The sequence below is a fragment of the Barbus barbus genome (assembly GCF_936440315.1).
Source record: "Barbus barbus genome assembly, chromosome: 6".
Taxonomy (NCBI): Eukaryota; Metazoa; Chordata; class Actinopteri; order Cypriniformes; family Cyprinidae; genus Barbus; species Barbus barbus.
The window spans coordinates 4,334,689-4,406,777 of NC_136734.1; the positions used below are offsets into that span (position 1 = coordinate 4,334,689).

Genomic DNA, 72,089 nt, shown 5'->3' on the forward strand with positions numbered 1-72,089 from the left:
CAATGAACCTATGAAAGGGAACATGTCGGTTATGTATGTAACCCTAGTTCCCTGAATAGGGAACGAGATGCTGCAATGCAGGCCGTTCCGTACCTTGATAGCGCTTCCTTCGTCATATATGGACATCTGATGAAATGGCACGTGCCATGCTGATATAGCATATGCTACGTATGTGTGTGGGGTGGGGGCGGTGCTAAGCACTATTTGGCCAGTAAATTGGTGTGATGGGCCTAGGTTCCCTGTTTGGTGTGATTTGTCACACCAAACAGGGATGAATTTAGAAGCCACCAAACACTTCCATGGTTTCCCTATTTAAAGATGGTTACACGAGCTTCTAAATTAATCCCTGTTTGGATCCTAAGGAATGAATGGTGCTAAGCTAAACGCTAACATAGTGGCACTGCGCGCTAGAGCGATTAAGTGCACGCACTGAGACAGAAGAGTTGATACTTACCGCTCCTAAGTTGAGGGAAGAACATATTGGAATATGGAAAAACGGTGGCGTTTTCCTTTTAAAAAATAAATACGACCGCATGTTGTGTCAATCACCACACAGCCTCCGAAACTGTCGCCCGTCATAAAAAAAATTCAGATCAGGTTCGATTTTCTGCATTTTCACATCCGTGGCATGCATTTTGATAGGAAATAAGGAATACAACCCCCCTCCCCCCCTGAAAAATCCACGTAGATCTCAACCTGTGGGATTTTGCAGCAGGAAAAAAAGGTTTCAGGAGGGACTCAAAAAGGGGGCATTCTAAAATGCTTAATGTGAAACTTTTTTCTTAGACTATTACTCTTAATTTGTCTACTGCTAAAATAACGCACCATAATCCGGGTACTTACACCTTTTCCAAAGTCAAAATCAAGCATTTTCATGGTTTTCATTTTTACAACTGAGGTAAATTGCATGTTTACATACACATTCATGATAAATCAGCTATTAAAATGTGATAGCATTCTACAGAAGAGTGACAAATTAACAGAAAACATGTTTCATGGTTCAAACTGTAAAATTAATTTAAGACGTTTTAAGCACTTTATCCAAAATCCAAGCCCTTTTCAAACCTTGAAAACACATTAAAATTCAAGCACTTTCAAGGATTTCCAGCACCCGTACAATCCCTGCATAATCCGAGTGGAAATAAAATATTTTTGCATGTTGCTAGAATTGTCTGCTAAATGAATAAACAAGATTTTTGATGAGTTAAAAGTAGCGAACTCAGAGGAGTGGAAAATTAAAATTTTATTTTGGACACAGGAAATGAAAGAAATGCATATTTACAAAGCCAGTACAGTGTTCAACGTTCAGGATGAATTGGTCGCAGGAAAGAGCTTTTAAAAGGCCACCAGGAAACAAAAGTATGTGCAAGTCAAGGCCCAGGTGTCCTCTTGGATGGCGGTTCACCCTCTGCCTCTTCTGTCTCTTCTGCCTTACGTTTCTGTGATAAATTAAAATCACATTTAGTTTTTAATGACAAATGTATCAGTATGCATCTAGTCAATGTTGTATTGTAAAATTTTAGCACTTTTATCCTGAATAAAAATCAGCTTGTTGTTGTACCTTGGATATTTCACACTGCATCAGCTGGTCTGCAGTGTTTCTCATCTCATCATCCTGTTACACAAATATAACATTTTAAATTTGCAGACTGCTGTTTATTATTTTACTTAAAGCGATCACATTTCAAATGCTATTTAAAGGTTGACAACTATCAATACTAGTTGAATAATGCTCAATAAGGCGCGTACATTCAACCACGGATGTGTCAGCGCCTCTTCCACGCTCAGACGCTTTTCGGGATCCACAACCAGGAGCTTCTTGATCAAATCTTTGGCTGAAAGACAAAGTGAAAATATAATTACGCTGTATGCTTTTAAGTTCAAATATTTCTGACAATATAAACTGATGCTATTTAACTATCCAACTGTCAAAGGAGAGCAAACACATTACCTTCATTTGAGACCTTCTTCCACTGAGATGGGATGAAACGGTAATGGCCATTAATGATCTGTTCACGCACAGACATGGTGGAGCACTCAGAGTTAAATGGAGGATAACCACCCAAGCTATGACAATACAGATACACAGCTTTAGGATAAAATGTCATACATTCATATATTCATTCAAGCACAGTTTGCATGAGTTTCGATTACGGGCTTAAAATGTACATCTTTCAGAGTTTCTACATGTTTTGACCAATGAATTGAATTTTCCAGTCATTTATGAATACTATAAAAGTATTTCGGGTAACACTTTACAATGAGGTCTCATTGTTAAGATGAATTAATGCAGAATTAACAACGACAAATATTTTTACAGCATTTTGCAAGCATATGATCATTGAAATCAACAGATTTCATTCCAAACCCTGACTTTTGCCCCAATAAAACTGATTGTTTAATTCACTAATTTGACAAAATGTAATGATTCAATTATAATGAAATTGTCCACGCAACACAAGTTTTCTATTAGAAACAGACCAAAATTTAAAGAATTGTTCGTCTGAGTGTTTTTTTTTTTTAAATGAATCGTTTGATCCAATTACAAAAACTGGTCTGAATGATTCATTCACAAGTCAGACTGATCTTGTCATCAAGTTTGACTTAATGAATCAATTATCCAGTTGTAGCAATTAAGAGTTCACTGGAGATGAAGATCAGATCCTACTGATTCATATTTACTCATTCAACTTTAATTTCCACTAACCAGATGAACAGTAGGACCCCCAGGCTCCAATAATCGACTGCTTTAGTGTATCCTACTGTCGCAGCGTGTGTGAACACCTCCGGGGCGAGATATGTAGGCGTCCCGCAGAGCGTCTTCATCAGGGAGGATTCCTCCAAAATCTTAGACAGATTAAAATCCGTAATCTACAAAGCATTGAGAATTCACATGTGTGGGGAAAGCAGGTTATCTTAGGTTCGGGATCATTTCTGTGCATCCTGTTTCAACTATAAAGGCTTGGCTGGATCTCTAAACTTTGGAACTGCGACAATTAAAGGAGAACGATGTTGGAATCTGAGGCTAAAGCTACGTCAGTTTCAAAGCTCTCAGGCAAACACACCTTAATCAAACAGATGTCATCATGTGAAGCCAGCAGCACATTCTCAGGTTTGAGATCTCGATGAATGATCCCGTTATTGTGGAGATACTGGAGAGAAAGTAACAGAACATTTTTCTTTGCATTTCCCCTCTGCTATAGCTTGACTCCTACACTGTATGCATACAGTATTGTTGGTTCATGAAAGGTGCTATAAAAATAAAAATTTATTATTAAACTGCTTTTGCACCTCTATTTTAAGTTGTTTTGGATAGAAGCATCTGCTAAATGCATTCGGACTTGAAGAGCGCTTTTCCTTTAAAAGCACACTGGTATGAGATTCTGCATACAAGTAATGGGCATACAAATTTGTTAATTATTTTTTGAAAAAAGTACAACTTCATTAATATAGTTTTGAAATGGGAAATTTTTAGTAGTGGCTTTTAAAATGATTATCATAAATCATATTGTGATATTACCTTACAGCATTTAGTATAACTACAAACTTTAGCTTTCAGAGTTTCTTTTTTTAAACCAAATAGTATAGTTTTACAATAATGACATTTATAGGTTATCAGCCAAAGTAAAAATAAAGTATCAACCCAAAAAAAAAAAATCAACTTTCTAGTAACCATAAAATATTTTTGAACTTGTTTTATATAAATATATTTTTTTTTCAGCAAGGATTCATTAAATTGATGAGAAGTCACAGTAATTTTTTCAATCAATATATTATATTCAGATGTTTTCAATCAATCAAAAATATTTTTATTTCAAATAAAATATTTTCAATGTTTATTTCAAATATCTACTTTTTTTTATCTTCTTTTGAACGTTCTATTCGTCACAGAATCCTGAAATAAAATTTCCCCTAAAATATTAAGCAGCAAATATTGTTCCAACATTGATGACAATAATAAATATTTCCTGAGCCTCAAATCAGCATACTAGAATGATTTCTGAAGGATCACGTGACACTGAAAACTGGAGTAATGATACTAAAAAATTCAGCTTCACAGGAATAAATTCCATTTTAAACTGTATTCAAACAGAACACCCTTATTTTAAATTGTAATAATATTTCACAATAGTCCTATTTTTATTGTATTTACTCAAATGCAGAATACGAGACTTCTTTTGAAAGTTTTGAACGGTAGTTGCCATTTCAACATGGTACTTTCTCCACTCTAAATGGTCAGGTGACTGATTTGAACAGTTTGACTGTCTATGGGTAAGCAGTGCAGGTTAATGCTTGTGCTCATTTAAAAAACAAACACATTTAGAGGAAGACGCTGTTTGAAGCATCTCTCATAAAGATGTACCTCCACAGCCCTAAGCATTTGATAAAAGTAGAGTTTGGCGATTTCTTCTTCCAGCTGTTTCTTGGCCTTGATCCTGCCAAACAGCTCTCCTCCTTCAACACTATTCACAGCACAGAGATAATGAAATAATTCATCAAAAAACACGTTTAAATCATTTGTAAAAAAAGACAGAAAATTGCGTAGTACAGGTAAGATATGAAGTGCTTTAAAAAGTGTTTCCTTGTCTAGTAACTTTTCTTTAAAGGATCTGTAAATACACATACAGGTAGAAATTATCTGTACCCAAATAAATTCGGCCTGCGAGTTCATGTTGCTAACTATTCCCCAACAAAACACCACAGGAACTTACTACTCCAAAACAATGTAGTAAGAATCTTCTGTCTGGTAGAAATCTTCTGTCTTGATCAGGCACGGCTGCAGGGAAGAGAAAAATGATGAGATTTATAGATCTATAGCTCTGTAGCATTTAAAGACTCATTCGTGACTTACATGATCAATTTTCTTTAAAATTTCAATTTCACGTTCTGCATTTCGTGTGGCCGTCTGTGGAACACAAACAGAACATTTGAAAATGAATCGGTAATTTTAAACATTAGTGTGTACGAAAAAAATCCTAAAGCAGTGTGTGTCTTTTTTTTAATGGATGCACATCAGCTAATAGTAATTCTCAAGAAATCGATTCCTCATAACAACAAAATTGTCTAAATTGAACCCAACCATATACACTCACCTAAATATACCATATACACCTTCCTATTATTAGGAACACCTGTTCAATTTCTCATTAATGCAATTATCTAATCAACCAATCACATGGCAGTTGCTTCAATGCATTTAGGGGTGGGGTCCTGGTCAAGACAATCTCCTGAACTCCAAACTGAATGTCAGAATGGAAAAGAAAGGTGATTTAAGCAATTTTGAGCGTGGCATGGTTGTTGGTGCCAGACGGGCCGGTCTGAGTATTTCACAATCTGCTCAATTACTGGGATTTTCACGCACAACCATTTCTAGGGTTTACAAAGAATGGTGTGAAAAGGGAAAAACATCCAGTATGCGGCAGTCCTGTGGGCGAAAATGCCTTGTTGATGCTAGAGGTCAGAGGAGAATGGGCTGACTGATTCAAGATGATAGAAGAGCAACTTTGACTGAAATAACCACTCGTTACAACCGAGGTATGCAGCAAAGCATTTGTGAAGCCACAACACGCACAACCTTGAGGCGGATGGGCTACAACAGCAGAAGACCCCACCGGGTACCACTCATCTCCACTACAAATAGGAAAAAGAGGCTACAATTTGCACGAGCTCACCAAAATTGGACGGTTGAAGACTGGAAAAATGTTACCTGGTCTGATGAGTCTCGATTTCTGTTGAGACATTCAGATGGTAGAGTGAGAATTTGGCGTAAACAGAATGAGAACATGGATCCATCATGCCTTGTTACCACTGTGCAGGCTGGTGGTGGTGGTGTAATGGTGTGGGGGATGTTTTCTTGGCACACTTTAGGCCCCTTAGTGCCAATTGGGCATCGTTTAAATGCCACGGCCTACCTGAGCATTGTTTCTGACCATGTCCATCCCTTTATGACCACCATGTACCCATCCTCTGATGGCTACTTCCAGCAGGATAATGCACCATGTCACAAAGCTCGAATCATTTCAAATTGTTTTCTTGAACATGACAATGAGTTCACTGTACTAAAATGGCCCCCACAGTCACCAGATCTCAACCCAATAGAGCATCTTTGGGATGTGGTGGAACGGGAGCTTCGTGCCCTGGATGTGCATCCCACAAATCTCCATCAACTGCAAGATGCTATCCTATCAATATGGGCCAACATTTCTAAAGAATGCTTTCAGCACCTTGTTGAATCAATGCCACATAGAATTAAGGCAGTTCTGAAGGCGAAAGGGGGTCAAACACAGTATTAGTATGGTGTTCCTAATAATCCTTTAGGTGAGTGTAGATCTTTAGTATAACAGCAAAAACGTCAAATTAGGGTTGCGCCTAGGGGTGTGCGATATATATAGTCTACGATAATATTGTAATTGTTGTTTTAACGATGTGCATTTTGACATTATCAAGTATTTTGCAAAATCCAAACAAAACACCTATGGATTGCACCTATACATTACGTGATGAGGTCTAGTGTGTTAAACAGTGCACATGCACATTTAGAGTGTGTTTTTTCACTGCATGATTCAGTCTATTAAAATGCATTAAGAATGATCACAAAATTCACGATATGGGGGCAGAAAATTTATATAATTTCAGTTAAAATCACACGAAGAGTGTCGTTTTCTCTTCAAAAATCAGCATGATTACAAATGTGATATTGATTTTATACAACAGTTCAAAAAACAATAAGTTAATATTAAGAGACTTATGTTTTAGACACCATATTCGCTCCATTTCGCAAACAAAAAATTATTCCAAACAGCTACAGCACTGTTTTACATCTCTGAGCAACATAACGGTGTTTCGTTAAATGATTCGGTTCAGTCGCAATGACTCACTTGTTAACAGTGACTTGCTGCCACCTACTGGCGATTTTAATTTCACATTTAAAGCATCTTTTTATTTTTTAAATAATTTCAAATATCAGTATTCAATGTTTTATGTTTAAAATATCAAAACATTGTGCTTTTGTAACTGCAGGTTATATAACTCCATGTCCCGCCGAGCTGCATTAAACAGTGCGTAAATATGCCACTTCGTATTTCTATCACCGATGTGAACTGACCTCACAGAATATGAAGAATATCAATAATTGCTGCTGTCAACGGTAGTCAGATATCAGCACAATAACACACTCAACAAAACATAGCCTAATTATCGTTATCGGAAAAAACACAGAGATATAATTTTTTTTCAATATCGCACACTCCTAGTTGAGCCTATACACGATAGTATCATGTATTGCCGATAGTCAGAGATATCGCCTATAATATCGCCTTTGACGATTATTATTTTTATTATCAGGCTAGTAATACTAATTAATATTAGGGCCTATTTGTTCCATTATATTTATTTTTCCGCATTTTTACAGAGTTGGCATTATAACCAATCACATACGATTATGTTGAGCTTATGAATGCAATGGCCAATCAGAGGCGTTCAGATGAGTCATCGCTCATTTCGAGTTTTCGATCAGGGGATTCTGTAACGAGAAGCCCGTAGTGTGGGTCTCAATGCTCACACTATGTATTTTCTATAAAGTCAGGTATGCATCCTTTACTCGTAGAATTATCTTTGAGAATTCGATGTTTTGTATTGATATGATTTGATCTCTTTGAATTGCTGTAGAATTGAGATAATACATACAGTATTTACCTGACTGAGAATAAATTGTTACATTTGACCTTATTCTGTTTTACTCTGTAATTATTGACTCTAGTAGATTACGTTGCATCCTTGTTAAAGACATGAGCAACCGAATGAACGAGTAAATATAAAGTCAAGAGTTAACTAGAATAATCAAATATCAGAATAATAAATTAGAAATGGACAAGCAATCAATTTGTATTTCAAGCTAAATACGAGGTCAAGCTAAAATGGAGTCAGATTAAATGATAAAATGGAGTCAGATTAGAGTTTAATTTAAATTGAAGAACTTTGCACACTGGAAAGACCGAACACGCAGGAAACCTTCATCCACCATTTGGATACCTTCCTTGGGCCGGATGGGTGGAGCCTTACACCACAGAAGTATTAAAAAACAGCAGCAAATCAGCATATTAGACTGATTTCTGAAGGATCACGTGCCACTGAAGACTGGAATGATGCTTTGATCACAGGAATAAATACAATTTCAATATACGAAAATAGAAAACAGTCATTTTAAATTGTATTATTTAACAATATTACTTTTGATCAAATAAATTCAGGCTTGATGAGCATAGGAGTACAGAAGTTCTAAGCGGCCATGCATTATTATAATTTTTCTGTCTTGTTTTCTCGTTATCACGACTTAATTTTCTCTGTGTATTCGGCATGAGAAAATGCTATAGAAGCAGCATCATCGCAGCATCATGGATGATCGTATTCGCTTTAACTTTGATCAGGGACTCACTCAAACTGAAATAATAAAAATAAAAATAAAAATATGGTATAAGTACCATCCCAAATATTGAAGGTGTTGTGTGTGTGACCGACTACATTGATCCATGATAGAATACTTGTCATGCATATTCATACTCGGACATTTTAGCTCTGTGTCTGTCAGTGATTGACGACTTACACATTACACATAAGTGTTCGACACTTGAGAAGGAGGCTGTCGGGTTTGCAACTTTATCGTCGAAGACAATATAGCGACCCTGATTTTCTCACGATAGCTACAATTACGTCGTGAGAAAACGGTTTTTAGGTTGAGATCAACAACTTTCGTTATGTCCAGATAACCACAAAACAAATTACGTTATGTCGAGATCACAAGAAAATTAAGTCGTGATCACGACAAAACAAGACAGAAAAATTATAATAATGCATGGCCGCTTAGAACTTCCGTATAGGAGACTTAAAAACATAAAAAAAGGAATGACCCCAAATCTTTAATTCTCAACTGGCTGATCTTTAATATCATTGCTAAATATATTTTTGCACTGCTCAATGTGGACTACAAGGCATTAAATTATTCTAAACGATATGAAAAGATGTGTATCATAGGCACTATGCATATTTTATAATAATGTATACATTCTTCCAGTTCTCTTACCCCAATTGATGGGAAGTCGTGTTTGTTTATAGTTTTCAGAGCAACTTTTTTACAGGTGTCCTTTTCAATGGCAAGTTTAACTTCACCACAGACGCCTCTGTCAGAAAACACAAACAGATGTACAATAAACTGCAAAAACAAATGTACACAATAATCAAATACAACAATATTTGTCAGTGTGGTCTGCTAGGCCCATAAATGCATAATGAAGCTTAGAGTTTTGGATGTAACAGAAACACTTACGTTCCAATCTTTCGTGCTATGTGATATTTTTTGCTGAACTCTAAAGGAAGGTTAGGTTGATCGTCCCCCATCTTATCTATGAACATGAAAACTGTGGGGAAAAAAGAACCAATCAAATCAATTCTTTGTCTTTTTTAGACACTATATTCTTTAACTTCTATGCAAAAATAACGTCACAAGGATAATTTTCAGGTGATTTATTGCATGAACTGTAGTTTACATTTCATAAACTCCTGATAATGTCACCTAAATGACTAACCTTGATGTTTTTGTTCTGCAAGGGCAATAACAGAGTTATTGCTAAGAAGTCTTTGCTTCCCGTTTCCTATTTTCTCATCGTCCACCCATGTGCCGTTACCGCTGAAGTCCTCGACGTAGACGAGATTCTCATCCTGAAACAGAAGTAAAAATAAAACAGGCCACGTGTTGAGTTAGACCTGATGTAGAAATGAGCTTTTCACAGTCTGCCATGATTAATTTGTTCAGAGAGTGAATTTATCTTATAACAGGGAGGTTATGGAGATATTCTAGAAAATAAATAAATAAAACATTTGATGTTTTATTTGATTAAAACTAGTTTCACGAAGAGCTACTCAATGCTGGTCTTACCCTAAAAATCTTAAAGTGCTTCTTGCTGTACGTCTTGAAATGTGTTGACTGTTCTACAATGGCATTGGTGAAACAGTAATCGCATGAGCCATCCCTTCCAAACATATACTGGTTTTCAACACAATCTGGAAAACATCAAAAAGAAGCCATATTGAGTACTGTTATTGTTAAATATTCTTTTTTTTAGCTGAAATAAACTTGAAAATAAAAATACAAAATATTAGATAAACTTACCAAACCTACATAATTTAAAAATGTTGCCTACTTGTTGACTGCTAACTGAAAATACATTTAAGCTGAAGAACTAACAAACAAATTTAATTAAAGCCAAGTAGATAAAAAACGGTCCCACTTTATATATCGTCGTGACGTATTGTCAAGTATGGTTACCCATACTCGAAATTGGTGCTCTGCGTTTAACGCATCCAAGTGCACACACACACAGCAGTGAGTAGTGAACAAATGCACACACACACACCGTGAACACACACCCGGAGCAGTGGGCAGCCATGCTGCAGCGCCCGGGGAGCAGTTGGGGGTTCGGTGCCTTGCTCAAGGGCACCTCAGTCGTGGTATTGAGGGTGGAGAGAGCGCTGGACATTCACTCCCCCCACCTACAATTCCTGCCGGCCGGGGGCTCGAACTCGCAACCTTTCGATTACGAGTCCGACTCTCTAACCATTAGGCCACGACTTCCCCCTATATATTAGGTGGCCTTAACTACTATGTACGGAAGTTCTAAGCGGCCATGCATTATTATAATTTTTCTGTCTTGTTTTCTCGTGATCTCGACATAACGAGTTGTTTTGTCGTTATCACGACTTAATTTTCTCGTGATCTCGACATAACGAAAGTTGTTTTGTCGTTATCACGACTTAATTTTCTCGTGATCTCGACATAACGAAAGTTGTTTTGTCGTTATCACGACTTAATTTTCTCGTGATCTCGACATAACGAAAGTTGTTTTGTCGTTATCACGACTTAATTTTCTCGTGATCTCGACATAACGAGTTGTTTTGTCGTTATCACGACTTAATTTTCTCGTGATCTCGACATAACGAGTTGTTTTGTCGTTATCACGACTTAATTTTCTCGTGATCTCGACATAACGAAAGTTGTTTTGTCGTTATCACGACTTAATTTTCTCGTGATCTCGACATAACGAAAGTTGTTTTGTCGTTATCACGACTTAATTTTCTCGTGATCTCGACATAACGAAAGTTGTTTTGTCGTTATCACGACTTAATTTTCTTGTGATCTCGACATAACGAGTTGTTTTGTCGTTATCACGACTTAATTTTCTCGTGATCTCGACATAACGAGTTGTTTTGTCGTTATCACGACTTAATTTTCTCGTGATCTCGACATAACGAAAGTTGTTTTGTCGTTATCACGACTTAATTTTCTCGTGATCTCGACATAACGAAAGTTGTTTTGTCGTTATCACGACTTAATTTTCTTGTGATCGCGACATAACGAAAGTTGTTTTGTCGTTATCACGACTTAATTTTCTCGTGATCGCGACATAACGAAAGTTGTTTTGTCGTTATCACGACTTAATTTTCTTGTGATCTCGACATAACGAGTTGTTTTGTCGTTATCACGACTTAATTTTCTCGTGATCTCGACATAACAAAATTTGTTTTGTGGTTATCTGGACATAACGAAAGTTGTTGATCTCAACCTAAAAACCATTTTCTCACGACGTAATTGTAGCTATCGTGAGAAAATCAGGGTCGCTATATTGTCTTCGACGATGAAGTTGCTGTCCCGACAGCCTCCTTCTCAAGTGTCGAACACTTATGTGTAAGTCGTCAATCACTGACAGACACAGAGCTAAAATGTCCGAGTATGAATATGCATGACAAGTATTCTATCATGGATCAATGTAGTCGGTCACACACACAACACCTTCAATATTTGGGATGGTACTTATACCATATTTTTATTTTTTCAGTTTGAGTGAGTCCCTGATCAAAGTTAAAGCGAATACGATCATCCATGATGCTGCGATGATGCTGCTTCTATAGCATTTTCTCATGCCGAATACACAGAGAAAATTAAGTCGTGATAACGACAAAACAACTTTCGTTATGTCGAGATCACGAGAAAATTAAGTCGTGATAACGACAAAACAAGAGAGAAAAATTATAATAATGCATGGCCGCTTAGAACTTCCATAACTATGTACTTACCTTTACATTAATCATTTGATACAATGCACTTATTGTGTACATACATATATTTAAAAATACCTATATGTAATTACATCTGTAAATAATGTCTGTAATTGCATTTAAAATTGCACTGTTGACCCATCCCTTACACCGTAACCCACCCTTAAACCTACTCATACCACCAAACCTGTCCTTAACCTTACCTGTATCCCACCTCAGTAGCAGCAAAAGTGTTTTGAAATACAATATGACCACAATAAGTACATTGTACTTATTTTTTGATGCAAGTACATAGTAGTTACGGCCACCTAATATAAAGTGTGCCCAAAAAAACTAATAAAAAAGACAAAAGCACATAATATTACTAAAACTTAAACTAAAATTAAAACGAAAACTGAAAATACAAAAATAAAAGCTAATTCAAAATATTAAGGAATACTATAATAGTAAATAATACTAAAACAACACTGGCCATATTCCTGTTATACCATAATAGCTCAATCTCATAACTGTTATGACCCGTATTTTATGCAAGCTCTATTGACAGTATTTGTGGCATTATGTCACAAAAACAACAACTAAAATTTTACCTTAAAAACAAACAAATAAAGCCACTATTAGGGCAATACACATATAATGGGACCCGTGTTTAAGAGTGTCTGGAGCTTCTGAATCAGTGACTGTATGTAGGTTTTGTTATTAGTTCAAGTATTTGCTATTCACTGTTCAAATGCGGAGTTTTGCACGTTGTGTGTGTGTGTGTGTGTGGGGAACAGGGTCACATCACATCCACTTAACAGTGCAGTTTGTACTGCAAATACATACGAGTATCATCACTGTGTCTGTCACGCGACTCTACTTTTGGGCTTGAACTGATGGTAAAACTAACTTGAAAGCTGAAGCTTGCGATTATGGTAAGGGGCGTTCTGTCACGTGCTTGTGGTGTTCAGCCAATCCCAATGCACTGGGTCAGTTGGCCAATCGGAGCAGACTGTGCTTGTTGGAAGGAGGGGCTTTGTAGAAAAACGATGCGTTTGAGAGTGGCAGGTCATAGAGGAGCTACAATAATGCGCAGTATTTGAAAAATAATGTGTTTTTTGAACATTAAAGCATGTCAACATATTCTGTTACACCAAATACACAACATAATGATCTTTAAAATGGCATCATATGACCCCTTTAACTTGTGCTGTACACATTATTAACATCCATTTGACTGCTTTGTAACATGATAACCCCTAATACACATAGGGTAAGAGGTCAGAAATACAATCTATTTGGTCTATTATATGCTAGTGTGCTATTTTGAATATATCCAAGTCATTTTGCAGTGATTAAGTTTTACTTTCACATTTTATGTTTTATATTTTAGTTGCAACAGATCATGTAAAGACTATCAAACACGCGTTTTACTTATACTGAAAGTCTTTTATTCATGTTACGCATACTTTAATTGCATCATTTTGCACATATTTTTTTTAAGCGCAAATTACACACAACAGTTTAAGTGAGAACTGACTTTTGGTCAAAAACATCTCCGTTGCTCCAGTTTCCCTCATTAAGCATCTATTCTGACTAGCTTTCCATGTTCAAAACACTGAAAATATATTCTGTGGTATCAAAATGATATCGCAAATGTTGTCAATAGCACTTAACTTGTACCAAACACAGAACAGTCCATTAATAACATTTCTTTGACTGCTTTAAACATGATAACCTTACTATACAGATGGTAAGAGGTCAGAATTGCAACCTATTTGGTTTGTTATTGATACCACTCCTGTTCAAAAACCCTTGGGAACTAATTATAATGCTCTCACATTACTCACTTTCTTAAATCAAGGAAGATAATACACTTAACTGAGCACACTCAATCCATGCACCAAGGGGATGACGCGGCCCCACACCTGAGGCTGCACTTCCTCCTCGTCTTCAGGAATAGACTGTAGTTCCTGGACCGGCACTGTATCTACAGAACTTAGAGTCCCTGAGCCTGAGGAAGAGCCCTGACTTGATGGCGTTGGGGCGGATGAGGAGCTGGATCCAGGCTGTGATTGTGTTTGGGACTGGGTCTGGGACTGACTGTGGGATTGGGACTGACCACTGGGTCCAGGTTCCTCAGACATGATGTTTTTACGCTGGAGGTACACACTGAAAAATTTACAAAATGTCAAGAACAGTCAATAGCTGCATAAAGCCCAAAACTCCTTTGAAACAGAATATCATCTTCCAGCTCAGCTCACATAATTTTGCACAGTCTACACTCTAATGACGAATGTTTCAAACAGCAGTATGCATGTTACATTTTCAACATGTTGCATGTGATTATAGTTTGTGCATGGAAAAATATATTTATAATTTTTGCCAATGAAATATTTGTTTCAAACCTGCTCACTACAGAAATTGTCACGATTAGAATTATGCTTTTAAAATATTCCTGATATTTCCAGTACATACTAAGCTATTTTGAAAACTGTATCCAAGAATTTTTGCAGCGCTTCATGGATTTAAACATATTGAGTCATATTTATATTTTTCCTGCGCTAATTCCATTTACCAGAGGACTTTTAATGCATCATTTTATTTGCATCTTTTTGCACGCAAGTTTTTTTTTTTTTTTTGCACATAACTTTCTGAATTTTGGGTCCTATAATGTCTAGCATCTCATAGCTCCTATATTTTTGACCCTACAATCAAAAAAATACTGTGAATGGATAAAATGAATGAATAGAAGACTAAACAAGAGAACAGAAGTACAACAAATTCACTCTTTTTTAAAAATCTATTTTCCATGGGTTTATTAAGAACGAGACTAAACTTTTCTTTATATTTAAAGTATAGCAAACAATTCTTATACGATCTTACTAGATTCCAGGTGACACATAATTGACATATGTGCATAAATCATGTGCTTTGAAAGAAAATGAATTGCTTTTACATCATGTGACCTTTCCAAGTTCAGTTTCTGAGGGCATTTAGGTCGGATTAATTTCATGCACCACGCGGACACCAATGCAATCAGATGAAACTTGATAAGAAAACAGACTGAAGAACCAAATAGATTAGATAATATATGTCTATTTTCTGCAGATAAAGGCCAGTTGGTTAACTTACTTCTGCTGTTTCAAATATGCATTACTGTGTGAGAGCGCGTGCATTCAGTGCAAAGCACAGCGACCGAGGAAACTGGTTGTTGCTTTTTTCATCAGAAATAATCATTGATAGAAATCTACATGTCCGTCTGATCATCTACTGGTGCTTTTCAATTTCATATCCTACTGCATACCTTAATCAAGTCCTGTTTTTAAAAGTAGCAAACTTGCAGAAGGCCGCGTGAGCTGCTCATCAAATCTGCCGGGAAAAGTCATCCATCAATGAACTTCCCATAACATCAGAAGCCAGAGTAGAGGCTCATGGGAAATGTAGTTTATAAAACATTCCACGTTAATTAATTATATATGTAGATATACACTAAAATTTTAATGTTGTTCGTTATTTTAAGCATTATTATTATTATTACACCACGAACAGCAATTAGCAATATAGCAATTATTAATAATTGCTGTTAAAATTAAGAACACATACAAGCATTCCGGAAAATAAATGAAAATATAACAAGAAAATAAATGCAGTAACTTCCGGTGTAAAACAAACATGGGACAAAAAGGGTTTACCAACTTCTGAAATAATTGTCAGTGCAAATTGTATACCCCCTGTTTAGTACAAATGTAGTTTCGAGTTAACGTTGGTTTAATGTAGTGTTTTACATATTTAAAGCATATTTTTGTTGTCAAACAATACTAGACTAAATCTCACTCTGGTAATTGCAGCAATTATTCACAGATAACCACAAACCAATAAAGATAATTAACGACATACATAATCATATAAATACGTTGAAGTCTTTTAAAAATACAAACTTTTATTTTGACATAATTTCCGGTGTTCCTGACAGGAAGTAGCGCGCTAGCCAGATTTCGTTCTGTGGGTGACCATGATAGCGGTAAACAAACTCCGATTTTTGTTAACGTCTCACGGATTTAAACATGCAAACACATTTATTTCAAACGGACAACTTCTGAACCTGGTCTTACTTCCGTGTTTCGCTTCAGGGAGAGCTGTCAGCTTTTACAGGAAAGACATTAATGGTGTTTCTCACTGTAAAGCAGTTAAAGGACACTTGTGTCTGAGCACCGTCACAGTCAACAGACTCTGTTGGAAATGCGGATCTTCTGCTGAATTGTTTTTCTGTTCGTCCTGTAATGTGATCCAACCTCCTGATGGCAAGACGAATTATTTTGACATCTTGAACTGGTGAGTTAAGTGTAGGCATGGTTTAAAGATCGCTGTTATTGTTATGAATGCATCAAAGGCTCCAAAAAGTTGTATTCCTTACTTAACGTACTTTCTTTACTTAAAAGCCATAACATTGTTATTAAACAGTCTAGATGATGCAGCAGTTCAGACAGATACTGTATATCTTCCAGCTTTCAACTTAATTAAGGTAGTTCATAATCATAACATATGTAACTAAATATGTTGGTCTTTCCTCAGTGAACAAAAATTTTCTTTGGACACCCAGAAACTTCAGAAAAGATACGTGGAGCTGCAAAGATCTCTCCATCCTGACAACTTCAGCCAGAAATCATCAGTAATGGAATTTATTTTACAAAATTTGTTTGGTTATATTCCATACTTCCACACAGCACCATGAATATTAACCGTGTCTGATGTTGAGTCGCCGGGCATTTATTTATTATTTTATATCAAATAATAGCACTGAAAGATACTGTAGGGATGCAAAATATGTGGTGGCCATGTTCATTATGAGCAAATATGAGTGATTTACCAGGTGGATTTTCGTTTTCACCTATAATATGAGTTCAAAATGTAAATTAAAGGGACAGGAAAAGAGCACTAGTTCTTATGAAAATATCGTTCTTAAGAAATATAGTTTTATTTCTTTTTGCACTATTTTTCTAAGAATATATTTTGATTAGTTTGTATTACAAACTTCAATGTTAGTTACCGACAATATACAGGAGAATAAAGATGGAACGTATGCAAGTTTGTTACCCAAGGTTTTTGTTTTGAGTTTAATGAAAGCATATCACACACATTTACACAGATTTTACAGCTTGAAAGTTTGGGAGCAGTAAGATTTTAATTTTTTTTTAATTAATGCTATTTATTTAAAGCACGGACACATTCAGTTGATCAAAAGTTTCAGTAAAGATATTTAAGATTTCTTTTATAAATAAATTGCACAACTTTGAACCCTGATAGAAAAGGGTCACAATTTACACAGAAATAATAAACGGCACAACTGTTTAAAATATTGATAATTAAATATTTATTGAAAATTCTGTCAAAAAATTCAACTTTGCAGTCACAGAAATAAATTACATTTTAAAATATATAATAAAATGGAAAACGGCTGTACACACACACAAACACACTTATGCTGTTTTGTAATTTTAATTATTTAAATTAGCATACGATTAATAATGACCACTATGATGAAAGTAACTGCTGTAAAACTGTCATGTATAAATAACTTTAGCAATTTCTACTATATATTCGTCTTTTGATTTGTTGTAATGGGAATTGAAAATCTTAATGGTTCTAGAACAATACTTGTTCTATTTATTTTATTAATATAGTATTTATAATACATTTTTTCTTTTTAATTTTGTTGTGATATGTGACTCAGTGTTACATATTCTTGACTCTCTCTCTTTTTTTTTAACCCCTTTCCTTTGTATTATATATCAAACTTTGTACTAGCACACTCTCAGTATCCCTTGTCTATATCTATTTAGATGCTCCGGTAAAAGGTATGCAGCTTATCATCGTTCCTATAATGCAGCAGACAGTTCTTTGGTGATTGGTTCATGCTTTGCGAGACCAATTGGGTTTCCTGACAGCAACAGCAAGCCAGATGTTGATTCTCTAGGCTTTGGCAACTCTGACAGCTGAAAATGTTTCTCCTCTGCAAGTAATTTCTTTGGTTTCTCACCTCTTATTCCACCTGACGAATCCCATTACAGCTCAGACCCTCTGCGTCCACCCACACAGCCAGATCCTTCAGGGAAAAAACCCCCGGCACAATTATTAGCATCGCTGGGGTTTCGTTTTTTTGACAATTCTGCTCATTCCCAAGAGGAAATCCTTACCACAGACAAAGAACATGTCATGATATCTTAAAATAAATGTGACGACAGTACGTAATTATATAACGTTTGGAAAAGTTAGAAAACTTGGGCAGAGTAAGACTCTTTGTATAACGCTTCTTTTGTTACCAAAATCACAATCGCAGTATTCTTCGGGTTGCTTTATATTTTGGAGCTTTGTGGGATTTGTGCCTTTAGGGGCTGTTGAGATTGTTTTTGTAGCCTGCAAGAAGAATGACTTTAATTTGGAATGACTTTGTGGTCTGATCCTATTTACAGAAAGAGCAGGAATATTCAGAAGAACAATCAGCACTGGTGAACAAAGCCTACAGAACGCTGCAGAAACCTCTGAGTCGGGCCGTCTACATGGTAATTATTTGTTTGGTAAATATTTGTTGTGCATATGGCAGCTGAAGGTTATATACAGTGACCCCAGAAAACTTTGGACACATAAGCCACACAAAAATTTAAAGGGATAGTTCACCCAAAAATGAAAATTCTGTCATAATTTACTCCCCCTCAAGCAGTTCCAAACCTGTATGAATGTCTTTGTTCTTCTGAACACAAAGGAAGATATTCTGAAGAATGTGGGAAACAGAGCAGTTCTGGGGCACCATTGACTTCCATAGTATTTTTTTTTCCTACTATGGAAGTCAATGGTGCCCCAAAACAGCCTGGTTACAAACTTTCTTCAAAATATATTCCTGTGTGTTCAGCTGAACAAAGAAATTCATACAGGTTTGGAACTACCTGAAGGTGAGTAAATGATGACAGAATTTTCATTCTTTGGTGAACTATCTCTTTAATACACAGTATGTGCATTATATATCAGACAGAATATGTAGGCCAACATTTAATACCATGTAGGCCTACTTTTAAAGAAAGAAGCACCAACACATTCAAGTAGGACGTTTCACAAAAGATGTTTTAAATAATAAAACAAGACTAAAAATGTAAGAAAAAAAACAGAAACTTTTTTTTAACGAAAAAGTAAAAAGCTTTTAACTACACTCCACATTAACAGTACACGTGTTAACTTTTACTAATCAAATTTGAACTCTATATGGGAAGTAAACTTGCAATCTAACTTTTTAAGAGCCCAAATAGATTTAGCACCACTTTATATATCAGCTGTTGCCATGTTCTGTATTTTTACACTTTGACAAACAGGTTGAGTTTATCTGTGGGCGCTAACTGAAAAACAGGCCCTTTAACCGATCTATGACTACTGAATGTTACAGTGTAGTCTGTCCTAACTGCTGCCCAGAGGCTGTAGTTCTGTTTTAGTAGCGCTTTACCCTGCGTAACCTGCATGTTCTGCTGCAGCTGGAGCTGCGAGGGGTTTTGCTGGAGGAAGGTACGGACGCCACGGCGGACCCCGCGTTTCTCCTAGAGGTCCTGGAGATCAACGAGAGCCTTGCAGAGACGTGGAGCCAAGACGAGGTCAGCGCTATCAGGCGGTCTGTGCGAGGTGTGTAGGCCTGAATGAAAAGCTCCAACCGGAAGTGATTGTTAAAATATTGCTCTGCGCCCACTCACGCCGCTCGCAGCTTATTTATGTGACCGTTTGCGGCCCCAGATTCATTCCATCAGAAAGTTCAAGGTCCTGTGGTTTTATGTTTTCGCTGCTAAGTCAGCGTGGTTGTGCGACTCATTCGTGCTGTTGATATACTGTATTTTACTTCCTTTCACCAGAGAAACTGAAAGACTTGACTGAACGGATGAATTCATCTCTGAACACAGGTATTTTTCTCTTTCTCCTCCTCACAAACTCCCAAATTTGACAGAAATTCAGCACCAGGGCCTGTTGCACACACATTTCCATGGCATGCGAGTGGAAAACAGCTGTTTTTGTGTTTGCCTCACGAGTCTCTTTTCACAGGGGATCTGCTGACCGCCAAAGAGCTCCTGGCCCAAATGAAGTACTTCACAAATATAGAAGAGAAGGTAAAAGACAGAATTACAGAGAGTTGCTGAGGGAAAATTGTAAACGATTTGCAATTTTAATCCAGCTCAGTGAAAGATTCACACTTGTGCGCTGAAGATTTTGTAGTCGTATATTTATTGTTAATGGTGTATATTTGTTGCATTATTGTTGGTATCTAAATAAAGTACATTTATTTTAATCTTTTGTCAAAAGCAATGATTACATGTGCAAAAAAATGTGATGCTACAGTCTTGTCATTGGTTGCTATGGAATTGTTAGGGTTTTTGGGTCATTTCTTACTGGACTAATTCAAAAGAGCACAAAGTATCACTGTCTGTTGATACTGTATGACTCTGGTGTATCCTGCAATCTAACTTAAAGTTTTTTTTTTGCATGTATTAGTTGTGCTCGTCAAAAACTGAGCTCTTACATGAGTAACAGCACACCTTTTTCACACCACTATATATACATCCATACCTATATATATGTGTATACATAGTTAACAATGATAATTTAATTGTTTAATTTGAATAATTGTAATAAATGATTAGGTTAGAAGTTCAAAACTCAATCCTAAGTGTGAGCAATAATAATTGTGATGCTTGCATTAGCAAATGCTACTAATAACACATGCAAACAATCTTTTAGATGCCATTACATAAACTATGTGTGACTTTCCCAAGACAATACTTCTGCGTTCAGCGTCAAATTGTGATTGGCTGATGCCACGTTTATTTAGGTCTGGCCTTTTGGGAGAACAGAGAAAACGGGAAACCCGCAAAATGACGAAACTACAGTTATAGAATAAAACTGTGCAAGACGTCAAGATTTATTTAGCCCATCCCTGTTTGAATCTTTAATGCCACTAGACTTGCAATCTCTGTGGTGCGCTTTGATAAATGCGTCTTATTCTCTCTAATATGGGCTGATTCATTAAATTGTAATTGGAGCTGGATTTGTGCTAGATGATGGCATTACTCTGGACACACAGTCTGACACTAGTCTCTTATTAGATAGCGCTTCAACAAAATGTCTTTATTGCACAAGTTTGTACAATTGCTTATGTGTGGTATGAACTAAATTACATCATAACACACTTATCGATCCTGGATTTATGAATGTGTGTTTGTGTGAAAGGCAGCATCAGGGAGACCGAATCAAGGTGTGTGCATGCTGGAGCTGAAAATGCCTTCGCTGAGCTGTAGGGGGAAGCATGTCACCTCATTATGGAGACTGTACACTGAAAAAAGTAAATCTGAGTGGATGTAAATGTTAAGTAATTAAAATGCGTGATATCAACAATAAAATGTTATGTTTGTATCTTTACATTAATATATCTAGTTTTGAATTAATCTGCATTTGTTCAAAACACAAAACAATGTGTATTTTTTTCCTTCACAAAATTAATCTAAGTAATCCCAGCCAAGCTTTTTAGGTACACACGCACAACAAACAATACCTTCTTGTATTTACTCGGTACAAAAAAAAACTCCCCCTTCCTGTTTCTTTGCATTCAAACGAAGATGAAGACGAAGACGCGGACTGAACTTAAGGTAAGAATAAAGTTAGCAAATTAACAATTAATGTTACTTGGGTTGGTACATTCTTTACAGTTCTTGAATTGTTGTACAAAAACGAGGCTTTAAATGTAATTGAAGATTGTTGTACGTGGACTTTCTAATTAGCATTTGGCCTACCATGTGGTTAGTTGCTTTACATGTAACGGTAGCTAACGTTAGGCCTAATTGAAACTTTGCAAGTGGAGATAAAATAGTTTGTTGTAGTGTAATTTGAAGCTTACATTAGAATGCAGCAATAAAATAAGGCATGCAAGTTAACGTAGTGTAAGCACGTGGAGATTTAGAACATCTATGAATAATGTAGTGTAACGTCGTTTTTTTTTTTTATCTGGGTCTTATTTTATTCTTTAAAAAATATATGTTTTTGTGTTTAAGTGACTGATGGGAACAACAATCTTTTAAATCGGCCCTAGGCTATCCAAAAGTGCGCGCATTTGTAGAAATATCGATTTAGTTTTCAAACTATTTGGTCATACAGAATGCATAAGTTACTCCATTTACCACTGAATTATGCGATCTGAAGAGCTGAAAGAGCGCGCTCTGTCTGTTTCTCTTCGTGGTTTGCGTTAGTTAGGACGGTAGTTTGTACGGTCTATGGTTAGATCGCTCATTAGAGGTTTACAGCTGTCAATCATCTTACGTGACCATAATCCTGCCTTCTGCATGACGCGGTTCCCTGTACACTTTCTCACATGAGCTCCGAGGAAAAACAAACACAAAGAAACCTTTCATATGAAACTGAAGACAATTAGCTGTCTGATCGGCAGGTCAACTACCTGCAGTGTTTGTGGAGAGAAGAAAATGTGAAACTATTATAGTTATAGTTAAATGATTTGGGTTTCATGCATTGGTCAGTTACTAACCATAACACTGTGTCCTTACCAGGTGACTCTCCTGACAAGTAGGCTACACTGGATAAAGGTAAGTAACTTTCAATAAATTATATTTAAATTATATAATACATTTATTGTAGTGAGGAAACTAGGGGTAAAGTTATAACTCAGTTGGCAAAGGTCCAGTTGTCCTGTTTTTTTATTTTTTTTATTTGCTTTTCACAGAGTAAATTTATAGTCCTGTAAAAAAGTGACTTAGGGGTAGTGTGGAATTTGCTGAAACTAAGCTGCTAACTTAACTAAACTGAAACCATGCACTTAAATTAGCTCTCATCCGGTGTAGCATCCCAGACATCAGGCCACCTAAATGTCGTTCTTAGTGTATTTCTAGGGTTACTTTTTCTAGTTGGTATTCTGTTTCTCTGTGTCTCTAATTCTTTTCTTTCAGTATCTCATGATATCTCTCCATCTTTCTTGGTCTCTTTCTCAGATCGAGGAGGAATTCCAGAGGATCACACTGAAGCCACTACAGTCCACATTCTTTGGGAAGTTGGACGAATACACGCCTAAATTGTTGAGACTCTACAGGAGGAAGGGAGGAGCTGTTGGGAAGAAACTTGATGAGACTCTTGAAATCATGAATGAGGCATGTACTTTTAAAATTGTAGCTGTTACTTTAATGTTGTAGCATTCCGATATCTGTACTTAAAGGGTCACACAAAAATTAAATTTCTGTCATTAATTTCTTACCCTCATTTCATTCCAAAACCGTAAGACCTTCTTTCATCTTCGGTACACAAATTAAGATATTTTTGATAAAATCTGAGAACTTTCTGACCCTCCATAGACCGCAACGTCATTGCAACTTTTAAGGTCCAGAAAGGCGGTCAAAACATCGTTAAAATAGTCCATGTGACTCCAGTGGCTCAACCTTAATGCCATGAAGCAGCGAGAATACTTTTTGTGCACACAAAAATAATGACATTATTCAACTATTTCATCTCTTCCATGTCAGTCTCCTATGCTGTTCACGTAGTAAACACAGCGTTGCCTTTCCGTGTTCTACTTCAAAACGCCAGCTCAGTATTGGCCTCTGGTTGGCCAGCTCCTGCGTCAGCATCACATGCATGCATCATTGTGCTTGCGTGAACAGTGTCGGCCAGTAGTAAGCCGGTGTTGAAGCGCAACTCTGTGTTTACTACATAACCCGTGTAGGAGACTGACACAGTAGAGACGAAATTGTTAAAGTTGTTCTTTTTGTGTTTTTTTGCACACAAAAACAAATACTTGTCGCTTCATCACATTAAGGTTGAGCCACTGTAGTCACATGAACTATTTTAACGATACTTCCTTTCTGGGCCTTGAAAGTGGTTATGACGTTGCTGTCTATGAAGGGGTGAGACAGCTCTCAGATTTCATCAGAAATATCTTAATTTGTGTAATCTTACAGGTTTAGAACAATATGAGGATGAGTAATTGACAGAATTTTAACTTAAAGGGTCAGTTCACCCGGAAATGAAAATTCTGTCAGCAATTACTCGCCCTCATGTCGTTCCATACATGTAAGACATTCGTTCATCTTCAGAACACAAATGAAGATATTTTTGAAATCTGAGAGCTGTCTCACTCCTCCATAGGCTGATTGGTAATTGCATCTATCAAGGCCCAGAAAGTTAGTAAAGACATCGTTAAAATAGTCCAAGTGACTACAGTGGCTCAACCTTAACTTTATGAAGCGACGAGAATACTTTTTGTGTGAAAAAACCCCACAAAAATAACAACTTTATTCAACTATTTATTTTCTTCCGTGTGGGACTCTGACGTGAGTTCATGAGAGCCCCACGACGCATGTGCGAGAACGCAGATGACGTCCTGACATAGCCGGAAGCGCTTCACTGTTTGTTTACAATCAGGGGACATGCTGTGTATGTAAGCTATTTGAATTCCACATTGATTATGCTTTAGGTCTCGATGTAGTGTTTAAAATGGTTCTAAATTGTTCAAAATCTGCGGACATATTTACAAAGACAGTTTTATGTACAGTGCGCATCTTCCTCTGCTTGTTAACAGACAGTGAAACGCTTCTGGCTATGAGGTCGTCATCTTCAGCATCTTCTCAGTTCTCGCCCATGCGTCGTGACGCTCTCATGAACTCACGTCAGAGGCCCACACGGAAGAAAATAAATAGCTGAATAAGGTCGTTATTTTTGGGTTTTTTGCGCACAAGTATTCTCGTCGCTTCATAAAGTTAAGGTTGAGCTACTGTAGTCACTTGGACTATTTTAACAATGTCTTTACTTCCTTTCTGGGCCTTGAAAGTGGTCATGATGAGCTCTCACATTTCATAAAAAATATCTTAATTTGTGTTCCTAAGATGAACGAAAGAATTTTCGAGAATTTTCATTTTTGGGTGAACTTACCCTTTAATATAATCCCATATTTCATATATTTGTAGGACAACAGCATTGAGTCCAGAAGAGAAACTGTGATCAGAGGCCTCATTCTCTACCTTGGTGAAAAGACAGAGGAATTAATCAAGGACTACTGGGTAAAGAAATTATATTTCTGCATAGGTATACTGAAAGATTTTCAAATGTATTTCTTGATTTATATAGAAAGTTTTACATTGCACTTATATACATATTACATATATGTATATAATATACACACTCATATATACACATGACTCTCTCCACATAAATATTTTTCAGTTCACACAAGATTGTTATTGTATATAAATGTAGACAAATGCATGTGAGAAAAAAATTGTCTTAAATCACAACACCGCTCAAAACTACCACAGCAACCACGTAATCCCGCCCAAATCCCGACAACACGCAGCACATTCTTCGAGTGACGTTCGGGCACAAATTGTACATAAGTGTATAGATCAAAACTACCACAGCAACCACGTAATCCCACCCAGATTTCTGTTCAGAGGGAGAGCAAAGAGCTAAATGCATTCTTCACATTAGCAAACAAAAAGTAGGTTAAATTCTCTGGTATATTTCACAGGTTTGTGTTGACGACGATGCTGCACCCATCCAAGAGGCCATCACTTCATTTGTACTCAACATCTTTGTGGTCAGCAAAGCCAGGGATGGAGGTCTCGAGAAGCAAGCTGGAATAGCCATCGAGGGAGCAGAGGTCCTTTTTTGCATTCCCAGTGTAGCACATGCTTGCACCTACCTTATGGGCCTTATTTATGCCTTGGAGCTAAGCTATTCAAAGAAACTTAAATACACCTTTGAGGTATTTCAGAAGATCTTCCTGGAGCTGGAGGATGTTAACAAAAACATGTCCTCCAAAATTCACGATCTCAAGATCAGCTTACTGGCCTAAAAGCGATACAGACATTGTTGACAAGTTTTACGGTTCAATTTCTCAGGTTCTCCTAATGCACTCTCAATAGTAACTACTATTGCATTTTCATATAGGGACCATGTTTTGTCTGTTAATGAGCATTTGAAGGAAACATGACTGTGAAGAAGCGAGAAACGCATGACTCATGGAAAATATTTTGCACAACGTGAATTTGTAAGCTAAGCTACCCAAAGAAACTGAAATGTAGGTTTCTTAGAAGATCTCCATTTTCATACGTGATCATACATGTGTAAGTGTGCTGTTTTAAAGTCTTAGAGTATGTTACTGTACAGGACTGAAAAGCGCAATTGTATAGAAAATATTCTGTAAAGGTCTTTTTTTTTTTTCTGAAGACAATAAAGCCTGTCAACTTTCACTTAATGAGCTTTCTTCTAGCACCACCATGAAGCACAATTTTCTATTGTAAACAATGTCTCATCCTGTGACGTGGATATATTTTATTATACTTTGTTTTATACTGACCTTGTCAGTTTTTACTATCAAATGGCCAAAATGTCAGCTTTATGTAATGTAATGTAATAACTAGATTTCCATATTTGATGAGTACATTCTACTGGCATTCTGTACCAGTGTTGAACTTTTAATATAGTAGTAAAACATTACTATTTGCATTTATAATACTCAGTTGCTAATTAGAAAATTTGAGTACATGTAACTTTAAAATACACTAACAAATTTTGAAAACAGTAGATCCCACTTGAAATTTGTAATATTGAAATGTAAAAATTAAGTTGGATTCAATCAAAAATACACATTTAGAACTCTTAAAGTTATGTAGATCACACACACAAAAATGACTAGAGCAATGCTAAAATTAAGTTAACTTTATGTACAAATTTTATTTCAACAAACAGAAAAATTAAGTAGTTTGTACAAAGACTAGTCTTGTTGGATCTACATAATAAAATTATGCAAAAGAATTCATCATATTAAGTAAATCAAGCAGAGAATTTTTATCAGTGTAGAAAACCCCTCAACGGCTGTAAGTCGTGTTTATAATGAAGAGCATCATTTTGTTTTGACACTTTGATTTAAATCTGTTTAGAAATGCATGGTTTCTAGTTCTCTTAGGATGGAAAATCAGTTACAGATCTTCCGTTTTGTGCTTTTTCTTTCACTTCATGATCAGTGTTCGCTAAGTCACATATCACTATTGCTCACATTTATGGTTTTGTGGTATGTACATGAATGATGCCTCAAATCACTGAAGTTTGTTGAGATAATTTTCAAATTGATTGTAATTCTAAGCTTCACTTGGCAGATGACAGACTTGAGAAAGTACTGAAGCCATACACTGTAAAAATGTTTGTATTTTTTTTTTTTTTACAGAAAAATATATACAGTGAAAACTGTAAATGGTTTAACAATTTTATGGTAAAAATACTGCCAAATTTCTTTCTTTCTTTCTGCAAATAAAAACTATGAATAACCACTGAATTTATGGTGAAAACAGGAAAATGACATTTCCGGAAGTCCTTACATGACGCATGAGATATGATTCACATATAAAAGACTATATAAAAATTGCAACTAAGTCACGTTACCATATGTACAGAGAAAATTTGTAAATGGTTTAACTGTAACACCACATATGTAATTTTACAGTAAAATACTGTCACTTTTTACAGTAAAATACTGTTTTTTGCAAGTAAAAACCATGAATGACTAATTCCATATAATACCATATCATGGCCCTATGTGACACATCAGATATAATTATATTTCACATATGAAATGATTTTGCTGCTTCTCATTTTTGTTATCAGTAATGTGCATTCGTTTTTTTTATATAGTATCACATAATACCAGATCCATTGTTATTTAATTCATTTTTATTTAATTTTTAGTTTAGGTAATTTTGGTGAATAAACTCATTTAATTCAGTTTAGCTTATTTTTTTTCATTTTGTTTATATTTTACTTTAGCTTTCTTTCTGTTAATTTTTTTTTTTTAATACTGTAAAGCTTTGTTTAGTTGAATTTTGTGGTCTACTATTTTTTCTTTTCAATTGACAAAAAATATTTTTAATAGGTTTAGTTAAAAATATTAACCCTGGACAAATGAACAAATGGTGCTATTATGCACTACATTTTAATACTTTAATTAAAAAAAAACAAACAAAACAATACCAAGTGAAAAGTTAAAATCCCATAATATAGGTACCATCATGCCATCCCATAATAACGAATCCACTATCACCAGATGTTTTTTACCGAGAATTTCTGGAAAACACAGTTCCCGGTTTTTCCTGTAAATTTAACACAATATTTTTACAGTGCATAGACAAAAGCTCAGGAATAAGTTGTTATGACTAAGAACAATGCCACCTAGCAGCTAGTCACAACTCCTTAGTAACTGCATAGAAATGTCCTAGCAACCAACATAGCAAAGCGGCGGCATAATTTGCAAATTCAAGAACCACTGGCTTTTTGGTGTCCAAACAAAGCTCATTTAGATTACATTGACTACATTGAAACAGGACTTGACTTGCTTGTTTATTAAGCCAAGAACGACAGCGTCACGTTTCTAAGTCTTCCTCGCAGGAGATGATATTTCCTTAATACATGTGAATTAAACCACAGACCAGAGACAGTGGGAGGGAGGGGAAATGTGGCAATCTGATTATTATTCATCCTGTAATCGGAAGGCATCTCCAGCTCTGCCAAATGAATGGGAAAACATGATCGACCAGTTCTGAAGCCACTGCTGTCTCTGCATACTCTCTGAAAGTGGGTTTGAAATGTGTGAAAAATGGAGGGTGGTCTGGGAAGAGGAAAATAATCACTGGTGGGGAAACTAGTGTTAAGATCAAAGAATATTTTAATAATCTGAAGATCATTTTTCCATTATATACAGTCTTTTGTTTCGTAGAAAAGTCCAAAATGTTAAAGGTTCTTCATTTTTAAGAGTACATTGTATGTCTGTCTGTCTGTCTATACAATCACTACTAAAAATTACAAACACACAACAACAAAAACCTATTGAAAATGGAAAATATAAAAATGAAAACTGATTAAAAACTATATAATCTCAATGATTGTTAAATAGTCATTTAGAAACAGTGTTGGGGAAAGTTACTTTTAAAAGTAATGCATTACAATATTGTGTTACTCCCTAAAAAAGTAACTAATTATGTTACTTAGCTACTTTTTATGGAAAGTAATGCGTTACGTTACTTTTGCATTACTTTTTAAAGATGAGCAGGGCTTGATTGTTTTTAATACAAGAAGTTCTAATTATAGCAAATGCAAAAGCCCTTTCACACCAAAAGGTGTAATGAATAAACCTCAGGCTGAAGGAAAAGCAAATTCATGTCTCTAAAGCAGAACGCAGGAGAAGAGGGTTCAACACTCTTCAGCAATAAAAAACAATGAAGCACAATTGTTAGTTTATCTAAAGTCATTTTTGCTTATTAATATGGTTGAACTGGATCATCAAAGGTCAGCAGCAAAGATATTGGTTAATAAAATGGGATTAGATACATTTGTGTTATTTAACATATTTAATTATTATTCCGAGTTTGCATTTCACTGTTTTAATTCATTTTGATGAATACTAAATCTGTTTTTTTGCGAGTGGGATGATTTAATGCATATTCACATTTAGTCTAGAACTACAGTAACAGCATGCTCACACAGCGCACCGTCAGTCAATAAATGGGGAAAAAGTAACTGGCGTTACTTTTTTGAAAAAGTAACTCAGATATTTTCTTGTAAATTAAAAAGTAATGCGTTACTTTACTAGTTAATTGAAAAAAGTAATATTACGTAACTCGCGTTACTTGTAATGCGTTACCCCCAACACTGTTTAGAAATGATGCATAGTCATTTCTACAGAAATTCTACACATTCATATACTACTTTTTTTATATTTTTTTTATACATTTCATTTACCAAATGAAACCTCATACATAAACCTCAAACTTACTGTATGCATGTTCATGAAGGCACATACTTGAAGCTACACAGACTTTCATGCTTTCCCAAAAGTGTGAGACCAAAATTTTGCAATTCAAAAGGGAGTTCACGCAAAAATGAAAATTCTGTCATAATTTACTCATAATTTTTCATTAATTCTGTCATCATTTACATACCCTCATACTCAAACCTGTGTAAGTGTCTTTTTCTGTTATTTTGAGGAATGTTGGTATCCAACCAGCTGATAGTCACTGACTGACTTCCATTGTATGCATTGTAAAGAAAAAAAAAACATGAGCAAACTTATAAGTTTAAGGCAACCAGCTTCAGCAGATTTTTGAGTTTTCTCAACTTGTATAAACTTACATTTACATTTAGTCATTTGGCAGATGCTTTTATCCAAAGCGACTTACAATTGGGGAATACAAAAAGCGATTCATCTTGAAGAGGCAATCAGACAGAGGAAGTGCTCGTAACACCAAGTCTCAGTCATTGTTAAAATAAGTACAAGCTAGTAAGTGGAGAGAAAGATAGAGGGAAAGAGTGAGTTGTTTTTTTTTTTTTGAGTTTAGGATGAAGTCGAGTACTGCCGAAAGAGATGAGTTTTCAGTTGTTGCTTGAAGATTGACAGGGATCCGGTATTCCGGATAGGGGTGGGAAGATTATTCCACCAGCCAGGAATGGTGAACGAGAATGTTCTGGAGAGTGATTTTGAGCCTCTCTGTGATGGTACCACAAGGCGTCGCTCACTAGCAGATCTCAGACTTCTGGAGGGGATGTAGGTTCGTAATAGTGAGTGGAAGTAGGAGGGTACTGAGCCTGTGGTAGTTCTGTATGCAAGCATCAGTGTCTTGAACTTGATGCGAGCTGCCACTGGTAGCCAGTGCAAGGAGATGAAGAGAGGTGTAACATGCGCTCTTTTGGGCTCGTTGAAGATCAGTAGTGCCGCTGCATTCTGAATCATTTGTAGAGGTTTGATTGTGTTTGATGGCAGACCAGCCAGAAAAGCATTGCAGTAGTCCAGTCTAGAAACGACAAGGGCCTGGATAAGAAGTTGTGCAGCATGCTTTGTCAGAAAGGGCCTGATCTTTCTGATGTTGTGTAGTGCAAACCTGCAGGATCGAGCAGTCTTTGCAATGTGCTCTTTGAAGGTCAGCTGGTCATCAACCCCTCTGCAATCTGATGATTGACAGTGTCAAAAGCAGCAGAATGAGAACTGATGATTTGGAATCGGCCTTTGCAATTCGCAGGGCTTCAGTGACTGAGAGTAGCGCAGTCTCTGTTGAATGGCCACTCCTGAAACCTGACTGTTTAGCATCCAGTTTGTTGTACTGTGAAAGAAACCGTGAGAGCTGGTTGAAGACAACTCGTTCGAGTGTTTTCCCTACGAATGGAAGGAGAGAGACAGGTCTGTAGTTTTCTTGTTGTATATTCTTAAAACAACAAGTTGAGAAAACTATAAAAATCTACTGAAGCTGATATATCCCTTTAAGTGCATGCTCTCTCTTTTGCATAAACTCTTTTTTTCTTTCAGGTAATATATGATCATGGTGATGCAATCACAATCATTTGGTTACCTGCGCAAAAGAGTTAAAGTTAGTCTTCAGCTGACATGGCAGTTACCGGAAATGCATCTGATTTAATAGCACAGACATTTGTAGGTAACATTTTTTTAAAAATGTATCACAGTTGGTCCAATGCATTAACCAAGTATCCAGATGCATGACCCCAAGAGAGCATTACTCTCAGGAGCGTTTAACACATTTTACCACATCTAAATCCATTCCCCAGGTTTTCTTCCTCAATAAGTGCAGCAAATGCGGAATATTGTGTGGATTCCCTCGGGACCGGCTCATATATCATTGTTAGCTTGCAGTGTCACTTTTGATCACGTTCTTTTTTTGTGATTGAGCTGCATGTGGCTCCAGTGTCAGTATGTTCAGTAAAGTGCATAAGTCAAATATACCAGTATTCAGGCAAACAGATAGAGTTTAGATTATAAAGCATGATCAGCATGGATTGTTTGTGTGCTGTGTTCGGATAGAGTGCTGCATGATTACTCGTCTATGAAGAATCCTCCTTGTGTAACCTTACAAATGCTAATGAGATATTTACCCTCAGCAGTGTTTAACTCGTACTGATCATCGTCTGATGCTCTTCATTAAGTCATTAATACTGCATGCAGATCTGCTATTTTAATCCAGAACACTTTGACTCGAGATGAATGTATAAAAAAACAACATATGATATTCTGCTTCACATGTTTGGTTAAATCCCACAAAACCTGTTGAAAACATGTCCAGCCTATTTTTAATAGCACATTTACAGTTTTAATGCATATCAGTTGTTCATATTTTCATATTCCTGAAATGTGAAAAATCATAAAGTGGTTATATTTTTGGTTTTGCCTTTATTGATTTAAAGTGAGAAATAAAAACTAAAAAAATGTAAAAATAAAACTGTATTACAGTAATGGAAATCTAATGACAACCCCTACTGAAAAAAAAGGAAATTCCAAATAAATAAATAAAAAGAAAGAAATGAATGAATAAAATTTATTCTAAATTCTAGATACTAAAATACCGTAGTACAGTAATGAGAATCTATTTTGTTTTCATTTGTTGAAAAAAATATGGAAATTACAAGTAAATTAATATAGAAATAAAAAATTAAATTGTTTCACATCAAGAATACTGTATAACAGTAATGAGGATCTAATGACCGTTAATGTCCCTATTAAAATTATGAAAATTTGAAAACATTGAAATATGGTAGTGATAATCTAATGACAGTCTTCTGAAAATCACAAAAACATATTACACTAAAAACACTATTGCATTAATGGGGATCTTATGACAACACCAAATGAAAAACTTTTACAATTATGGAAATTGCAAAAACAACAAAAAAATAAAGTAAAAAAATAAAATTGTCTTATGAGAATCCAATGACAATCCCCATTTAAAAAATATAGAGAAAAAATAGAAATATGTTGAATATGTTTTCATTTATTGAAACTTATTGAATAGCTAATCAGTTTTCTTTAATTACAATGTTTGTGTGTGTTTTTTATGATTTTGGGGTTAAATGACTGCAGAAATGTGAGTTGAAATGAATAGTATAGAATAGAATACTAATAATGAAGTTGTAAATAATCTGAATACTGTTGCACTCATTAACTCCAAAAGACTGTAACCCCGTGGTCAGAGTCATCTCATGAGAAGCCATTTCTTTTTTTGTCTTTAAAATTGAAATATAATCATACCCAGAATTGCTCAAGCTGAGAACTCGGAAGCTCGGAGCTGCTCAATCTTTGTGAAAAATATTCCTGCTGCTCCCTCACGTCACTGCGACACATCTCTGAGCTTTTGATAGGAGAATCAAGACACAGACACTGAATATGCAAACCTATGTAACATTTTAATATTGAGTCCTCTGGAGTTTCCTCGTAATTGATGCCACCAGACAGAGCCATTTCAAAGCAACACAGTTGCTTGTCCATCAAATCAATCTCCAAAAAGTGGTCCACGTTATCTGTAATATCTGTAATATTTCAGGCGAAGAATCAGATAGCTGGACGTGTGACAGAAAAGCTCTTCCTCTCAGCGGGGAACCGTGGCCCGAGGGGATGCTGCTCTAGATTTTAATTAAAGGTTGGCAGGGCATTAAACCTCAAGGAGTATTGGAAGGATCAGAGAGAATAGAGATGATTAGTTATTCTTTTGAAAATATAGGAGATATTGTACCCCGATCTCAGAGTGCAGGTTTTGAGGGGAAATCTTTGAAGGCCAGCAGTCAGATTTTGGAGAAAAAAAAATAGCACATAATACGATTCCCTCGAGTCTCTGATGTTATCAAGCAGCGATGGGCGACTCATTGATATTCACGTTACGTTTGCTGAGCAAATTAAGTATTCTAATTCTATTTAGCCAGTGTAATAGATTAAATATCTTTTATGGCGATCTCATTGAGAATTCTGGCCAGACCGTGAGATCAGGCTTTGAGGAAATCCACCCGTAAACTCTGAGCAACGCTGAGTATATTGCTTTGTGAAATTCTTACCAGTACACTAGAGTTATATTCAAGCTTTTTGAAACTTTGAGCAACTCGATATCCTGCAATAACAAAGTATTATGGGCCTGAAAAAGTAAGTTAAATATTGTACACCAAGCTTAAGTGGTTTCAGAGCATGGTACATGCATTCATTTCGAGTTCAGAGTCAAACAAAACTGTACAATAACAGCAGCTGCTTTTTAAAATGAACTCTTCTGTTCTGTTGCACTTGGGCTGATTTAAAAAAAATAGTACATCTGGATTGTTGTTTCTGAATCCTTGAGATTTTCCAACTGAAAACCTTCATGGTCCAGTTTCATCCAACTGAAAACGTTTTTAGTCTTGAGGCCTGTTCGATTTTGAAAATCGTTTAAGGGGTATGCTTAACCAACAGCGATATTTATTCCTTTGTAATTTTGAAAAATTCCATGTACAGATGACAACACTGTCAGTCCCCGTTCACACCGATCTGTGACGATGACTAAAAACACTGCATTATGCATACCAGGCCAGTAATTGGCAATGTGACTTTGTAAAGAAACTTGAATCTGCCTTTAAACTGAACACGTCAAACATTACATTTCTCGTTTTTTTGGAGTTTACACAGAGACAATAATGGTACTCACACTCGCACCGTTTTCAAAAGTTGGCATTTTCAGGCCCCCAAAATGGCGTTATCGTGTAAATGAACGCATAAAAAAAATATATTTTTAGTTGAAAAACCCCCTAACAGAGTTTAGTACCACAACAGTAACGACACAGAGAAACGGTATTGTTGAAATCACCTTCAGAATTATTTTATTTCCATCTGATGAATAATAAAAACAATGAGCGATAAAAAACAGAATCCATCCTGCTTTAAAGTGTTATTATGGGTTATGAAAGGTTCATATTTTGGTTTATGGAGTCCCTAACAACAGGTTCACAAACACGCAAGGTCAAAAAACACTTTCATTTTCTTATAATATGCATTTATTTTTACCTTGCTCAACGACTCCCAAACGATTCACTAAACGATTAATTTTTCCAAACCCCTCCTTTGCTTGACGCTAATCTGCAGTGATTCTTTTTACATTATATACGAATGATTGTAGGAATCAGTACATAAACAACTATATTATTAAATTTTCAGATGATACAGCTATACTTAGTTTGCTGACAAAAAATTCAGATGTCGGCTTGTATAAATCAGAGATAGAAGGGGTTGTGCAGTGGTGTGAGGAACACAACTTGATGTTGAATGTAAAAAAAAAAACGAAAGAAATTATCTTTGACCCAAGGTTGGTGGGTGATCATTGTCCAATTTTAGTTAATCAGGAGGAAGTTGAGCAGGTAACAACATATAAGTATTTAGGTATCTCTTTAGGTTTGTACACGAGCTAGTCAGCGCTTGCATTTTTTTGTGAAGGCTCAGGGTTTATGGGGTGGACAAAAGTATCATGTTACTGTTATACAGATCAACTATTGAATCGATAATATGTTATGGTTTTACAACATGGTTTGGCAATTTGACTGTTAAACTTCAAAATGTGGTTAGAAGAGCTGGAAAAATAATTGGTATATTGTCCCCACTTTCTCTTCAGGACATTTTTGAGAGGTCTGTTTGGAAGCAGTCTTAAAATTATTGGTGACCCAAGCCATATTCTCCATAAGGAGTATGAGCTGATGCCCTCGGGCAGGAGATGTAGGGTTCCAATCTGTAAGCTGAATAGATACAAATTTTCTCTAATTCTATTATTGGTCAAATTATTGAATAATAAGTGATCGAAATTGTTTTGTGGGTGAGGGTAATGTGATGAGTAACATGTAATGTTGGTGTATTATTAGGATTAGGAGCTATATGTTTTTTTGTTGTTGTTTTGTGTGTGGGGGAGGGGTATTGAATAATTGTTGTATGTTTGATCTGCTCTCCCGATTGCCTAAGACAAATTTCAGTCCTTTTCCATTTAAGCGCACTGCAGTTTTGATGTCTGCAACTTCAAATGCTTGAGCTTTTTAAAGCAGGATGGATTCTGTTTTTTATCGTTCATTGTTTTTATTATTCATCAGATGGAAATAAAATTATTCTGAAAGTGATTTCAACAATACCGTTTCTCTGTGTCGTTACTGTTGTGGTACTAAACTGCTAATTTTTACAATTAGGGGGTTTTACAACTAAAAATTTAATTTTGATTGAAACGTTGTTCCTTGACCAACGAGAATGTTGAGAAAGTAAATCACTCCAAACCTGAAGCTTTGGTAATTTTATAGCCCCTTTCACACAGTAAATTGCTGTAAAATGACTGTAATGACTATACTGGTAATTACTGTGACATCATTGACAACCTCTAAACGGCTGTGTAAATTATATAACCGTAAACTATATTAATAGTAAGGATCAAATGTTTTGGATTTTATATAAGTAATATTTTTATTTTTATTTTATTTAGTAATAATAATAATAATAATAAGAAGAAGAAGAAGAAGAATATAGCTGCAAGCAGCAATGGCAGGGCCAAGCACTCCAGCGGAAAAATGAGGAGCTAAGCATAGCATGGAGCATCAGACCAAATGCAGAAATTAATAACTGAAGCCATTTAGGATTATTTTAATCAAAACAGCTGAAAAATCATAAATAAACCTCTGGTAATATGATTTATTGGCTTATCACGTTTGGCCAACAGTTGGCACAGTTATCAAATCGATGTGGTGTGTTCTGTGTGAGGTGAAAATGGCACACACAAAGTTTGACCCAAGGAATTTATTAATACCAGTCTCATTACAATAGGCAAAATTCACAGAAATCTATTAGCATTTATTTGACATCTCATTGTAACTTTTGACCACAAGTTGGCACTGTCTCAAAACTTTTTGAGTACTTTCAGGTCATGGTCTCCATGGTACAAATAAAGTTTCGTAATGGTACACCAATGCATTCGTAAAATATAGTATTTTATATCATAATACTCTATTGTAGTCAATGGCAATTTCATGTTTTTTTCAATGATAGCTCCACCAAGAGGCACAATCCCACCAAATGTTTTATGTGTGCTTAGAATGTGCCCATACATATATGTGTCAAATTTGGTGAAAATATCTCATTTTGTTTTGGAGTTATAGACATATTTGTATGCGAGTAAATGAAAAATCACTGACTGTCGACTTTGTTTGCATTTTTGTGCCACTTACTATCAAAATTTTGGCAATTGGGCAATAATTTGTTACCGGCATGCTGTTTCCGAATTTCCTACGGTGGTATCGTGTCGATCAGAGTAACGGTTTCTAAGATATTGGCAAATATTTTTTAAGTGCTAAAATGCAACACTGCACAAACCATAAGCCAAAATCTGACAAGTTTGGTATCACTGGACTCGGCAAGGATTCAGGAGTCTAAAAATTTAACTCTTGTGAAAAAAAGTCAACCCTACTCAAAGTTATAAGCATGTGAAAATTTGATTTTACCACTAGGTGGCACTGCTTCAAAACTTCTCATGCTCCTTCAGGGCATCGTGCTGATGACCCATACCAAGTTTCGCAAAGATACGTTAATGCGTTTGTAAAATATAGCATTTTAATACGAAATTCAACATGGTCGACGTCCAAAACTGCTGACATGGGAAAATTGGATATGGTTCGACTCGGCATGATCCACCGAATCTAAAGAGACCAGTTTCGTGATATTTGAGAAGTTATAAGCAAAAATAGCCATTTTTCATATCTCCTGACCACTAGGTGGCACTGTGCCGAAACACTGCAGGTAGCCTCAGGTCATGCTTGTTATAACACCCACCAAGTTTGGTCTCAATTCTTTTCGTAGAATTTGTTCGCTTATTATTCGAAAACTGCTAAGCGAATCATCTTGAATTCCATAAATTTTTGCCAGCATTGTCTGAAGATGATCTGAGCCAATTTTGGTGAAAATTGAATGAACCGTCTAGGATGAGTTCAAAAAAGTAGGTTTTCCAAACTAAAACTAAACCTTACGATTTTGAATTTTGGACTTCATTCGACTTGGCTTGAGCCAAGGATTCAGAGGAAAAAAAATTAATTTTGTGGCTTACGGTTCAAAGGTTATTAGCATAAACATGAGTGAAAGTTTGGACAAGTGGTGGCGCTAGAGAGTTTGAGTTAGAGATTCCAATTTTGCTGTGTTAAGGATTGAGACTGTCTTCTATCAGTGTGCCAAATTTTACAACTTTCCCGCAATCGGTTCTATGGGCTGCCATAGACTTCCACAGAGGAAGAAAAATAAAAAGAACACTAACAGATACAATAGGTGCCTACGCACCTTCGGTGCTTGGCCCCTAAAAAATTAATGAATAAATAATAAAAATTATTTTGTAGTCATTTTGAGATACGATCACGAAATTTTGGCCAAACTGTGTAACCCGACAAATATTATCTAATTATATCTCCTTTTAAATCGCAAGGGCAGTTTTTTTTTATCATAATCATAATTAGAGTTTTCCCCTACATTGTGCAGCCCTAGTTCCTAAAGTAGGCTTGAAGTAATGTTTTAAAGGTGACATATCATGAAAAAATGTTTTCTGTGTTTAAGTGCTATAATTGGGTCATCTACCAACCTAGAAAACATGAAAAAGAACAACCCAGTAAATTTATAAGCCTTTTTCTGCAGGCTTGTGAAAAAAAACAAGCTGCTCAGGTTTCGCTCCCCCGTGACGTAAAAAAGGATCTTATTATAATATCACCACCTCTTAATCTGCAAGTTTCCACCCACAGCGTCGCCATTGTGTTTTTGCAAGCGACAACGGTGTACCATTTCTAACACCATGGTGAAAGTTCGAGCAAAGCATGCTAACTGTTCTGTATTTGGCTGCAATGACGAGCACAGAACACTGTTTAGAGTCCCAACCTCAGAGGAGACAAGAGGGCAGTGGATTTATTGTATATTGCGCTGCTAATATAAACATGCAATTTCTTTCCCAGCTGTTCACCTTCACAGACATAACCGACTGTTTTTGTAACTCGTGTTTTTTATATAAACTTGTATGTATTTGACAGTTTAAGCGCAATACGACATAAAAGAGAACTGTTTAGTACTCATATGCCGTGTGACAGCTTTTTCTGCACGTGCTTCGGATGTGTGCGCTCAGAAAACCCTGTATCAGAAGTTTAATATTATATGGTTTAAAACGCTTGATTTCAACACGATAGACATTATAATCAAAACCAAACAGATGTTTTTTTTTGTTTTGTTTTTTTTAGCAGAGTGTCTGATGTAGGAGCTTTAAAGGCACAGCCCTATTCAGGATAAGGGGGCGGGGAGCATCAACTCATTTGCATTTAAAGAGACATGCACAAAATCAGCGTGTCTCTGCTTCCACTCGAAATAGGCATTTTTAAAATTATATCATAAATGATCGGTAGGGTATTTTGAGCTGAAACTTCACAGACACATTCTGGGGACACCTGATCACTTGCAAAGGTTTCCAAACAGGCTGCTAATGGAATCAGATTTTTAATAAAACTTGGAATTCCTTTAATTAAATTTTACATTTTGAAATTAGAATTCTAAATTATTTATATGAAGTGTTACTTTGTATCACACGCTGTCGCACAAGTCAGTCACTGCGCCATTACTGCGCCTGTAATGACATACAGATGCTTATGCCAAACTACCTGTGCCCCGGCCACCCACCGCATCTCATCTCTGAGCATCTCTTCAAATCCTGAAATCAGCCAAATGACTCTGGGGGGTCCAGACTTCAACCGTGAATGTTAGCCTTTGAATAAACAATTACGGAAGCGTGGCCTCCACGGTCTTTCTGGACAATGATGGCGCGATAATGACGCTCTTCCATGCCATTTCCTTGCCTTTCAACAGCACCACAACCTCTCCAGCAATCCCTGTTTCCATGCCAACCACATCATCCGTCCGTCCGCCTGCCTGCAACTCCACAGAACAATAAACACAAAAAAGGCTGATTATGGATTTCATAGTCATCACACCTGTATTGATCCTGTTTGTCTTTTTGAAGTGATGGAAGATGATAATGTACGGCAAATCAGACAGCGTGTCCTCCGCCTGAGCCTGTGTGTCGGTGATGGAGCTGTCCTATTGAAGCTTTGATACAAGATCTTGACAGCAGTAGTGACCAGCGCATTGATCGAGTCAGTAACAGGAGGTAATACATTTGCTTTCCTTTGTGAAGCCCTCTTTCTTTATGTCTCTGCACTCTCAATTTTCCTTGTACACACACACACACACACACACACACACACACAGACAGACCTAAAGAATATGATCATACCAGACCTGCCTATTGTGTCAGGGCCTCTGGTTAGTATTGAGCGGAAGCATTACATGGTTGAGAGCAGAAGGCATGGTACGTAAAAAAAAAACAACCTTCGCCTTCCTTCAGCCTTATTGCAGTTATTGCGTTTGACAGGACAGTGACCACATAACTCAACCTTGTCAACACTCAAATTGAAGGGTCTGAAGGAGTATGTGTTGCTATTGATCTGTGTTCTCCGTGGCTTCTGACTTATGAAATGGGTACAAGTACAACCTGAAGGCATGGATTGCATGCTTCAGAAGTTTATTTCTTCTTTGGCGCTCGATCGAATCCGTAGATGGATGCAGACCTTTATGCCATGCGATCCTGGGTTTTATAGAGTCTCGCTAATCGTTACTGATGTGCAAATTTGATCTCTCATTATGTGCTTGTCAGAAAAGGCCCATCCGTCTTTGATCGTCTGCATCTGTGGTGTGGCGAGAGAGATGCTTTTGATTAGTTTGATGCCTGAGAGCATTGAATGAGAGGAACGATCTGACCCGCACAGATTGAGACAGCCTCTCGTCATCTGCTTTAAAGGTATAGTTCACTTGAAACCAAAAGTTCAGTCATTTACGCACCTCTGGTTTGTTTCTGTCCTGTTAAATGTTCTTTTTTCCATGCAGCTCAAGTGAATATCTGCAAAGTGCATGATGATTTATTTCGTCAAGCTGAAAAACGCATCTAGACACAATAAATATACACAGTACACACATATATTATGTGAACCAAAACGATTATTTTGGATGCGATTAATCGCTAATAATCGTTTGACAGCACTAATGTTTTTATATAATTCCGATATTGTAGTTCTTTTCCTTACGAAAGCTGCTTTGTACCTTTTTGTCCACTTTTCAAATACTTTTTTTTGCTTCATATCAAAGTTTATGAAAAAAATGAATAGGAAAAATACTAAACTGACAAAGTGGATGGGCATCGTTGCAATCTATATCGATAGTTTAGTGTTTTCAGAGCTTTTTATTTGAGTTTATTTAGTCTTTATTATAGTTTTAGGGCTGCCAAAGTTAATGTGCTGCCAAGTATCATTTAAAAATGATACTTGGACGGCAATAGAGTCTGTTGTTATTGCCGTCTAGTGGCGTGTTTAATGGAGGCACAGATTTATTTTTATTTCAGTTAATGAAAAGTTTTTTTATTTAGCATAAACTGTAATAACACTGCTTGTAAGTACGAATCATCATCATCCAGTTGTTGTTGTGTTTAAAATAGCTGCTTCCTAACAATTAATTTTGTGTTTCATAGAGGAGAGAAAATAACATTACGATGAGTAAATGCTGACAAAATGTTCATTTTCCGGTGAACTATTCCTTTATTGCTTTTAACTTTGCAATAATTGGATTGCTAGGAGGAATTACCTCAAACATTGTTCGCCAAATGCAGTGCTAAAGAGATGTTAGAGTTTTTCAAACCATGCCGCTTCAACATTCTGTCAGAACACCTGGCAACCGCAGCTGCTAAACTAAATAGATGTGGCCCAGTAACCCCTCAGAGAGAGAGCGCTGCTTCACAGAACACCGTGTCCCTGCTGAACAACTTCCTTTCTGTGCTTCTGTGACAAACTCTTGAGAATGAAATTAGCCTTCGGGGACAAAGGCTCTCCCAGATTACGATTTTCAAGTTCTTTGACGATGTCTACCACGACGGATCAGAGCAACCCAGTCAAGAAGAGGCTCTTTCTTCACAGCTCTATTCAGAGATGAAGGGCAGGTTCAGTGAATTATAGGACCACAAACCCATTTATTACTTTCACTTTTAGTTGTGTACGAATAATTCTGCTTCTTTAATTAGTCGCTATACTGTGATTTAATGTGTCTGGGTGGCTTACTCATCACAGCTTGACATACTAAGTTTTAAAGTTGCTTTGCATCAAACATCTGCTAAATGAATAAAGTTAAGTGTAAATTTGCTTGATCAATCTACTGTAACAAATTGCTTGTGTGCTTTGTAAGCATATGTGGGTGATTTACTAAGATTAATTGTGCATAAAGAAAAGGTGAGAAAGAAAGGATGCATGTAAATTGATCAAAAGTGACAGTAAAAACATTTATAATAACAACAACTATATTTAATTAATAAATGCTGTTCTTTCTATATTGAATAATCCTGAAAAAAAGTATAATGGTTTCCACAATAATATGAAACAGCACAACTGCTTTCAACGTTGATAGCAATCAAAAGTGTTTCTTTAGCAGAAGATCAGCATATTAGAATGATTTCTGAAGGATCATGTGACATTGACTGGAGTAATGGTGCTGAAAATTCAGCTTTTCATCACAGGAATAAATTACATTTTAAAATATATTCAAACAGAAAACAGCTATTTAGAATTGGAATAACATTTTAAAATATTAATGTTTTTTTCTGTATTTTTCATAAAATAATTGCTGTGTTGGTGAGCATAAGTAACTTATTTTCAAAATTTTTTTTTGTCTTCCATTGGTCATAGAGAAAGTCCCGCCCCTACGCAAAGCATCATGGCTTGTGTTTATTTGCACCCTTATAATGTGATTAAGGCAGTAGGTCTACTGTAATTAAGTTGGAACTTACACAAGGAATACTGTGATTATGTTAATGTGATTACAGTTATAGTAAACAATCACAGTGCAACATGTGAAAGTAGGCCTACTTGTGAAGTAGAAGAGTCTTGAATTCACAGTTTTATTGATGGGTAAACTAGAACTGTTCAACATTTTGCATTTGTCATGCAGGCTTAAAACGACACGTGGACAAGTAGCTAAATGATGAGAGTTTTCATTTTTGGGTGAACTATGCCTTTAAGATAATATGAAATAACTCAAATAATGTTGTATTGTAGGCTATTAATGTGTGTCAATGTAACCAGCAGTTACAATTTAATTATTTTATACACAGCTAAAACCCTGGGTTAACATTCTTATTTGCATATTTGCGGTGTCAGTGTCACTGATTGGACGAATGCAGCACGCAAACTACATAAAGGCTCTAATGTCGCGCGTATCTGTAGGATACTATCACGGTTTCCTGGACTATATAGGTAAGTCTCTTCTTAACTACAATAAAGTGTTTTCCATCATCATTTGACATTTTGCCTCAAACGCAGAAACACTGTTTATACAAGGCGCCTTGTTTCTGTGACTGTCCAAACAACAGAAATATGACCCAGGCGATTGATGTATTTTGATAAGCATGCAGCTGTAAGTAACCAATGCTGAATAATGCACAAAAGTAATTAATTACTAGCTGCTGCTAATTACACCTCCAGTGTAATTAGAACAGAGTAATTAATTACGCTCTCAAAAAAGTGTTGCAATTAATTATTACTAATTATTTTCTGAATAGCAACCACCATAGACATGATAGCCAATGATAGACATGCAACTGCTCTTTTAATTCTTTAAAATAAATAATATAAAATCGCCTAAATTATTCTTGAACTGACCAAAGAGAGACTAAAAACATTCGTTTCAACATTAGATGTTAAATTGTTTTATAGTCTAGTAGGCTATGTAATGCAAGTAACTGTAATTAAATTAAGCGGAATGGCTTACTACTTTACCCACCACTGGTTATAACATTTTAACACCACATTGTTTCAGATTGACAGCACTAAAGTGGCACTAACCCTTCTCCGGAGCAGGCTTTCATAACCCTGGGTAAAATATGGTGCTACTGCTAAAAGTTTAAAACATGCCTTTAACCAGGGGTTAAAAGTGTGTGAATCTGTTTGTATTGACCCAACCTTTTATTTTGCACTTGACAAATATAATATGTAATTTTGCTCATTTTTGATGCAATCCTCAATAGCCCATGAGAGAGAGTACACATTTTTAAGCAAGTTTTTGCACTCTTTTATAAGCATCAGCCCTTTAGGAAACCACTGCCTAAGTTCACAGGCTCACAGCATAGTTATATTGATGTTATATTTGAGTTTGTGCGCTGTCTGGTGAGACTTTAAAGCTGATGATTTCTCAGCAGCACAGCGGGAGACATCCTTTAAGCCAAAGGGGCAACGTGTCTCAAACCTCCATTGTTTTTTTTGGTTTTTAGTTTTTTCTCGCAAGAGAGTGAGAACAAAACAACCTGTCTTGAGAATTTTGCACCATCAACAGAATGCTAGCTTTGATGGTAATGCCACATCTAAATGCTCTCAACGCTCGCAACGTGTCCTTTGCTTAGCATACAATGTTCAGAGGGTTTCATGGTGAATATTACTTGTTGAGACAGATTTGATTTCAGATGTTTGAGAGGAAAAGCTTTTGATAAATGCATAACCCTGTAAAGCCTGGCATATGAAATAATAATCAGATTTTTTTAAATGATGAAACAGTTTATTGAAACTTCAGACAAAATCTAAAAAGTAGTCAAGAAAAACGTTTGCATGTGTTTTTTCTTGAGTATCATATTTGATTCAATCTTTTGTGGCTCATAGTGAGAATATGGAGCTCATACTCAAGTTAAAAAAAACACCCAAACTGAGCAAAAAATATGCAATTTGGTGCAGTTGCTAATATTTATATGGCCAAAAAGTAATATGATTTAAAATTTTTGGGGGGATAATCAAGTAAACATAAGTTGCTTCAGTCAAGTAAGTGTTGATCTTGAAATATTACTGACAATACAAAGGTTGTTCTTATGTTTACTTTGTAAATATCAGTAAAGATTTTGCAGCAAAAAGATATACATATGTATATGTGTGTGTGTGTGTATATATACAATTTTTACAATACTAAAACACCTTTTACTTGCTAAAAAGTATAAACTATCAATCATATGACAGAAAGCATGTAGTAGATTGTATACAACAGGTTTTTTGAGCAAAGTTTGATAATTTAGAGGAAATTTGCATATTAAATATGATACATTAGACTTAATGATATCAAATCCTTCTGTCACTTATATGCCACCATCAGCACAAAAGCTATAGGCTCTATTGTTTTCAGCGAGTTGATCTCAAGAAATTTGATTCCTGGGACCAAACTCTCATTATTGGTTCTGTGTTGGCCATTTGAAAAATCGGCCCCACCAAACAAATGAATGGGAATCGTTCGTTTTGTGGACTCAGCTCTCCAGAGTGAATTGGTCTGTGAGGTTTGTCCCGTGCAAGTATGTGAGCAGAATCTCAAGGAAGAGGCGTTCTGGGAATGTAATTTTCTCTACCAGATGGTCCAGTTTGCTGTGAGAGGAACCTCTGTGTTGTTTACTCCCATTAGTCTTTCTGGCGCCACGTCAATCTGAGGAATACCTTCATTTTTTACAAAAATGTGATTGTACAAGTGTACATATATATCTATTGCAAGCAGATGACACATGCACTGGGTTAAAATCTGGACATAGCCCATGATTTCTAAGATATTAAGTACAGTATTGAGTTCTGTAATTTGAGGATTTGTAATGATATTTTGAAGAAGGTATTAAAGGATTTTTCCAGGTTCAATACAAATGCAATTCTATCAATAACAGTCTTTTACCACAAAAACGTCTATGGGGCAAAACAATATGAGCTTAGCTGCTTTTAAACTTTTTGGAAATCCTTGTTCCTTAGACTTCTATCAATGTGTGAATTATACAGTGATTTTCAGGGCTGGTCTACTTTTTGGTCTAATTTTTTAGGATGCAATCCGTTGAGGTTTGTCTCATGCAATTCAAATTGACCACCACTTATCTCGCTTATATACTTGAAGTCATCTCATAATCAGAATAGACCACAAAAATGTTTCCAATTCATCCATAAATTTGTAAAAGCATGCAAATTTGTGCAAATTTCACACTATTAAAATACACAGTTTCAAATGTACACAATGGCTTAATTAAACAGGGCTCATTTTAACATGATGCTAGTGTGACAATCGGTTACTACATCTTTCTATAGGAAACTAAATTCAATATTTACTCCTGTAATGTCCATTTAAGCCAGTGAACGCAATAATGTTTGCAAAATGGGCACAAGAAGATCAGAAAAGGTCTGTTTACATGTCTATAAATGTCTCACATTATGTGTGTAGTGCATGGTTCATTCGCCTAGAAGGTGTACAGCTACATTTTTGTACTAAAGAATTAAAACAAGCACTTTAACAAACAAACATGAGCTTTGCATATCTGCTTTTAAACCATTTGGAAATCCTTGTCCCATAGACTTCAAAATGCATGTAAATCCAGTATTTCCTTCAGTAATGACAATGTAAAGCCAGCAAACCCGGACTCACAGGAATTATATCTGTATCTGTAATGCATAATCAAAGAACCATCTGTCTAGATTAGAAGCTTTACAGCTAAAACAACACACCTGTTATTGAAAGAATTAAAATAAGTGCCAGATCCTTAGTGTATTTTTTTCATTTGACTTCACAAAATTCCTTTTTCATACTTTTCCATTTGTCACTAATCCAGTCAGAATCAAGTTCATTAATCATTTTTCACTTAATATCCATTTTTACTCAGAAATACATAAGATTACAGAAGTAAAATAGCAGTACTTTTTGTTCACAGCTGTCTATTTAAAATGATTTAGCTTGCATTTATTCATTTGAGACAGCTAAAACATAGTTTTAAGACAATTGTTGAAATGTTGCTTATTTAATATGTAGAATTATAATGGTTTATGGATATTTTAAGACCCTAAATACTTTATTTTGGATGGCTTTTGGGGGTTTTATCCCACCCAAATTGAGGGTCAAGTCATTATTATGTTCACCAGGAACGGAAATGCTTGTTTGTAAGATTTGACATTAATATTCAGGGCCTGTCACTAGAACTTGGACACCACTACACCACTTGGTCTGTTTTTCAAGTGGTACATTTTACTGATATTTTTGTGAAAATCAAAGTTCCAGTGATTCATAACTTACAGTTTTTACTGGAAACTTGGGAAATTTCGACAAAAGAAATCCGGGAACTCATTGGATTGAAAAAGCGCCATGTCTGAAAGAGAACATTTTGTGCTGTGAAAGGACCAGTTGAACACAATATGGAACGACAGCATGTCTGTGTCGCTTGGAACCCCAAAGTAATGTTGTGGAAAATGGTTTTTCTTTTATCCAGCATTACAAACATTTGGGGGATTGAAAAAATATACCCATCCGTATCTTTTTTCCCCTTGTTTGTCAGCATAATTCTGAACACCTTCCATCGATATCTGCCAGTATAGCAGAGTGTTGGTGGAGTTGAGCTCTACCTGCGGGCAGCTGCCGGAATAATTAGAACATGTCCTCTCCTCTTCATTTCTTTCTCCATTTCCTGTGTGAGCCAGGGATTTGCAAACTGCTAGCAGAAGCATCTGTGGAGCACAGACGCTGACAACATGGCAGTCTGATAGAGGTGGAACAATTTTACTTGGTTAACTGGAGGCTTGAAGTTGTCAAGGGCCTCATTAGAGGATGGCTATGCCTTCTTGGCCAAGTGAATTTTCTGCACGCTGCACTTCTGAGCGGGAGTGGAAATACGAGGTTGAAGATGCAGCTGGTTTTGCTCTGATTTTGCCGTGAACGTGACCAGGAATCAGAATTTTGGTTTACTTGGACTTCATGCTTGGATTAGATCATATTGCATGTGTTATGTAGATAGCAGCGTGACAAAAATCTCAGAAGAGTGTGTTTTAATATATATTTACACTGTTGTAGGTTATTTGAGTAGGTTACAAAAGAAAATACTATTTGAGTTTTCTACTTCAAAATTTCACAGTTGACTCAAACATGTGTTTCTTTGTAATCTTTTGTGAAATTTGTTCAATTCTATAAAAAAAATTCAGAGTAGGATTGTCGGTCAATGTTAATTGATCTACCAATTAGGAGTTAATATTAATTGCATTCATCAATATTTGCTGAGAAAAGCCCAAGACATTATCAATCAATCAATAATCATTTTTATTTTCACAAAATAAATAACAACTAAGACATTACATTAGTGTGTCAGTGTTATTAAAGCTAATACTAAAACATAAATAAAGAAATAAGAAATACAAAGAAATATTAAAAAACAAAAACTAATAAAAATGAGAAAAGCACCTAAAACTAAAATTAAAGGGAAACTTTATAATAGTGATAATAATAATAATATTAAAAAATATATATACTAAAACAACACTGCAAATGAAAACACTGACTATTTCTAAGCGACGGTCTGTGTACAAATGTGTTTTGGTCTGTTGCTTAAATCTATAGCATTGCAGAAATCCAACTGTAAATATGTTAACTGTATGAAGCTTGTTGTAATAAATATTGGCCATTCCTGAAAGATCACTCTCTAAATATAAATGTAGTGGTGCAGTTATTTTTGATGAGAAGAAACATCCTGATTGATTCCTAGAAACAGCTTTGAGATTTGATGGAAAGATATGAAAGCATATTCCTTCAGTAAGTGATATTTTTCATGAATGTATAGTTTGTCATATATGTCAGTCTTGAGCTAGACTATGAAAGGATATGTGGTAATGCATAGCTCAGCTTTGTACAGAATGTGTTCCTGTTATGAATTTTCTTTGGATTTAGAAGAATTTCTGTGTGTATCTCAGACCTCAGCTCACAATGACAAATCGAATTATTCCATCAGCTTGAAATTGCCTAGTGAAATATTAATCAAGGTGCATCTTGATTCTCTTGTTTCTTAAGGAGGGAGAACAATGGCTTGGCGAGATGTTCTTGATCCTGGTAAGTTAAAAATCATTTAGGTTTAAAACATTCAAAGGAATTAAAATTCGGAGATCATTAAATAACACTTTATGTCATTCCAAACTTGCATGACTTTGTAAGATTGTGGGACTTTAGAAGACTTGGAATGCAGCAGACAATAACTACTTTTATGGTATTTTGTTTTTGTCATTATCTATAATTAATAGCAAAATTCATATTTTTCCTTTCCAGGTGAATTAGTTGTTTTAAATATACACTAAAGAGCCACAATAAAGACATTTCGGGGAAGTTGCTTACTGAGATATTAACAAATACACTTAAATTAGTTTCAGAATACACAAAGACACAGTATACCCAATACACGAATTATTTTAGAATAATTAGTTTTACATGAAATAGCCTTCAAAAATGCAGAACTAACAAGTAGCTTATTTATGCTTTAACTTGAGTTTGGGTTTTTTCCTCACAAGAGATTAATCAGGAGATGCTGAATTAAATTTTCATTTCATTTTAATTTTTGTTATCAACTCATAATTATCCTTTTTCCAAATTCACAAACATTTTGTATTGTCTTGAAACTTTTGTGCACTTCTGTATTAGTTATAATTACTGTTCGGACAGGAAATGATAAAGTAAACTAACTTTTTACCAACATAGTGTGAAAACAAACAGGATCATACAAGTTTGTGCAAGAAATATCACTTGAAATGGTCAGAAAGGTGGAATCTGAAACATCTGTAAGAATTTTCGCTCTTCAAAACTTCCCTCTGGACCATCTCCTTAAAGCAACTGTATGTAGTTTTGTGTATTTTTGCGACTTGGAGCCCCCTACATTTAAATGGTTGGAATTCCCTGTCATTAGTAGATCACTGTACAAGTGTATTTGTTACTGCCGTTAAAGCAATCTACCCTTTTCGTAGAATTTCGTACCCGTTAGCCAAACTTACATTCTCCCAGAACAGACATTTGGAGGGAAGCTTGGGAAAGAATCAGAAGCCATTCGCCTTATTAGAAGTCATTGTACCACCAAACAAATTTGAAACTGATATTTCAAGGTAAAAAATATTGCAGCAAATGAAAAGCGAAAATGCACACACAACCCATCTCCAAATATCTTGTGCATTCCTTTCACGTAAATCTTTCATTAGCCAGATAAGAAAACGAAAAGGGGGCGGGGAGAAAATCCAACTCTAATATTAATTCCCATGTTCTGTGGCTGTGCGTGATTACAGCGGAGTGTGTCGTGCCCTCTTGACCTTCTGTGTTGTTAGACGAATTAACGGCGACACGCCTCTGTTCCTGCTTTACTTGTCATCTTCATCCAAACTGAATTAACAGCAGCCGCTGCTCGCTGCTCTCCCAGTCAGCGTTATAATGATTTACATGAGTGAGTTATCAGGATGTGAGTTTTATTGGCAAGGAGATAAAATCAGTGAGGATAATATAGTTTGGACATGAAATGTGCCAGAATTAGCCATATAAAATTAGATACGACAGAGTGGATTGTCAAAATGCCATGAAATGACTGATATTTACACATTCGGGATTTGAGCATTTTCTCAAAGATAAACTCTGCTAATTAGTGGCTGGGAAAGTTTTATAAATGCTTTTGAAAGGAACTTTACAATATGGGTTCACAAATATGCATTATTGCACAGTTTATCACGAGTTAATGAATAACTGTCAGTCCTCTGTCATGTGGATCTTGTGTTCCCACCTCTTGTTTCCATATTTGGTTTGTTTCCTGTCCTTGTTTAGTGTGATCATTAGTTAATTATTGTCCAGCTGTGTTTGTCTCATTATCTATGATTATCCTGTGTATATAGTCCTGTCTGTTCAGTTTGATTTCGTCTGGTCTACTCGTTACTCCCCGGTGTTCCTGTCAGTGTTAATTTTGTTGACTAAGACGACGACGAAAAATATTCGTCAACGAACCTTTTTTCTGTGACTAAGACGAGACGTTGACGAGCTAAAACTAATATCTGATGATAAATACTATGACGAAATTTATGCGCGTCTTCGTTAACAAGACGAGACGGGACTAAAATGTTATTTGAGGACTACCGGACATTCAAAATACATCCTATAGGCTAAGTTAACTGACTTGTCTTTCAAAATGTGCGTCTCTGTCATTGGATAAGGGGCGTTTGCATATCTAGTCTCAGTATGGCAGCCGCAGTGGACGGATAGGCTACCAAAACGCGAACTATAGCGATCTGAAACAATGGCCTCAGCAACCGAAGGGTTAGGGAGTGGGTGACCAGACGTCCCGTTTTTCCCGGGAGTCACAATTCATTGTCGATTAACTTAAAGTCAGTGAAGGTGCGATAGGCGGAAATGCGCTGATAGAAGTGCTCTCTCTCGCGCACGCTCCACTTCTTCAGTTCTCATACAGCGCGTGATCAGTTCTCAGTGCTCAAATACACACACAGTAGTCCAAATGTCTATCGTGTAGAGTATCTCACGGAAATACAGTCCGTTATGGTTTAAGTGAGCTTAAACAGGTGGGTGAAAACTGAATGTATGTCAGTAGGCTATTACATACATACCTTCCGTCTTAAATGGACAGCATTCCTAATTATCTGTCATAAATGTTAACCACCAAAAGATGTTAAATAAATGTATACTTGTTAAGTAAACCTACTGTATCTGAAAAATGAGTTTAATTTATATTTCTACCAAAAAATGAAAATTTATTCCAGTTTTTCCAAATTCAATCCTTGATTCAAATTTCTCATAACTAAGCTTAATTGATTTGGTCTAAAGAGAGAAGAATTGATGACTATTTTTGTTTGAATACTACATATAAAATAGCTACCAAAATAAATGTTGGTAACTGCAGTTTGACTAAAAGTTGACAAAAATGCAATGACTTTTCGTCGACTAAAACTAGACTAAAACTATGAAAGACTCAAATGACTAAAACTAGACTAAAACTATGATAGACTCAAATGACTAAAATGTGACTAAGACTATTAAGCATTTTCGTCTCAAGATAAAGACTAAGACTAAATCAAAAATGCCTTCCAAAATTAACACTGGTTCCTGTCTGTGTCAGCCTTGCCTTGTCTTGCCCTGCCTTGTTTGGCGTCATTAAAGACTGTTATTTTGAGTTTACATCCTCATCTGTGTGTTCCTGTATCCTGCTCATGTGTGCACCGTGACAATAACTCATGAAGAACTAAACCATTTATTAATGATTACATCAGCAACTAATGAATATATATGATTCATAGATTAAGTAATAAATAAATGTGTCATAATGTGTTAGTTCCCTAATAACATATTATATTAACTAATGATGTCAATTCATGTGTCAAATACCACAGTGGTAAAAGCTATGTACTTCAACTTTCTGTTGTCTGCTTTAATAAATCATTAGCTAATAATTTGCAAAGGTATCATTATGTTATGATTTTACTTGTTCAGAACTATTAACTAATTGTTAAGTAATATGCCATTGTGGTTATGGATTTTGAATAAGTCAATAATAATAATAATTTGCCTCAACAAGTAACATCATGATATCTTTGCAAATCATAAGCTAATGATTAATTAAAGCAGACAACTGGAAGTTGAAATGCATGGCTTCGACCAATTAACACACAAATTTACCCTATTAATTAAAAGTGACATATCATGAAAATCTGACTTTTCAAGGTTATAAGTGCCATAATCAGGTCCCCGGGGCATCTACCAACAAATGAAACGTGAAAAAGATTACCCCAGTAACTTTGTTTTGGTAAGCCTTTTTCAGCAAGCATCTTAAAAAAACAAGCGCGTCTGATTTCGCTCCCCTAGTGACCATGCAAAGGGATCTCATTATAATATTACCGCCCCTTAAAGGGATAGATCACCCTAAAATGAAAATTTGATGTTTATCTGCTTACCCCAAGGGCATCCAAGATGTAGGTGACTTTGTTTCTTCAGTAGAACACAAACGAAGATTTTTAACTCAAACCGTTGCAGTCTGTCAGTCATATAATGGCAATCAATGGGACTCATGGCTTTGAGAGAAAAAAACAAACAAACAGACAAAACCATATTAAACCCTGCGGCTCGTGACGAAACATTGAGGTCTAAAGACATGAAACGATTGGTCTGTGCAAGAAACTGAACAGTATTTATATCGTTTTTTACCTCTGATCCGCCGCACGGTCCAACTGTCCTGAGCGCGTTCACACAATATCCGGTGAGTGACGTGTCTTCTTCTTCTTGCTTTACGGCGGATCACAGACTTGTAAGTGCATTACCGCCACCTATCTCTCAAAAGGACCATTGACACTCCTAATTGAGATTGTAGATAGTGTCAATGGACCATTTGAGAGACAAGTGGTGGTAATGTATTTTAACTAAATGTGATCTCCCATTTATAGGGACCATAATATCACAGTAACTCTTATGACATTTTGGCCAGTAAGCAACTACTGACCAACAACTTTCTGTAGCAGCTGCTAAAAACATACTTTAGCAATATGCTAGCATAGTGTGAGTTTTGTACAGACAAGCACCCCTCACATTTTCCTGAAATCTAGTTCACTCTGTTTGCTTGCAGTAGCTAATCAGTTGCACACAATCAAAACAAGACAAACATACATTTTCTTCTGGTTTCCGGTGGTTTCGAGAGAATAACAGATTTCCTTGTTCATGTTTTCTTAGCCAATGTGTTTTTTTATAGGGCTAGTCACTCTTTTTACTTCGACTCATAAAAACTGCTTCATTTCACTTAATATTTCAATGTCACAGATGGCTAGTTTTACCAGCAGAAGCCCTAACGGCTCATGTTAGGCTCATGTAGCATTTTACAGCAGGCTGTAACAGTCCAGTATTTGAAACAATAAGCAGCCTATAACGCTCTGAACTCTACTCAAATGCTCTGTGCGCTTGTACAATTGAACACATGAGAGGTTCTTTTTGAACTGGGAGTGTTGTAACTATTATACACGCTTCTGTTTCTCTGTGCTTTCTCATTTATGGTTTTATGGCCCTTCTAACTTCTACTTGCTGCTGCATCACAGAGCTGCTGATTTATTTATATCTATACTCACAAAGAACTTTGTAGAAACCCTTGGCCTGATCCGCTGGGTGGCAAATGGTACGAACGAATAACTGTTTCTTCTGGGATATGAAGTGGTTGTGCTCCTTCTCTCACAAATCCAGACTTTTGACTATCGACATGAAGTCTGGTTCACTCTGCAGCTTATTCAGACTGGAGACTGATGATCAACTTGGAGTGAGTTTATCTATGAAATAGCGATTGAGAATATCTTGTTTTAATTGCTGCCAAGTGCCTTAAAGATGTGATGTCAATTACAGTGATTAGTTCACCTTCAGACGCACTTATACACTTTTTATGTAGACTCTATATCAGCATTGTTTAGTAAATTGCATTTTTACTCATACATTGTCTAATTAACAGAGAGCTACTTTTGTCCCCAAATTTAGTAGCATGGATCACAAATTTATTTACATGACCTGTACACAAGAAATTATTGTGTGCTCACGAGAAACTTTCCCATGTGCACGAGAAACTATTGTGTGCGGACGTTAAATGTTTCTCGTGAGCACACAATAGTATCTCGTGCTCATGCAAAAGTTTCTCGTAGGCACGCAGTAGTTTCTCATGCACATGCAAAAGTTCCTCGTGTGCACACAATAGTTTCTTGTGAGCATGCAATAGTTTCTCGGGTGCACATAAAAGTCTGTGTATTTTTTATTTTTGCAAATGTCCCAGGAGCTCCATGAGAATCAATAAATTATGAATAATTTACTGCCACTATATGAATAATTTGTAATCCTGTAATCCATAAAAAGTAACTGTAATCTGATTATGTAATATAATGTAATTAAATGCATTACATTTTAGGTAATCCAGTTACTGTACATGTAATCAGTTACTATCCAGAACTGCAGAACTAAAATATTTAATCTTTTTTAAAACACTTTTTATTTAAATTTTTTTTATGGCTGAATTAATTAATCAACTCACAAACCCCCTGCAGATTCCGCATTAACCCTGCTGTAGGCAAAAATATACAGACTGATGTTTCTGGGTTGTTGCCTTAGGGTTGCTATACAGTTGCTAAGGGGTTATTAGTGCACTGATACGGTTGCTAGGGTGTTCTGAAATTATTCTTTAGACCCTGACTAATTAGAGGAAATGTTTGGGGTCCATTTGGAAGTACAAATGTATCATGCTAATTGCTATTCTGCTCGCTTATTCCATTTCAGTGGCTAATTCACAGAGAATCTAAAATTAAATGAAAGTAAAAAAAAATCTTGGCTCCTGAGACTATGAAGTAGCAAAGTAAAGACAAAGGTGAAAGACATAGAAAATGTTTTCAAATAAGACTCTATGTAGTAAGCGTCAGAGCCATGACCCTTTCACCCAAAGAGTGGGTCGACATGCCAGAAAGTCTCATTTGAATTTAATGCGTTTGGTTGACTTTAAGATGTGTCTCACTCACTTTTCCCAGCACAATATCTCATAAATGCACACAGAGAAACTAGACTGATGGATTCATTCACTGTCTCTCCCACACACTGTGTTTCAGTGTTTGCTGAATTAAGGGTTCAAATAAGAGTGAGACAGAGAGACAGACGGCGAGGAGCATCAAGACTGAATGTCTGATCTGAAAAGGAAGCTAAGCCACAGTCAGACTGCTTTAGAAAGTGAATGAGTGTGTCTGATTTGATCAGTCTGGACCTCTCACATCTTAATTACATAAGCAGCACTGTAATATAAGAAATGATTAAATAATAATAAAATAATATAACCAACAAATTATAACAATACAAATACAGTGAGACAGCAAAAAGTGAAATAATGTCAAATATATGTAGTTGTTGTCAAATTACATAGCAATTAATTTCACGTTTATATCACGGCTTGTTGACTTGTTTCTTGGTTCTTCGGGAAGCCTGGGAGTGAAATCAAAGTAGTTATCTTCTAGAGAGGTGAATGTATTTTGCTGTGGTTCAGTATGTCATGGGGGCTGTTAAACATAAGGTGGGTGTTTTTTTTTAACAATGTCTTGGTGATTTTCCTAACGATAACTATTAACACAGCCTACAGCGATATCCCAGAATCATTTTGTAAACTGACATTAGTGATGCTCAAGGCTCACATTTAGGGTAGGTTTTGAAGTCCTAATCCTAAGTATTAAACTTCAGTACATAACTCTTCCTGCAGTGTTTGTGTTATTGTAGTGCCATTGATATAGTTTTTGTTAACATTTTGAATTAGACTTTATATTTATATTTACTGCTTTTACTTTAATTTGAATTTTAAAGTTTTAGTGATTTTTGCGTTTTTGTTATTAATATTATTATTATGATTATTTTTTATGTCTATATAGTTTTCATGTAGTCTCTATAGTTCTTTTGTCTTTGTAAACAATCAGAATGCCTTAGCAACCCCTCAACACCCTAGAAACTGTATTCATTTGTCTACAACCACACAGAATGTATTAGCAACACCTTAGCTATTGTAATAATTTGCCTACAGCCACTTGGAATATCTTAGCAACATCCTAGCAATTGTATTAATTTACCTATAGCCACTTAGAATATCTTAGCAACACCCTAGCAACTGTATTCATTTGCCTACAACCACTCAGAATGTCTTAGCAACACCTTAGCAACTGTATTATTTTGCCTACAGCCACTCGGAAAGACTTAGCAACATCCTAGCAACTGTATCAATTTGCCTGCAGCCACTCAGAATGTCTTAGCAACATCCTAGCAACTGTATCAATTTGCCTGCAGCCACTCGGAATGACTTAGCAACATCATAGCAACTGTATCAATTTGCTTGCAGCCACTCAGAATGTCTTAGCAACATCCTAGCAACTGTATCAATTTGCCTGCAGCCACTCGGAATTCCTTAACAACATCCTAGTAATTGTATTTACCTACAGCCACACAGAATGTCTTAGCAACACCCTAGCAACTGTATTCATTTGCCTACAGCCACTCAGAATGTCTTAGCAACACCTTACCAAATGTTGTAATGTGCCTACAGCCACACAGAATGTCTTAGCAACACCCTAGCAACTGTATTCATTTACCTACAGCCACTCAGAATGTCTTAGCAACACCTTAGCAAATGTTGTAATGTGCCCACAGCCACTCAGAATGTCTTTGCAACACCCTAGCTACTGTAATAATTTGCCTACAGTCATTTGAAATGGCTTAGCAACACATTTGCAAATGTATTATTTACCTACAACCACTTGGAATATCTTAGCAACACCCTAGCTACTGTAGTAATGTGCCTACAGCCACTCGAAATGCCTTAATAACACCCTAGCAACTGTATTGTTTGCCTACAACCACTCAGAATGTCTTAGCAACAGTATAGCAACTGTATTAATTTGCCTACAGCCGTTTGGAATGTCTTAGCAACACCCTATTAACTATTTATTTGCCTTCAGCTACTCTAAATGCCTTAGCAACATCCTAGCAACTGTATTAATTTACCTATAGCCACTCAGAATGTCTTAGCAACATCCTAGCAACTGTATCAATTTGCCTGCAGCAACTCGGAATGACTTAGCAACATCCTAGCAACTGTATCAATTTGCCTGCAGCCACTCAGAATATCTTAGCAACACCCTAGCAACTGTATTAATTTGCCTACAACCACTCAGAATGTCTTAGCAACACATTAGCAACTGTATTATTTTGCCTACAGCCACTCGGAATGACTTAGAAACATCCTAGCAACTGTATCAATTTGCCTGCAGCCACTCAGAATGTCTTAGCAACATCCTAGCAACTGTATCAATTTGCCTGCAGCCACTCGGAATGACTTAGCAACATCCTAGCAACTGTATCAATTTGCCTGCAGCCACGCAGAATGTCTTAGCAACATCCTAGCAACTGTATCAATTTGCCTGCAGCCACTCGGAATTCCTTAACAACATCCTAGTAATTGTATTTACCTACAGCCACACAGAATGTCTTAGCAACAGCCTAGCAACTGTATTAATTTACCTATAGCCACTTGGAATATCTTAGCAACACCCTAGCAACTGTATTCATTTGCCTACAACCACTCAGAATGTCTTAGCAACACCTTAGCAACTGTATTATTTTGCCTACAGCCACTCGGAATGACTTAGCAACATCCTAGCAACTGTATCAATTTGCATGCAGCCACTCAGAATGTCTTAGCAACATCCTAGCAACTGTATCAATTTGCCTGCAGCCACTCGGAATGACTTAGCAACATCCTAGCAACTGTATCAATTTGCCTGCAGCCACTCAGAATGTCTTAGCAACATCCTAGCAACTGTATCAATTTGCCTGCAGCCACTTGGAATTCCTTAACAACATCCTAGTAATTGTATTTACCTACAGCCACACAGAATGTCTTAGCAACAGCCTAGCAACTGTATTCATTTACCTACAGCCACACAGAATGTCTTAGCAACACCCTAGCAACTGTATTCATTTGCCTACAGCCACTCAGAATGTCTTAGCAACACCTTAGCAAATGTTGTAATGTGCCCACAGCCACTCAGAATGTCTTTGCAACACCCTAGCTACTGTAATAATTTGCCTACAGTCATTTGAATGCCTTAGCAACACCTTTGCAAATGTATTATTTACCTACAACCACTTGGAATATCTTAGCAACACCCTAGCTACTGTAGTAATGTGCCTACAGCCACTCAGAATGCCTTAATAACACCCTAGCAACTGCATTATTTGCCTACAACCACTCAGAATGTCTTAGCAACAGTATAGCAACTGTATTAATTTGCCTACAGCCGTTTGGAATGTCTTAGCAACACCCTATTAACTATTTATTTGCCTTCAGCTACTCTAAATGCCTTAGCAACACCCTAGCCACTGCATTAATTTGCCTACAGCCACTTAGAATGTCTTAGCAACACCTTAGCAACTGTACTAATTTGCCTACAGACACTCTGAATGCCTTAGCAACACCATTGGAACTGTATTAATGTCTACAGCAACTCATAATGCCTTAGCAACTGTATTATTGTGCTAACAACTACTTAGCAACTGGATAGCAATGCCCTGACAACCACTCACTGTAACTGTGTGAGTGAGTTTTGCACTCACATTCTCCTAAAAATGTAAAATTAGAACTAGACTTGCTTTTTTGTGGCCCACATGGGTGAATAATTGGGTGTATAAATGTAAATGAGCAAACATTTCTGGCAAGACAAAGTTAAGCAGATTTTCATACAAAGGAGCAGTAATGCAGTGTTGTGACTACCAATGGAAGTGCAGACAATGATACGCTGCCTGGATACTGTAGTCGAATGTAAACACATACTAAAAAGTCATCAGCACGGAGATGCACACACAAAAACGTGTTTGTGTGCTTGGTGGTACATGACAAAACAAGCAGCAAACAAGTTTCAGAACATTAGATCGTTTGGTTCATTTGTACAAAACAATAGGAGGCAAGTGTAGACAAGGTTCTCATTGGTGATAAATGAAACTCGCCAATTAACAATTCAGCTCAGGCATCTGACTCATTCTTTGAGTGAATATGTGTGCGCATGTGGATCAGACTTGAGTGAAATGTGTGTAGTTGTGTGTGTGTGCTAATGTTTCAGACTGCCACACATGGAACGGGAAAGGCGTGAGCAGTCAGTCGTGCTGCAGATGTGTTGAAAAGAGGGAATAAAAAAAATCAATCGTCACCGGCATCCGAACTGCAGTGGGATAATGACTCTGCCCGTGTCAACAAGCTGATAAAATGGCATGCTTGACTTCACATGTCGACCAGCCTGCAAAGCTGCAAAGTCCAACGTGTCTTCTTATTATTCTGGGAACCATCTGGTCCCCCCACAGCTGCCAATGCGCGGGGCCAGCGGCGGCCCGAGGGCAACGCCACCATCATCACGCTCCAGCGTGGCTCAACCTGCTCTTCCCTGCCACTCTGACATGGAAATCCTGTTAGGCTTCAGCCTATGACAGCCATCAAAACTGCATTCCCATGATCTGCAGCCCTCAAAAGTGACACAATTCCGTCCTCCACCTTAAGATGGCAGTAGAGTCTCAGCTACAGCACATAGGGGACGTGCTAGTGAATTATTTAAGTCCTTCTAGGGCTAATTTTTTGTTTATCTTTTATATTTGGTGACACACAGAGTTTTAGTGTAATAGAAAGTTCACTGGTAATAACGTGGGAGAGGGGTTAGTCATAATTGTGTTTTGAGTCTGAAGAAATAGTGTGAACTTGACGACAAATTAATTTGTGTCTCTTCCTCCAGTGCAGATGCTGCTGATAAAGGAGCAGACTGCCTTATTTTGCCATTAATTAGTTTTCCCAGGTGCAAACATACAGCCGCAGATTGGCCAGCCGTGTGTGTGTGTTCTGTGATGAGTCTTAGCACATATGGATAGTTTAGTATTTTCATTTCACCAGTACTGATGAGGTCGGCTGTGTGTAAATGGGGTGTTTGGGGTGGTTTATTACCACGGCCACACTTGACTTACTGGAGAGGATTTATTCATGTCCTAGTGGCATTTCACCCCAAAATTTACTGCAGCACTCTTTTTCTTAATCAGTTTTTTGTCTTATTTTACAGTAAAAACTTCTACACTTCATTGAAATTAACTTTATTTACTTTCCTTTGGGAAAGTTGTTTTCCTGTTTTAAACAAACTGTAAGTTTTCAACAATACTGCTGAACAAAACAAATTTAGTGAGATCTATGCGTAAAGGCACCTAAAGGCATTTGCTGCTGTGGTAGTTGTATATGTATTTGATTCAATATATATTCTCTGTAAACAAGTCTGATTATATTTAATTAAGTATATGTAATTAAGTCTAATTATATTTTTATTTAAAAAATAACTATGCATACATTATTGTTCAAAAGTTTAGTCTTTAAGTTTTTAAAAATATATATTTTTGTCTCTTATGCTGATCAAGGCTGAATTTATTTGATTAAAAATACAGTAATATTGTATAGCATATAACTGTTTTCTGTTTGAATATATTATAATATATTCCTGTGATGCAAAGCTGAATTTTTAGCATATTTTTAGTCTTCAGTCATTCTAATATACTGCTCAAGAAACATTTCATACTATTATAAATGTTGAAAACAGTTGTACTGCCTAATATTTTGGGGAAACTGTGATGCATTTGTTTTTCAGGGTTTTGGATAAACAGAAATGTTTTATTTATTTATTTATTTATTTTTTTGCTGTCTTTTTTGATCACTCTAATCAATAATGGTGAAATATGCCTAATTGGCATGAAAACGTCACAATGCAAAATATAGACACCATTGTATGCAAATGATAATTTATTGCATTTTCTGTCTGAATTATGAACAGTTTTCACCAGGTTTTATGATTCTCTTATTAATATATGATAAATATCCAACTACCTGTAAGTGTTGTTCTTGCTGTTGTGTGAACAACACAAAAATGAATAGTTAGTATCCCTAGATGCCATCTCCAAAAAATTGGGATAAACAACCACATCATTACATCAGTTATGCGGAATGACTGAATTAGTTAATGCACATAGAAAAGAAAGATCCCAAATCAGATCATAAAATCTCAGTTGTTTCTTCCCTACATCAATGACTTCAAATGGAGAGAAAATTAAGGGTTTTGCTTAAGAGACTTAAGCAATAGCCTCTATTTTCTATCCACTTGATGCCATTACTAGCAGTGAGGATCATCTGAAATATTTTTTCAGATATTTTTCTTTTCAGATGTTTGACCCATTCATCTCAGTATGAGTCTTTTACAGAAGAGATCACAACAATGTCTCAAACTCCACTCAGATTTGCCTAGATACATCAAACATCTCAAGATGACCAAATAAGGTTATAGCTATGTTGTGGAAGTATGGAATAAAAAAGGTCATTTTATCTCACAATTCTGACCTTTTCCTTACAGGTATGAGTTTTAAACTTGTAATTGCAAGTTTATGTCTCACAATTCTGACTTTTTTTCCTCCTCAGGAAATTGTAAATTATAAAATTTGGTTTGAAAAGTTGTCAAACCATGCCCTAGCCACCATTTAGAGCACCCTAGGAACTGATCCCATAGAATGCCATTATAAAAGGTCCAGATGGATATCTTTGGATCACAGTGTCATAGAGACATGGGGGTGGGCTCATTTCACTCAGGCAACCAATCAGACTCTCAGGATCATTGTGAAGCTGTCAAACCACGCCCTAGCAACCATTTAGAGCACCATAGCAACTGATCCCACAGAATGCCATTGTAAAGGGCCAGATGGATATCTTCACAAGCACTACTAATTATAAAACGGATAGTTCCGGTCCTTGATTAGCATTTTTCACACTTCCACATTTCTGGCTTCCGGATTGGCGCTTGCAGGGTAAAGGTTTTTTTCCGGTGACAACAGTGGCTGTACTTAACCAAAATGAATTTGAGAATCAAATACTTTTTTTTTACAAATTAGATCCTATGAAAATGCTTGAACTGCCGGTACTCTACAAAGTGCAAACATTTCACAATTAACTGTTTGGTCAGCTCGGGTCATCAAAAATACAAGTTTGTTTAATTCTAAATGGTGGCAGTTATATTCAGTTAGCTTTGCCGTTCTGTCTGTGCATAATGACTCGCCACGTGATTTTTTTCGCTATTATTATTAAAGTAATGTTGTATTTTCTACTTGCTCTCCTTTGCATTATTAATGTGATGGCGTAAATGTACGTTGTATAATGTGCCCTGGGGAATACATATTAAACAAGAGCTGACTCGGATTCATGGCTTTGTTCCTATTCAATCGGGATTACGTCGTTGTGTTGAGTTTAATATGCTTCAACCGGACTGAGAATTATTTAATGTATTCTTGGAAAAATGTGTATCTGGTCATAAATGTTGCCATTTTGAAGTAATTTATCATGATGTGGTGATTCGAGTGAAATGACTGAGTAAATTGAGTAAATACGCTCAAATGTACTGGAGATCAAAGACTATTTAAAAAAGGGACTTTGCCAGAGACGGAGAATAGAAACCATCCAGCTATGTTAAGCGCATTATCCAATGAGTCAGCGGTCTGAGTGGCTATATAAGTTACAAACAAGTCAAATGTTATTTTCTTTATAGATTATAACAACAACTTGTAAAACAGACAAAACAGAAAATACAAGAAGCATTATTTGAGAAAAGGGCATACTGATATAATTGGTGCAGACCTGTAACGGAACTAACTTTACACTGCGCTGACGTAATTTCCGATTTTTGTGAAAAAGACAAATTCTGATTGGTTGAGCCAAGTTCGAACCTGTTGTAAATTACTCTAAAAACATATACCTTTGTTTACATTTGTGTGTTGCTCGGTAACCACTTTTTTGGAACCACAACCATTTCTGAGGAACTACATTGTTTGGCGGAAGAATAATGTTTTTATAAATATCATTACACTTTATTTGCTCTGTTTTATTTAGTGAAGACTTACTACGTATATGGAATAACCGTTTTATAAAAGCAATGAGCCCTGCGAAGAGAGACGATGTGGGCTCAAAAGAGTGAGCGAGGCCAGAGGCGGCAGTTTAGGTTAAAGATCACAGGACAGGGAGGAGGTACATCACAGCAACAATACGCTACTTCTCTCGGTTTTCCCCAGTCTCGCTCTCAATCTCTTGCTCTCCTGCACACAGATCTACCTACAGGGCACCTCCGAGCACAACATGATTATCAGGGGGAAACAAGTCAGGGTTAAGTGAAAGTTTTTACTTTGTAAGAGTGCACATATATAGGACAAATGCTGAGAAATATGAGCTTGACACATTTTCTTATTCTGACTTCTGAGTTGTCAGTTTAACCTCAGTGATATCCTTATAAAGCATATAAGAGATGCATGTATGATTGTGGTGGCTAATTGAAGTACATTTCAGTTTGTGTCTGTGGTCTTGGACTTTGTGCCGTTGCACCATTATGACTGACAAGAGCATGGCTGAGGATTTGTTGTGCAACATAGCCTAAACATCTGACAAATGTCTTATCTTGTATAAGTTCTAGAAGCTCATAATTCATGTACAGTTCTAAAATCTGAAGAGACTTAGGCTATGTAAAATCATACAGGAGAGAAGCCAGTTAGTTGGGTTTGTGGCAAAACATTTTACAGTGCTTGTATATTGTTGTTTTATACTGGATATGACAATTCATTCTCAGAAAGTAGAGCTGAAATGACATTCACAAGATGATAAGTTAAAACAATTCAAAATGCACCTGCAGTCTATTTTTCCAGTCATAGATTAAGTACTGTGTAAAAAACTATTTGAAATCTCCTGTCATGTTGTGTCTCGTCTCGTAGTGAGTGGATTCTAACTTAAGCACCTCTATTTGGCCTTTGCATTCAAGAAACCAACAGACATGTCTGTGATTGGCTACATTGCTCAAACACATTGAAAATAGAAACCTTCGATGCTCTCCAGAGCGCAAACACAAATACTGTATGCACTGGATCTTTTCCTTTTCCTATTATTACAGCTTCAAATGAGGGTGCTCTTGCTTTCGATTAAGCTACCACCATCTGGGCCTGTATGACAATATAAACAACAGCTCAATAACTCTTTTATTTAAAGTATTAATATACTTTCTGTAGACCCGTCTGTTGCATTAAGATTGTAAACAGTATCAATAATGTCACAATGTGATGTGCAGTCAAATGTCCCGATGTGTTTTCTCTTTAAAAAAATGTTCAAACCAATACACTTGCTGTGCTTCGTGGAGTTTTGATGAGTTTTATGGACTCTACAATGTTAAGAAACAATATCGAGAAACTGAACCAATCAAAGGCTGTATATGGGCCATTCTACAGAATTGGTGCAAACAGCTATCCCACAACCAAACAAAAAAACACATTTAAAAATCATTTAAGCATTCCAATCTTTGTTGAAACCAACAATAATATTTTTAATATTAGTAAGCTTAATATGTATAAAATCATAATTTATTGGGTACTTTCAATTGGGAGGTGACTGTCCCTAACCCCTAAATTTCAACTTATGGAAATGATATTGAAAATTATATGATATTGAAAATGATATTGAAATAATTTGTGCATTTTTTCCAGTGATGTTTTTAAAAGTACAGTTGAAGTCAAAAGTTTACATACACCTTGCAGAATCGTGCACAATGTTAAACTATTTCACCAAAATAAGGATCATACAAAATGCATCTTATTGTTTATTTACTAGTGACCTGAATAAGATATTTCACATAAAAAAATGACGTCATTCAAAAGTTTACATACACTTTATTCTTAATACTCTGTTGTTATCTGAATGATCCACAGCTGTGTTTTTTTTTTTTGTTTAGTGATAGTTGTTCATGAGTCCCTTGTTTGTACTGAATTTAAACTGCCTGCTGTTCTTCAGAAAAATCCTTTAGGTCCCACGAATCATTTTTCCCCCTGCATTTTTGTGTATTTGAACCCTTTCCAACAATGACTGTATGATTTTGAGATCCAACTTTTCACACTTAGGACAAGTGAGGGACATTGCATTTTGGGGCTAATATTGCCCATAACCATTTGTTCTACAAAAGTCATATCAATACTGTGGTATCACATGATTAGAACATTAAGTATGATCTTTCGTCTTTGAAGTACATACATTTAGTGCATAAATTCAAGTATGAAAATTGGGACAGCAATCATTTGCCATTCAGTGTTATAGATCTCATGAAATGGCTAAATGAATGCAAATTTCTAGTGTTAAAGGTGGAGTATGTAATTTTTCAAAAACGCTTTAGAAAACTGAGTCGGGGCCGAGTACCAAAACAAACTTGTAGCCAGTAAGGGGCGTGTCTACTCATGATAAGAAGGAGAGAGCGTTCAGTGAACCACCGAGCCAAGTGACAGAAAGATAGAGATGGCGGATAAAAAAACTATAGTGGAAAACGTCTGCGGAACGGTAAGGCAAGAAGTAAGACCCGTTTAAATATTGGATCAGCTTTCCAGTGCTGGAGAGAACTCAAGCAGCAGAAGGCCTGCAATCGGACGCCGAGGTTGCTTTGGTTCTTCTCAATAGGTGAGTAACACCGTGTCTACACAGGACGTGCCACGACGCAACAGCTAAAGTCTGCCTACACTGGACGTGATAAAGCAACCATTGAAAATCATTTGAAATTTGTGTCAGTACGTCATAAATAGAACGCAGCAGCAGTTCTCTGTCGGGAGATGTCATGCCGCGCAGCATCCACGTAGACTGGGTGTGCCTCACACGTCCTTAAATGTGAAGCTGTGGGCTCGTTGATCGCCCCCTGGTGGCTGGCTGCAGTACAGGTAATAAACCCCGCCCTCTCCATGTAAACGAATGGGACTTGAGTCAAAAATAAAAAAAAATAATTACACTTCCAATACAATTTTCCGAAATATGGTTTTGTCATTTAAGGTAGTTGTTATCACGCTGATATATGTTCAATGGTTCGTTTTTGTGATAAGTTTGATTTTAGCTGGTAATTTGATGCTATAAAAACAGGACGTATCGTTATGGTTGATTGGGTTTGCCGGAGTTTGATTCCGCGGTTCCACCTCACGACGCTACTGCGCAGACTCTGGCTCCAAACGAAGCTCTACTGCGCAGACTCGGGCTCCAAATGACGTCATTTACTCAGCGGCCATACTGAGATGCTTTGGCTTCACTTTTCTATAGTGGAAGGAAGCGGAGACTCGTCGTCCATCTTTTTTTATAGTCTATGGTGTAGACACGGGGTGCGTCTCAATCAGCTCCCTAGCTCGTGAATAAGTTGATCGTGTACACGAATTCGGTCACTGGTAAGTTCCCTGACTCACTGCACGTTGGGACAGTGATCACTCGAATTCCAGTGACATGATTACGTACAGCGTCAACGGACAACATTGTAGAACGTCACCGCTTGAATTAATAAACAACAGACAGGACCGATCTTTTTGATATTAATTTTTATTCTCTTTAAACACATCGTTTTGCTTTGTTTCACAGAACTAATCGTTGCCTGGGTTGCGTAGATTATGTATGTGTGGGGCGGAGCTATCAAAATTTTGGGGTAGGGGCGTGCTTGTTTTGGTGATTTCAAATATCAACATTGGCTTCCAGAAATCGCTTACTCCACCTTTAACATATTTCTTATTTAAACAGAAAAGTGGTATGTTGTGGTACATCGAAAAGGCTCATCCCCTTTTTTTTTTTTTGTAAAAACCAATTTAGTTTACATCACATTCATTAAAACATGATTTTGAACTTGTTACTTGTACTAAAAGCCTTAGGGTTTTTAATAAATTAAAACTAAAATAAACATTGAACAAACTAAATAAAATAAATAAACATTTAACAAACTAAAACATAAACATTTTTCATACTTAAAATAAAATAAATATTAACTGAAAAATAACTAAATATTAAAAAAATAATATTTCAGCTAGATGACAAGGCAACATTTCTCTTTTTGTTTAACGTGAAGTACCTAATACTAATAAAAAAGAGTACCTAAAACTAATAAATAAGCTATATAGTTTTTAAAACTAAAACTTATAATGAACTTTTTTTAATCTAAAATTTAAGTGAAAAAAAAAGATTCAAAATATTAACAAAAGCTATACTAATAAGTCAGTTCTACACAAATAACACTGATTCACCTCCTAATTTATTGGTGAAGTTGCCTTTTAATCCATATTTTTTATAACTGAGCATTCAATAAGAGCAGAATGTGCTGAGGAAAAGGTGAATGTTTTTGTTGTTGTTCACATTGAATTTTAAAAAAATGCATCCAATCAATTCATCTCGATGCATCTGAAAATCCCACATTTGCAGCTACAGAGTATTTGAATACAAACAAACTTAGATATAGCAATGAGTCATCAGTAATTTTGCTTTTAAATGCATAGAGTATATCTGTTGAAAGTTAATTTTGTCACTAGCATATTGCAGACCTCAAAGCTAACAGACACGGACGTCCTATTTTAATCTCATGGAGTCTTTACAGTGCTGTTGGCCCAGTAATGCGGATATGTTAATTTGAAATGAATATGTATATCATGTTAATTTGCCTTTCAGTTCCATTACCTTTCCTTCTATTGAACAAATCAAATGAAAGCAGCACTGTCAGCAGTGGTTTGCTTTGTAGATGAAGACACAACCCCACCAAAGAACTTAGTGTGAATTCTCGAGAGGGTGTGTGGACTGTAAAGATATGACGGAGCTGCTGCCTTATATGAGGATGTATGCAAAAACCGTTCAAAGCCAGGCATCTGCTCGGAGTTTCGCGTGGCAATGTCTGAAAGTCACAGCCATGCAATAGGCCTATATGAATGTTATTAACCTTTCCATACCTCTTCATCATCATAACGCAATTCTTCATAATATTACGCTCATACCAATAAAGCTGTTTTGAATTTAAGAGATGGAGAGTCATGGAAATAGAGTGAGAGGTGGAACTAAGATGCATTAAATCTTCAAGAAATTCAATGTAGAATCTGATGAAAGTGACTGATCCTCTCTGCGGCTGAAGCCTAACAACATATATTTCAGCTTTGACAGCAACTCAACATCACTTCTTTCTCTAATGTCTCCTTCAGGCTGACAGGCATGTTGACACACTCAAAAAACATGCAAACATCGATGTCTAAAGGACTAGAGCTAAATTTCCTCAAAGAAACTGACTTTGTGAGCAAATATCTTGGCCGTTAGACCAAATGTATGGATTTTCAGCATGCATGCTAGACAGCATGCATGTTAGATTTAGGTGATTACATCCAATTAGGTTTAAGTTTTAAAGTTGGTCACATGCTCAAAATAGATTGCAGTGACATTTTTCACCTGGAAGTCACCATGTTGAATCAAGCAATAAGGTATCTGGTTGTAGACAAAATAGACTTACAACAGGCACTGACACATGGTCATTCATGTTATGCAGTACCTGTTTTAAAACAATATGTTTGTGTCATCATTTAAAGAAATATTTCAGTAGAAGGGTTGTGCAGGTTTAGCAAAATTAACAGGATGGAAATACATTTTTATTAAACATGATGCAATGTTTTACAGTTATGCACACCAAACAATACCACAAAGCTTCATCCAAAACTTTTCTATTTACTATTGCTCATGCTGTTGTGAAGTTACTTTTTGAAAGACAAGTCATTCAGAAACTGAAGTTCACAAAAGTCTTTCAGTATGTAAAGTCATTCCCACAGTTTGGTGGACTTTGGACTTCATCAGGTAAGTTGAAAAACAAACAAACAAACAAATGTTTTTACTTCTTTATTTAATTTTTTTTTTAGTCTTATCAGAGGGAAAATGTCTGTCAGAAAACACATGGTCAAGCTTAGGCCTTGAGCTCAAGTATAAACTAATAATCGTATATATATATATATATAGGTCACCCCCTTCTAATGAACATGTTTGACTACTTTAGTATTTTCTATGAGTACAAATCTTAATGTTTAAGCATATAATGATATTCTACGGAATTGTGTGCTTCTAATTTTATAGCAAAAGTTTGGACAGGAGAACTTGACTGGTCTGCAGAAAGCCAAGTCCTAATCCCAGCTGAACACCTCTGGTGTGACTTTATATGCAGACCTTGAGCCAAAAACTCATCACCAAACACCAATGACTTGTATAGACACAATAAGGACAAAAGTGTTGGGACACACGCTTCTTTAGAACAGAAAAAGGCAAAACTGTGGCAACAAAGATGGAAACATAATTCATGTATTTAAAAATTGTACTTCCATCTCTGTTACAACAGTTCTGGACGTGCCTAAAATGACAGTACCCTTATGTACAAGTCATTGGTGTTTGGTGATGAGTTTTAGGCTCAAGGTCTGCATTTAAAGTCACACCAGAGGTGTTCAGCTGGGATCAGGACTGGGCTTTCTGCAGACCAGTCAAGTTCTTCCACACTGACTCAATCAATCATGTCTTTTTGAACCGTGTCTTATACACAGAAGCACTATCATGTTAGAATATAAAAGGGTCCTGTCCAAACTGTTGCTATAAAATTAGAAGGACACAATTCCCTAGAATATCATTATATGCTTTAACATTAAGATTTGTACTCTATTACTAAAGTAGTCAAACATGTTCATTAGAAGGGGGTGACCCAATACTTTTGGCAATATAGTATATATATATATATATATATATATATATATATATATCAGTGGCGATTTCTTTAAGACTGCAAGGGAAGCTCAGCTTCCCCTATAATGTCAAAAAATTAATGGTCAAACATGTACTATTGTGTTAACATTTTATTGATTAAAAATGCGTTAGAACACGTTCATCTCAGAGACGAGTTCGTTCAGAATCAGCTACAAATAGCAGGTGACTCGATTTCCTTCTCATATATTCCCGTAGCATTAGTGTATTTGCCTGTTGAAGCCCAGCGTCCGCTGACTTCTATGGGGCTGCTTTGAACAGTTTTTTTCAGTGCTTCAAAACTAGACGCTCATTGGATAAATGCTGCGATTATGTCCCGCCCCCGGACGCTCAGCGTCTCTGGGGGTGAATGGAGGAGTGGGCGGGACTGGACTCCGGGCTTCTGCGTGATGATTGGAGGGTTTGTCGAAAGACTGAATCTCCTTTTGATTGACAGCGATTGTGTCCTATAAGAAGTCGCTGATGCTGAAGCTATTCGAGCCAGTGTTGCCAATTTAGCGACTTTTCAGACCACCCTAGTGACCCTTTTCCCCAAAAGTGACTAGCGACAAATCTAGCGACTTCTTTGACAAACCTTAGCGAGTCTCTGTGATCGCTGGTACTGCCGCAACGGCGCGAGGTCAGCGCGCACGCACCTCTTTCTCTGTTCAGTGAGCGGCTGAGAGGATCAGCGCGTTCAGTTCAAATAGATATTATGTTGCTTCTCTAATTTTACATGCAAATATAGCCGAAATCACAGCACAGGAATTGTCTTATCTTGTATGTATTATTTGATTTAATCAGACGACGGCTCGATTATAAATTAGGATTTTTGTGCAGACTAACTTCTTGGGAGGGAGAGCTGGTTATGTATTCTTAAAGGGCTGCGTTTCAGTCACTATTTCATATTTATCCCGTTGACTGACAACATAAACAGTAAAATATATAAAGGAAAACAGTTTTATTGAGAATTTGGCTGCATTAAAATACAGTATGAGCACAGAGAGACAAACAAATGTAAAAGGCAATATGACGCGATGACGTAATGGATATGCTAATTAGCGCATGACGTCATCTGGTGACATTTAGTGACTTTTCAAACTGGCTTTAGCTACTTTCCATCGAAAGAAGTTGGCAACACTGATTCGAGCTCAGTCCCATAGTGGACTTTGCAAGTGTAGTCAAAAGACAAACTGCTGCAACCGATTTCTTGATATTTGCTTGGAGAAATTGCTGGCCAATTTTCATTATACATTTCACACAATTATACACCACATTCCTTGTTTCAGTTTAACCTAATTTCCACATTTCCTCCATCGAGTTTACAGTGGCGGCTGCTGGTCTTTCAAAGAGGGGAAGCTCATTTTCGGCCTACATCATAAAAATTGTCCATTTATTTATACGTAAATTCTGCCATCGTGTGCAGTTTGCTAGCTGGCTAGTTCACCGCCTGGCCTACTGTATGAATGAATGAATGAACAAACGATCTAAAAAAACATTAAACTCGATGGAGGAAATGTGGAAATTAGGTTAAACTGAAACAAGGAATGTGGTGTATAATTGTGTGAAATGTATAATGAAAATTGGCCAGCAATTTCTCCAAGCAAATATCAAGAAATCGGTTGCAGCAGTTTGTCTTTTGACTACACTTGCAAAGTCCACTATGGGACTGAGCTCGAATCAGTGTTGCCAACTTCTTTCGATGGAAAGTAGCTAAAGCCAGTTTGAAAAGTCACTAAATGTCACCAGATGACGTCATGCGCTAATTAGCATATCCATTACGTCATCGCGTCATATTGCCTTTTACATTTGTTTGTCTCTCTGTGCTCATACTGTATTTTAATGCAGCCAAATTCTCAATAAAACTGTTTTCCTTTATATATTTTACTGTTTATGTTGTCAGTCAACGGGATAAATATGAAATAGTGACTGAAACGCAGCCCTTTAAGAATACATAACCAGCTCTCCCTCCCAAGAAGTTAGTCTGCACAAAAATCCTAATTTATAATCGAGCCGTCGTCTGATTAAATCAAATAATACATACAAGATAAGACAATTCCTGTGCTGTGATTTCGGCTATATTTGCATGTAAAATTAGAGAAGCAACATAAT

At 36.4% G+C, this 72,089-nt stretch overlaps 3 protein-coding genes across 6 annotated transcripts; 2 read left to right on the forward strand and 1 right to left on the reverse strand.

Moving 5' to 3' along the window:
• Nucleotides 1-1,223: 1,223 nt before the first annotated feature.
• Nucleotides 1,224-15,513, reverse strand: LOC306871505 (serine/threonine-protein kinase Chk2-like). 4 transcript variants are annotated; one of them, XM_079419506.1, is made up of 15 exons: nucleotides 15,395-15,513; nucleotides 13,970-14,259; nucleotides 9,932-10,056; nucleotides 9,582-9,714; nucleotides 9,323-9,413; nucleotides 9,080-9,176; nucleotides 4,853-4,906; nucleotides 4,713-4,777; nucleotides 4,364-4,463; nucleotides 3,066-3,152; nucleotides 2,708-2,847; nucleotides 1,952-2,067; nucleotides 1,750-1,835; nucleotides 1,562-1,615; nucleotides 1,224-1,439 (listed from the first exon to the last, which is right to left on the reverse strand). In XM_079419506.1, exons 2-15 carry the CDS (start codon nucleotides 14,232-14,234, stop codon nucleotides 1,371-1,373), a joined length of 1,482 nt encoding a protein of 493 aa, XP_079275632.1. In that variant the 5' UTR covers nucleotides 14,235-14,259; nucleotides 15,395-15,513; the 3' UTR covers nucleotides 1,224-1,370. The 4 variants fall into 4 exon arrangements, with proteins under 4 accessions (XP_079275632.1, XP_079275631.1, XP_079275630.1 ...); XM_079419505.1 differs by having other exon boundaries at nucleotides 2,708-2,871; nucleotides 15,395-15,505; XM_079419504.1 differs by having other exon boundaries at nucleotides 15,223-15,489.
• A 539-nt stretch (nucleotides 15,514-16,052) lies between these two features.
• LOC306871255 (iron-sulfur cluster co-chaperone protein HscB-like) lies at nucleotides 16,053-27,737 on the forward strand. Its single transcript, XM_079419054.1, has 8 exons — nucleotides 16,053-16,422; nucleotides 16,663-16,759; nucleotides 18,561-18,650; nucleotides 19,608-19,752; nucleotides 19,977-20,024; nucleotides 20,164-20,228; nucleotides 21,346-21,443; nucleotides 26,966-27,737. The coding sequence occupies exons 1-8, from the start codon at nucleotides 16,103-16,105 to the stop codon at nucleotides 27,033-27,035; spliced, it is 933 nt and encodes a 310-aa protein (XP_079275180.1). The 5' UTR covers nucleotides 16,053-16,102; the 3' UTR covers nucleotides 27,036-27,737.
• On the forward strand, nucleotides 21,707-27,439 carry LOC306871256 (uncharacterized protein). Its single transcript, XM_079419055.1, has 5 exons — nucleotides 21,707-21,761; nucleotides 22,674-22,709; nucleotides 23,112-23,267; nucleotides 25,077-25,169; nucleotides 25,637-27,439. The coding sequence occupies exons 1-5, from the start codon at nucleotides 21,732-21,734 to the stop codon at nucleotides 25,961-25,963; spliced, it is 642 nt and encodes a 213-aa protein (XP_079275181.1). The 5' UTR covers nucleotides 21,707-21,731; the 3' UTR covers nucleotides 25,964-27,439.
• Nucleotides 27,738-72,089: the final 44,352 nt, after the last annotated feature.

Excerpts from the sequence above, each read along its gene's own strand:
- LOC306871256 (XM_079419055.1), top strand. The coding sequence starts at position 21,732 with ATGAAGACGAAGACGCGGACTGAACTTAAG. Across the intron at positions 22,710-23,111 it reads GTAGGCTACACTGGATAAAG|ATCGAGGAGGAATTCCAGAG; the intron begins GTAAGTAACTTT and ends TCTCTTTCTCAG. Across the intron at positions 25,170-25,636 it reads AATTAATCAAGGACTACTGG|GTTTGTGTTGACGACGATGC; the intron begins GTAAAGAAATTA and ends TATATTTCACAG.
- LOC306871255 (XM_079419054.1), top strand. The coding sequence starts at position 16,103 with ATGATAGCGGTAAACAAACTCCGATTTTTGTTAACGTCTCACGGATTT. Across the intron at positions 20,025-20,163 it reads GAATTCATCTCTGAACACAG|GGGATCTGCTGACCGCCAAA; the intron begins GTATTTTTCTCT and ends CTCTTTTCACAG. Across the intron at positions 20,229-21,345 it reads TCACAAATATAGAAGAGAAG|GCAGCATCAGGGAGACCGAA; the intron begins GTAAAAGACAGA and ends TTTGTGTGAAAG.
- LOC306871505 (XM_079419503.1), bottom strand. The coding sequence starts at position 15,266 with ATGCACGCGCTCTCACACAGTAATGCATATTTGAAACAGCAGAA. Across the intron at positions 4,907-9,079 it reads ACGACTTCCCATCAATTGGG|ACGGCCACACGAAATGCAGA; the intron begins GTAAGAGAACTG and ends TGTGTTCCACAG. Across the intron at positions 1,616-1,749 it reads TGACACATCCGTGGTTGAAT|GATGATGAGATGAGAAACAC; the intron begins GTACGCGCCTTA and ends TTTGTGTAACAG.